This window comes from Corylus avellana, chromosome 3 (assembly GCF_965113065.1).
Source record: "Corylus avellana chromosome 3, dhCorAvel1.hap1.2, whole genome shotgun sequence".
Taxonomy (NCBI): domain Eukaryota; kingdom Viridiplantae; phylum Streptophyta; class Magnoliopsida; order Fagales; family Betulaceae; genus Corylus; species Corylus avellana.
Genome location: NC_142492.1, coordinates 28,687,147 through 28,759,235, shown reverse-complemented (window position 1 = coordinate 28,759,235; position 72,089 = coordinate 28,687,147). Strand labels below are relative to the sequence as shown.

The 72,089-nt window shown below is 36.1% G+C and overlaps 3 protein-coding genes across 5 annotated transcripts in view; 2 read left to right on the top strand and 1 right to left on the bottom strand.

Moving 5' to 3' along the window:
- Nucleotides 1-13,172, top strand: part of LOC132176066 (electron transporter, putative (Protein of unknown function, DUF547)) — a 13,907-nt gene extending 735 nt beyond the window's left edge. The window contains exons 2-11 of the mRNA XM_059588181.2: nt 478-553; nt 745-855; nt 2,035-2,151; nt 3,614-3,964; nt 4,920-5,242; nt 9,368-9,467; nt 9,549-9,608; nt 10,139-10,225; nt 10,747-10,884; nt 12,571-13,172. Of these exons, the coding sequence (XP_059444164.2) occupies nt 478-553; nt 745-855; nt 2,035-2,151; nt 3,614-3,964; nt 4,920-5,242; nt 9,368-9,467; nt 9,549-9,608; nt 10,139-10,225; nt 10,747-10,884; nt 12,571-12,900 (1,693 nt within the window). The 3' untranslated portion in view covers nt 12,901-13,172. The remainder of the gene's footprint in view (nt 1-477; nt 554-744; nt 856-2,034; nt 2,152-3,613; nt 3,965-4,919; nt 5,243-9,367; nt 9,468-9,548; nt 9,609-10,138; nt 10,226-10,746; nt 10,885-12,570) is intronic.
- Nucleotides 13,173-30,346: 17,174 nt separating this feature from the next.
- G2484-1 (protein) lies at nt 30,347-56,577 on the top strand. Of its 3 annotated transcripts, XM_088514907.1 has the most exons (18): nt 30,472-30,491; nt 30,604-30,700; nt 43,392-45,316; nt 45,422-45,874; nt 46,481-46,636; nt 48,204-48,634; nt 48,961-49,436; nt 49,818-49,870; nt 49,956-50,063; nt 50,145-50,356; nt 50,435-51,958; nt 52,199-52,307; nt 52,591-52,771; nt 54,134-54,201; nt 54,305-54,420; nt 54,521-55,411; nt 56,011-56,107; nt 56,237-56,577. In XM_088514907.1, the coding sequence occupies exons 3-18, from the start codon at nt 43,402-43,404 to the stop codon at nt 56,251-56,253; spliced, it is 6,807 nt and encodes a 2,268-aa protein (XP_088371033.1). In that variant the 5' UTR covers nt 30,472-30,491; nt 30,604-30,700; nt 43,392-43,401; the 3' UTR covers nt 56,254-56,577. The 3 variants fall into 3 exon arrangements, with proteins under 3 accessions (XP_059441330.2, XP_088371033.1, XP_059441331.2); XM_059585347.2 differs by having other exon boundaries at nt 30,347-30,491; nt 30,604-30,673; nt 50,145-51,958; XM_059585348.2 differs by having other exon boundaries at nt 50,145-51,958.
- Nucleotides 56,578-58,268: 1,691 nt separating this feature from the next.
- LOC132173754 (O-fucosyltransferase family protein) lies at nt 58,269-70,562 on the bottom strand. Its single transcript, XM_059585350.2, has 9 exons — nt 70,041-70,562; nt 69,807-69,897; nt 68,859-68,935; nt 68,507-68,595; nt 68,192-68,381; nt 67,676-67,857; nt 63,934-64,036; nt 63,186-63,514; nt 58,269-58,992 (listed from the first exon to the last, which is right to left on the bottom strand). Exons 1-9 carry the CDS (start codon nt 70,323-70,325, stop codon nt 58,620-58,622), a joined length of 1,719 nt encoding a protein of 572 aa, XP_059441333.2. The 5' UTR covers nt 70,326-70,562; the 3' UTR covers nt 58,269-58,619.
- Between the last annotated feature and the right edge of the window lie 1,527 nt (nt 70,563-72,089).

Below are 72,089 nucleotides of genomic sequence, written 5' to 3'. Positions count from 1 at the left end.
CAAACAAGGAAATGGGTATTCAAACTTATTCCAACTATAAGATTTTGTTGTTATAATCTGTTATTACTATATGTTAAGTCAAAATCGTAGTCTATTTTTTTGAGTTAAGTTATTATTACTACAAGATTTCATTATAGTCTTGTTTCTAAAAAAAGGTTTTTGGGAATTGATTGTTCATATGTTTTCTCTTTAAGTATTTGAGTCTTTGGGAAAAGTTGAGGCTAAGAGTTTTGAAGCCTTTGAATAAATGAGCATATGGGAGTTTGGTGAGTTAAGCAATGTGGGATTTGTGGGGTAGAGTTTTGGTGAAAAATTAGTTGTGCCCAATAAAAAGAATTGGGATAAGGCTTGTCAAGCTAAGTAGTTTAGGATATTCTATAGTCTGATACACTGATCCCTAATTCTTCTAAGACATTAGAATCATCATATTAGGATCCATCGTTTTATACGCTATTTAAGTCTGGCTTTTCCTTTCAGTGCTTCTGACAGGAATCGAACTGTTTCAAGAGGTGGAGTTTTGCATTCCATAAAGCAGGAGCAGAATGAAACATATGTGAGACCACAGACCTTACTTATGTTAGTAATACTAATCATCTCGCGTTATTGTATTTATACAAACGACTATGCTTAAAATCGTAGGTGAAAATGCAGCCTAAAGCTATATATTATAATCTTGAATAATGACAAAAAATAAAACCATTTGTTACCTTTTTGTTTTGTTTTGTTTTTTTATGAATAAACCAGGTGTTACTGCATTCAGCAAATGCTTCTAGGGAACAAAGTCGTCTGGATGACAATGTCAATTATAATAACAAGAATACTTCATCAAATCACCGGGCTTCCTTGGAAAAAGATGTAAGCACTGGAACTGGGTTTCTTTCTGTCTTTACATTAAGATGTGGGGTTAGATGAGTTCTCTGTATTTAATTTGAAATGCAGGTTAAGATCATGTGATGAATCTTTTTTGAAGTTGTCTTTGCTATCAGTTCGAATCATTCTTTACCTATCTCTTATTTGGATATAGATGTAAACACAAAACTGAATTAACAAACTCAAAGATATGAGTCATCTGAATTGGTATAAAGTGAGCGGTATTCGACAAGCGATCCATCACTACCCAAATAGAATCCGGACCTCCTTGTGTCCTTGGAAATCCTGTCACAAAGTCCATACCACTCTCGTCCCATGTCCAAACTGAAATAGGAAGTGGCTCTAATGTCCCTGCAGGTCTATGATGCTCTGCTTTGACTTGTTAACAAGTCAAGCACAGCTCCACGTGAGAATTTGTGGGGGCTGAAACAGGCGTCTGTTTAGAGTAACTTTAGGGTTTGAGTTAGGTTAAATCTGGAGACTGATTAGGGTTTCAAACTTTCAACTTGGTTAAAATGTGGATGCTGATTAGGGTTTGTTTTAAAAAGAAAACTTCCATTTTTGAAGAAAAATACAGCTGGCCAGATTTTGTTAGGTTTTAGACTTAACAATTATTGACTTTTTTTGTCCTTTATAAGTCTTTTCGAGCACTCTAACATACCCCATATTAAACCCATGAAAGTAAAAGAGAAAATTAAGCAAACAACCACCACACATCAAATAATAATAATAAAAACTAAAACAGGAACAAAATCATAAAGTTACCCTGGGGGGTGTAGGGGAGTAATTCTAAGTGGCTTACTTGTGTCCTACTAAGAATGATGTGACTATTAAAATCACCATTGGGCTTTTGATTGATCATTATTGAATTTTGATCAAAGGGTGATTTTAATAGCCACATCATTCTTAGTAGGACACAAGTAGGCCACCTAGAATTACTCGATGTAAGTGTTACATGAGCACGATATTTATGCATATAATGTGAGAAGTCATGTGTACTAAAGAATACACTGTGAATGACGTTTAGAGTGCTGAATGACCAGCCCTAAAGATAACATAAATGTTTAATTAATTTTTTTAAAAAAATGTGTTTTTGTTTCCCATGAAATATTTAGCCCTATCATTATTATGGTTCCATCTATAACTGTATTTACTGGTTTACAGATTGAGCAGCTGCAATTGCATTTACAGCAAGAGAAATCTATGCGCATAATGCTTGACAGAGCAATGGGCCGAGCTTCAAGTACTTTATCTCCTGGACATAGGCATTTTGCTGCTCAGGTAACTTTTCCTATGATTTATAACTTTTCCTATGATATATACTTAAAATTCCAAAGAGCTATTTCTGAACTTTTCAAAATCTATATGACACTCTCCTTAGAATCTTGCCTAATCTTTGTTGATAATTTAAAATGTTCCACAAGCTTCCTAGATATAAAATTCGTACTACTATCATTATCCACAATTAGATCATATACATTTTTATTGATATTGCAGAAGTTCTAGAAAACATCGCAGTGAACTTCTTGTACTCCGATTATGGTTAAGAGGAATATGTCTCGTTCGCTCCACCTCTTGTGGGAAAATTTGATTTTTATGATGGCTGTCAATAGGCTGGTAGTGAGTGACATCTCTGATGCTTCTCCTATTGGCTGGTTGATTTTGGTTGGCATTAAGTCCCAATCTAGAGAGCATATCTCAGATCTTCGAAATTGCACTCTTGGCCTTTAAGCTCTGCCTAAATATCTTCTAATCCAAAAGCAATGTTGTTAGAATTGTTTCCTTTGCCTACGTTATTAGACATTTTGCCAAGAAATATCTCGCATTGATACCAATAACGCAATGGAAGGTAGAGGATAAAGAGTTAGCAATTGTTATCTCAAACAGTTTTGGAATCCACCAGGAAATAAAAGGAAAACTCTCTACAAGAAAATGTTATTTAATAATTGATGAGTGATAAACAAAAGTCTAAAACAAGGCCTTTTATTGGCTTCACTAAAAACCCCTAACCCTAGAGACAATTTATTTTGAAAATACCCTTAAGAATGAACATAATATAATCAAATTTGTGTGAAACCCTAGCCGTCATGTTGTGTGGTGCGCTGGTTGAAGTTGTGGTCGACTGTCCTATCAATTGGTGCACATAGGTCGACTGATTTTTGACAGATCTTTGATCAATGTTCTTGGGTTTTTGTATGATGCATCACTCAGACGAAGGATGGATTGACCGAATCATCGGCTACTCAAATCCCGCTGGTCTGTTTGAACAGGTTTCTCTTCGAACTTTTTTCCACTCAACTCCAGCTGCGTAAACGTGCATGAATGACCCCCGAAGTACTTACCCAATAAAACACCCCCTGAAGTATTCTACATCATGTAAAACTGAGAACTATGTTTGGCATTTTATGTTTAAAGTTCATATTTCCTGTCGACAAACTTGTAGGACCATAGAATTTTGACCTTAAACATTGGGGTTCCCTGGTTTTTTTATTCATGCAATTGTGAGTCTTTCATATAACTGCAGCTTTGACTTGCTTAAAATGACTGTCTAGCATGTGAAGTTTACCTAATACTTACTAAGTGGGAAAATTGACTTGCACACTTTGTGAAAATTTCTATATCTACTTATGCTATTAATATAAGTTGTGTATATTTTGGTGGCTACTTTAATATCTATATTTTTTAGCAATGAATATGGTGACTTAAACAGAGAATAACCGTAAGATTATTGTCCGATGTTCAGACAAAGGAATTGGTTTCTGAAATTGAATTACTTGAAGAAGAGGTTGCAAACCGAGAGCAGCATGTTCTCTCTCTCTATAGGAGTATCTTCGACAAGTGTGCTAGTCAGCCACCTTCAGAGCAAAACTCAGGCATGACTTCTCCAGCCCATACAAAGCACATGTCCAGGAAACATCCAAGTATCATTTCAAGTGCATTTTGTTCCTCAAAAAAGTTTCCATTGCACCCTCTGCAAGCTTTAGTTTCTATAGATGACCCATGGAAAAGAATCTCCAAGACTAGTCATACACCACTGCCCTGCAGCAAAGGCAACAACATTTATTTTGAAAAGGCTTCCCTTGACCCAGCTAAGGTATGATATATACATATCTTCTTTTTCATTTTGCAAATATACATTTGAATGTTGTTGGTATGCTTTTCTTTCCTTAATTGAAATCAATGCTCATATCCACAAAAAAGTATAATCTTATACTGTTACAAAGTTTTAATATTAAAACCTTGGATTTTGACTGAAACAGAATGTTTTACAAATTCATTTTTTATCCTTTTTATGCTAGTTGATGGTTATAAAAGCTCTGAAGAGAGTTTCTAAGTGTTTTTAAATGGAGATCCTATCATTTGTGCCGCTTCTGCCATGATCAAGTATAAGAAGAAGAAGAATGTGTCTTATGTCTCTTGTGGTTTTGGAAGTGGGGAGTTTCTTTTGGGCTGTTTGTAAGACATTAAAAGTGGGTCTCTCTATTATTTGATCATGATCCTTATCTCTTCTGCTGTTTGTTAGCATTAGAGACACATAATGTGATTTAGTTTTATTAATCTACTGAAATTTCGAAACCTCAATGGATAACTCAATCAGCTGGAGATCACGCCTCATGAAGCGAAAGTCATTAGTTAGAATCCTTCCTTTCTCCTCCCCCCCCTTGGGGTCAATTACTTATTAAAAAAAAAAATGTACTGAAATTTCCAATCAATTCTGAATTGGTTCTGCAGTTGATTGGTCAGAATGAAAGGGCAGTTGGATCGAGAGTGACATCATTTTGACCAATTTCTGATGAAGAAAAATTTCTTGTGGTGAATTTATTTAGCAGGTTTTCATTTACATATTTTGTGAACTCCATCTTAATATATAGATTTGTGCCTTCAACTTTTGTAGAAAGACAAAAGGGATAGATTTCCTTTGTCTGGGACATCCTGACAGACTTCTATATTTGCAAATCATTATGTGAAAGTAATATGTACTTCATGTTACTGGTTGCCATATAATGCCATGTGGTTGTCCAAACCTTCTAATCTCAATTATTTTTCAGGTAAGGGAAAAGGTTCCAGCAATGGCTAAAAAATCAATGTTGCGAACTCTAAAAGATCATCTCTACCAATGCCCAAGCAAGTTATCTGAGGAGATGGTCAGGTGCATGGCTGCTATATATTGCTGGCTTCGTAGTGCAGCATCTGTAAATTCTGAAAAGAACAGATCACCTTTGATGTCAAGGTCGTCCACAAAGGTCTTACAGCCTCAATGTGGTATTGGAGAGGACCAAAATTGTTCTTGCAAATCAATGATTGAAATATCTTGGATATCAACGGATAAAAGCCAGTTTTCTCGCGCTTCTTATTTCATCAACAACTACAGGTTACTTCTCTAGACATAGTTATGATTTTCAATAATTATAAATTAATTTCCAATAAGTGTAACTGTAATTAAAATAAAAAATTCGCAGAACAGATATTGAACTGATTCATCTATCTTGAGAACACGAAGATGTTCATTGGGGCATCATTTGGTGCAAGTTCCACTTGCTATTTTTTTTGGGTGTATGTGTTCTGATTTTGGGGATTTAGGTTGGATCTTCTCTGTAATAGGAAAAAGTTGGATGAATCCCTGAAAGCTTCATAGTGTATCTTTGCAAATTTTTTAGGGAAGTCTGACTTTCAAAGTTCTGACATTTTCATCTAATGGCACAATTATGCTAAAACATCCCCTTGAACGTTTATTGATATCCTGTGTATTAAGAAAGTTACTTAGTTTGTTAGGAGAAGTGGTTGAATAAGTGGTTAGTCTGTTAGATTTGTTTCATGGGTATTGTAGTCATTTTGCTCTCATCTCTAAACTCTATATATTGAATGCAAGAGGGCTATGATCATTATCTAACTAGCCTCTCTTTTCTGCTTATTTCTTTTCTAAATTTCCTAACATGGTATCGGAGCACTTCAATGAGATCCTTTCCTTTTCTTTTCTCTTTTGCCAAATACTTTTCTTTTCTCTTCCGCAAACACATTTCCTTCTAAGTTTCTTTCATTTCTTCTTCTAATCCTTCAAATGCTTGAAATACTTAAGTAGTCAAGCATTTCACGTGTCTTCTTGCGTCATTGTTGTTATTGTTGGTGATGGGAGTGTAAACAACATAACCAATTCAATGGTTGCTGTCATTTGGGATATTTGAGTTGAAAGATAAAAAGGAAGAATTCTTATTATTTCTCGATGATCCAAAGATACAGTTACACATTTATATAGAGAAGCAACATACACTACTATGGAATTACAATAAAAGAGAAAATGTATGGAAAGAAAATCAAATCTTGAAATTACATCCTAGAATAAACTAAAATCTAAATCATATCAGCCGCATATCATCAACACTCTCCCTTAAGCTGAGGCGAAGATATCTCGCATGCCCATCTTATTTTGCTTGTTTCTTACTACACCAGGTAACTAGATATCTCCCTTGAGTAGTCAAGTATTTTGCATGTTTCTCACTAGATCTAGCAACCATTGAGTGTTTCTTACTATGCCAGGTAACTAGATTTCTTCCGATAGTAGTGTAGTATCCCAAAGTAGATATTCAATCTATGACTGACCTAGCCTATTTTGCATCTGAATAAACTTCTACTTTTAGATGATCATGCCGGACAAACAACAACCATTTTCCCTAGTGAAGATTTCAAATATCGAAGTATTCTGTAAACTGCTTCCAGTGAGATTCCCTATTAAATGCATAAATTGGCTAACTACAATTGCTGCATAGGCAATGTTTGGAAGAGTGTGCGGTAAATATATTAACCTGCCAACCAGTTGTGGGTACTTGCTTCTATTCACCAAAGAACTCTCATCACTTTCTTCTAACTTGTTATTATGCTCTATTGAATTGCCAACAACCTTACAACTGAGCATCCTCTTCCGCTGGGAGAGGAAGATGTCCCAATCTTGCTTCTTCAATACCCAAGAAGTGTTTCAATGGGCCTAATTTTTTTTTTTTATTATTATTATTTTTTATCTCAAATTCATTTGCCAAATATTTGTTTCAACCTTTGTATATTTCCCCATTATCATTTCCAATCAATACGATATTGTCTACATAAACAATCAAGAAAGTTACTTTTGTACTTCCCCAACATGCATGTTCTATGAATAGCGTATGATCCGCCTGACTTTGGTTATGGAAAAATCTCTACATAACTCAAGAGAATCTCTTAAATCAAGCCCTCAGAGTTCGTTTCAGCCCATATAGGGCCTTCTTTAATTCACACACTTTACCTTTCGTAGAGGAGAATTGAGGACCAGGAAGGACTTCAATGTAACCTCTTCCTCTAGAACTCTATGAAAAAAAAAAAAAAATTGCATTCTTCACATCAAGATCCTGAATCACCAATCTAAATTCGCTGCCAAATAAAGTAGGGATCAAAAAGAATTTATCTTCGCTACCGGGGAAAAGGTATTCTTGTAGTCTATCCTATATGTCTGAGTAAAGCCTTTAGCAACCATTTTGGATTTATATCTTTCTACTGACCCATTGGCCTTATACTTCACTGTAAACACTCAGTTGCACCCAACTACCTTTTTTCCACTAGGCAACTCAACTCGCTCCCATGTGTTATTTTTTTGTAAAGCTCTCATCTCTTCCTACATTGCTTCCCTCCACATTGGATCATTAATTGCCTCTTGTAAATTTTAAGGGATAGATACAAAGGTACGAGGGGTGAAAGATGCTGATATGATATAAAGTTAGATATAGGGTGTTGAGTACAAGTTCTAACCCCTTCACATTGAGCAATAGGCAAATACGTGTCATCAACAACAGGTATTGAAAATTTTAAATCAGGGGTAAAAGTACTATCACCTGAGTCAGGATTAGATGTTTGGCAAGTAGCATTAGAAATAACCTTACATTTTTGGCATTTGAAGTAAACTTTGAGCTCCTCCACTGGTGGTGGCTTATACGACTGACAAAAGAAGACTCATTAGCAAGCGGCTGCTGTTTGTCATGCTCTAGCACAGGAGCAGAGACAGGTAAAGGACTACACATAGAAACTTCTCTTCGCTTGGACTCTTTCCCTAAAGAGAAGTTTGGGTGGATGAAAAATATGGTTGCAACTAAAAAAGGCGGCATTAGTAATTAATATAGATGATTCAGGTGGTATTTTTTGATTGAAACAATTTTTGCAAAAATGGTTTCATACAAAGGATTTGGGAAAACTTTGATACTTCTTGGGTGTTGAAGTTGCTAGATCTCATATTGTTATCAATTTATCTTAGAGAAAGTATGTACTTGATTTGTTAGAAGAGACATGCCTTTTAGGTAGTCGTCCCATTGATATTCCAATTGATCCTAGTAAGAAATTATTGAAAGATGAAGGATAAATGTTTAATGATCTTGCCAGATATTGTTAGTTAGTTGAAAAGTTGAACTATCTTACTACCACCAAACTATATATTTCATATACAGTTAGTCACTTCTTAGAGACTTTTAGGGTTCCACAGTGGGATGTAGTTATCCGTATCATTCGGTAACTGGACATATCAAAGTAGAAAGATTTACTGATACAGATTGGGCAAGATCTCCCTAGATAGGATGTTCACTACTGGATGTTGTACATTTGAAGGTGGAAATTTGGTTACTTGAAAGAATAAGAAACATACGGTTGTGGCACGTTCCACTACGAAAGCTACATATAGGGCAATGGCTGATACTGCTAGTGAGTTAACATGGTAACATTTTTTGCAGGTGATTGTTTTTTCATCTCCTACTCCAGTTCCATTATTTTGTGATAATTAAGGTTGCAATACATACTTCTTCCAATCCTATCTTCCATGAAAGAACCAAACATATTTAAGTTGATTATCACTTCATATGTGACAAGATACTCAATGGAGATATGGTTATACCATTTGTGAAGTCTAAAGATCAGTTAGTTGATATGTTCACAAAATCTTTGTGTAGAACTTGATTGGAGTTTATTTGTTCCAAGTAGCTTCTATAACATATTTGCTCCAGCTTGGGGTTGTGGGTGGGGGGAGAGAGTGTTAATAGGAACTTAGAGTAGTTAGTTTGTTAGATTTGTTACATGGGTAGTTTGGTCATTGTACTCTCATCTTTAAAATCTATAAATTGAATGTGAGAGGGCTATGATCACTATCTAACTAGCCTCTCTCGTTTCTATATATCTCTTTGCTGAATTCCCGGACATCTTGGATCTCTTGGAAGGAGAAAAAATTATCCAAATATTTTGTACCATAAAGGGGAAACCATTATTATAATGTCATTCACTGGAGCAATTTATCATACTGGACAATCTCTCAAAACCAGTTTGATCTGAGTTCACAAATATGAGTCTTATGGTATGTGAGTCCTTTAACATGTGCATTTAAATATTATTTGTTATTTGTGAGAAACTTAGTATAAAATATACAATCTCCTTCTATTGTTTAATCCTATGCAGGATGGCTAACTTGACATGTACATAACGTTTCTAATTTCAGAGTTTTAGTTGAACAACTGGAAAGGGTGAATGTCAGTCAGATGGAAAATGATGCCCAAACTGCATTTTGGATCAATGTGTACAATGCTCTTGTTATGCATGTAAGAATCATACCAAGTGTTGGTTTGCTCTTGCCAATTTTTGCTACATATAACTGTCTTTGTCTATTATGCCTTGTGCAGGCATATTTAGCATATGGGATACCCCACAACTCTTTGAGAAGGTTAGCATTGTTTCACAAGGTAGTGCTCTTCTTTGTTTTGCTCTAACCATTGATTAAAAAGAAGTTTTTAAGTCTCACAGTGTATACGAAAAACTACCAAAAAAAAAATTGTTGGAGCAGAGAATGTACAATTGCTTAAGCAAGCCTATCAAAATCTACAAGATTGCACTTTCCTTTTTTCTGACACCAAACCTGCCTTCCAGTGATGCCTGTACCAGGGGTATGTTTGAGAGATGCTTTGATAGTTTCACCAGTTCACCTATTCTAGAATTTAGCAAAATTCTTTTGTTCTCAAAATTGAGTTTATCAGGTTATTTCTATTGCCATTGCCCACTTTTTAGGAGGAGACATTCATTCCTTTATTTTTTTTAATAAACTATTTTTTGAGGGATATCAAATGGAGAATCAAACCATAAAGTTTTATAAACTCTCAGTAGTTTCCCAAGTTTCCATTGTCTTTTTTCCTCTCCTAATGTTTGTACCCTTTAGACTTTCTCTCTTTTCTGAAATTGTAAAAAATTTGTTGATGGATTTGTTTGTATAGTGCAGGCTGCATACAACATTGGTGGCCATATCATAAGTGCAAATGCTATAGAACATTCAATATTTTGCTTCCGAACTCCCCGAATTGGACGGGTATTCCTCTTACTGTCACTAAAGAACACAGAAATATACACATGCACAAATAGTGGAAAATATAGGTGGACCTCACACCATCCAGACAATTATTTTTATATCATTATGATTAACACCAAGAGATGAGTGGTGGTATTGGCTAGCTTAGTTGTAGATTGCTTCACTTGACCTACTTACCAGTCATGCTGCTTGTTTTCTTCTGTTTTTTGGAGATTCTATAAATATAGTCATGGTTAGACAAAATTATCCATATATAAGTTAAGTTGGATATGCCTTTAACTTATAACATGATTCCACTTATTTTTGAGATTACCGCTTGAACTGTTTCTTTCTTTCATAGAATAAATCTTAGGATGGAAAGGTGAATAATTAGGTGAACATCAACAGCTTTTAGTAACCAAGATGAGTTGCTTCCTTAATGTAAGCAGGAAGATAAAATTGTCAAAGGATTCTAATTATATAGCATTTCGTCAATGAGATACGGTTGCTTGACTATTTATCTGCCTTTACTTAAATTTCAGTGGCTAGAAAACATCCTTTCCACTGCCTTGAGAAAAAAATCCGGTGAAGAAAGACAACTCAGTTCAAAATTGGGTCTTCCAAGTTCCCAACCCCTTGTCTGCTTTGCCCTTTGTACTGGAGCTTTTTCTGATCCTGTGGTAAGCTTCTCACTTCTGTTACTCTTCCTTTTGCACGATAATGAAGTTTGAATATTATTATGTAAAGGTTATCAGTTATAATACTAAGTTCTTAGATCAAAACAAAATGAAATGTTAGATTTCACTGGTTCTCAATATCTGTTGGATGAGTCCATTGCATTCCATTGATGTTGCTTTAGTTAATTACCTGGTATTGGCATGTCATTCTGCAATTTAAAGTGTCCAGTAGCGTGTTTATGAATGTATTATGAGTCAGTTTTGTCCACTGTTAATATTTCTATGTTTGATTAATGTCTTCATCAAAATTTTGTTTGGTAATTTGTGAGGATGTAACTTTTATGCTCTATAGTCAGGGCATGTTTGGGTGTGCGTTTGAGGGGCCTAAAGTTCATTTAACACTCAAAAAGTCCGTTTGAAAAAAAAGTTCTTGTTTGATAATTTGTGAGGATGTAACTTTTATGCTTTATAGTTAGTATTGTATAACTGGAGAGCAGTTCTGGTTTTCATCTACATGGTGGGCTGGATCAGTGCTGATATGATATGTGAATGCAATAAAACTTGAACAGTAAATTTAGGGGTCGTAGAGCCAACTTGAAGGAAACCTCTCTCTCTCTCTCTCTTATTCTCCCCTCTCCTCAACACCATGCCTATATGGCCACCATTAGCACCACTGTTACCCTGACCTCATTTCATGAGGCCAATAAACATCCTCAATGGCGTGAGGCGATGGCTACCAAAATCGAAGCATTGGAAGCCAACCACACTTGGCGCCTCCGTCCTCTTCCTCTTGGAAAACATGTGATTGGTTGCAAGTAAGAAAACGGATGCGCGTTAGCGCAACGGCTTTTGCTCTAGCGCGCTCAGTCCATTGCTGAAACCTGAACAGTAAAATTAGGGTTCATTGAGGCAACTTGAAGGAAACATGAACCTCGCTACAATTATTTCAATGACATCATTCCCGGTGTCTTCTATGAGGGTGATAGAAAGATAGTGCTTAGGCATGTAGTTTTACTTACAACTTCTCTTTCCACTTCTTGGTTCAGGGCCGGCTTAATAGTATAGGCAAACAAGGCCCCTGCTTATGGCCCTAAAAAAAGGTCGTTTATACAAAATTTGTAAAAATAAAAAGTAAAAGAATGTGGATGGCCGTAGGAAAAATAAAATGAGAGGAGGGCCATTTGGCATCCTATTAGGGCTTAGAAAAAGAAAAAAAAAAAAAAATTACTTCAATTGAAATACTAAGCTATATAAAAAAAATTAGATTTTTTGGTAAATGTTTGCATTGGTTATAGAATATTATTGACAATACCTGTCACAGTTGCTTTTACGGCAATAAGTTTTTCAAAACTAAAATTAATCGACTGTCACAAAAAGTATCAAATTGAGTCATATTTAATATAAAAAATTATAATATCACTATTTTACAATCAAATAGCCCCATCTTAACTTTTTGCCCTAAACCTCAATTTTCATTGAGCCGCCCATCGTGGCTAACCTTTTTAACTTATTTTCTCCCCCAAATTAGCTTGTTTTGGCTGCTTTTGGCAACCAGTTGAAATGATGGAATAACTTCTGTAATTTGCTTTGATTGTAAGTCATGCTTCCATGGTGTTACTTACGAATTCATCATGATCTTGATATGCTGCTTAGGGTTGATTAATAGCTTACTAGTTAAATTTTGTGCAGCTAAAATTCTACACAGCATCAAATGTTAGAGAGGAATTGGAAGCCGCGAAAAGAGAGTTTCTTCAAGCAAATGTAGTGGTGAAGAAGTCTAGGAAAGTGTCTCTACCAAAGGTGCTGGAGAGATATGCTAGGGAAGCATCTGTAAGCTCGGATCATCTTTTAACATGGGTCTCTGAAAATGTTGATAAGAAGCTACATGATTCTATACATAAATGCATTGACCAGAAATCCGGCAAGAGGGCATCTCAGATCATAGAGTGGCTGCCTTACAGTTCAAGGTTCTGCTACTTGTTCTCAAAGGATTTAACAGAGAAGCCATGGTGGTTGTGAGGGTCTTCCCAAATTTATGCACTTTCTTCCGGACCACTATAATCTAACCTAATATCAGATAATTTTCTAATGGCTTGAATTTCGTAATTTGAAAATCTATAATTTCTCTAAAATTGTAGAGATTCTGATCTGCTGATTTTCTAGTCTGATGAGCTTAACATTGTAATTGCATGTAATATATAGCACCAACTTTAGCTGTTGCGTGAGTAAGTTTGACTTCTTAATGTAAGAACACTTTAATGTAATATTATTGAAGTATTCATTATGATTTATGTAGTTTTTTTTTAAAAAAAAAAAAAAAAAAAAAAAATTCTCCATTTCCTTGGATTAAATACCTATTCTTGGCTACTTCATACGTTAATAATGCTATATTATTCTTTTGCTTAACTATATACTATCATTATTAACTGATGGCCATAATTTATGGGTGCGAACAATCCTTTGGAGCCACACCCCCTAATGAAAAGCTAGCAATTTAATCAGTTCCGTGTAAGAAAACTTTCAAGGGTGTGGGTCACGTGATTGGGGTTTACTCTGTAGGGGTGGGTTTGAAGGGCTCTGCCTTAGAGAGGTTCCTCGACATCTCAAAAAAAAAAAAAAAACTGATGGCCATAATTGGTCATGCCTCTCTCTTCATTAGCATAAATTAAGGGATTTTTGGTTTCAGATATTTGATTGCTTTCAAATTTGATCATAATTGATTCAGATATGATTGTAATTTCAAACATTTCAGGTAGTCAGATTGGATTGTATTCAAATATGATACTATCTCTATATATGTCTTATTCTCATTTATCACAATTCTATTATAAATATGAGTTTTATGTATTGTAAATTTTATAGAAGAAATACGAGCAAAATGTAACCATTTGTGTTTTATCCTATGTCTTTATTTTACTATTTCGCCTTTTACTTATTTATCCATTGCATTATCTTTTCTTTTAACAACTGCATCCCTAAAATCAAATGCTATAGCTCGAGATAGTTGACCTATTACAAAAACAAAAACAAAAAATTGAATAAAATTTGTTTTCGTAAAAAGAAAAGAATTTTTTTTTTTTTTTTGCATTCTAGCATCTATCAGACTATCACGTATATCTTCGTTGAATTGGCATGCTCTATCTATCCTTAATTAGAAAGAACAAAAAAATGATAATGGTGAATTACATGCCAACTCAACTAAGATGCATGCAAAACTGACGCCATAATACAATTCATACCATGATTACATAAAAGAGGGTGTTGTTTAGATTAATCCATGAGTCAATGCGCCAAAACATATAAAAGCTCAATTTTTTTTTTAAGTATTAATTGTATAAGTTTTTAAAAAATGTGAAAGGGATAATTCCGTTACTTTTTCTCCCAATTTATTAACTGATGAACACCAAATATTGCATATTTGGGATTCTTAATTTGTATTTGTTAATCCTTTAGCTTTATTATGTTCTGATGTTTGTGTTAGTTTTGGTGTCTTAGTGTTTTGCAGGTTGTTAAGAGAAAATTGCGGTCTCAATGTGAAAGTTGCAAAAAAGTTGGAAAAAGAGAATTTCTAGAAGTGGGATCAAGCGCACGTCACTACGCTCAAGCGCACCTGCACTCGAGTCCAGCAAGGGCACGCTTGAGCACACTCCCACCTATGCCCAAGCAAGCAATGCCCAAGCGCTGCACCGCAGGAGAGCTGATACATGCCTGAGTGCGATCAAGCGCATTCGTCTAACCAGCAAGCGCCGAAACCCTAAAATTAACTTATAAATACCATATTTTTCTAGGGGAATGCACCAAGGGATGCCGTTTAGTGTATTTTTCACGTTTTTTGAAATTTTGTAGCTCTGAACTTGATTCCCTTTGTAAGTTTTTAGTTTTCATGCTTTTATGGAGATTATGATTTTTGTAGTCATGAGAGGCTAAGGCTGTGTTTGGCAAAAGAATGGGCCGAACCAGACCCAAAAACCCAAAAAATTCCTCTAAAAATTAATACCAACATTCTTACTTTTTACATTACATTAATCACTTTTTATTACTATTCAAATAAAAAAATCACTATAAAACAATTTTTTCACTTTTTTATACAAAACATTCTTATTTTTTTCTCTCACATCAATAAACTCTGCTACAGTACTGGTCAACTTCCTAAGTCCATTTCTTTGCCAAACATAGCCTAAAACCTTCAACTAAGGTTGAAGATGAAGCCTCACCATTGATTAGCAAATACGTTCTCGTTGTATTGTTCGTACAATTCCAACTTTTAATATAATTGTTGTTTTATTTCAATTCAGTTATTTGATTAAACTCTTTTAATTGAATGTTGTGATCTTCATTTGTGTAAACGTTGGATATTCGGTGTGTTTCATCCGACGGATACATCGAATCATTCAATTGAAATTGGATATCCATTGTGATTCGTAAATCAAACGGATACATTAGATGCTTTAATTTCAGTTGGGTATTCTTTGTGATTTGTTTCATGGATGGATTCATTAAATGTTTCAATATGTATTTTTATGAAACATAGAACAATGCATAGGGTTTTGTTGCTTGTCGGATGTATGAACAAAACATGAAAATGTGTGCTTTGATTTGGTGAGTGTGAATTCTGAAACCTTAGTGTTTTTATCATTTGATTTATTAAATTTAATTTAGTTTACAATTTTGCAAGAAAAAGCACATCATTTTCGGAACTAGGTTAAAATACGATTAATTTAGATAGAAATTTATTTTCACGACACAATTCCCTATGGATTTGACCTCGTACTTGCAAAAGTTATATTGCAAACGACTCGTGCACTTGCGAGTAACATTAAAACTCACAACTTTAACGTTTGTCCATCTAATCCAATATGCACTATTTTGTGAAGTGACAAATTAGATAAACACGTTGACATCTGACGTTTAATATAATCCTATTTGTTACCCTTGACACGTAAGCCCAAAACACACCGTTCTATAATGGTATCGAGGATATTTCAATGAAGGGAAAGAGAATCTTGCTCTCTTCACTTTTAAACAATGATTAATAACAGAAAGAAAAAATTGTTGGACAAAGGAGACAATACAGATAAAATTTGCAATAGAAAGCCGAAAAAAGTTTATGGATTTGTGTCACAAGTTTTAAAGATGCCATGACAAGTTCTTGTGCCCATTTTCTTGTAAAACCAAGAGCGATTTCAAAAGGTTTTCAACTCACCCTTGTTCTTGTTCTCTTTAAAAGTTGCATGATAATATGTGATAGAACAAAGAGGATCACGTTCTACCCCCAAATCAAACACATAAGCGATTTATATAACCAAAACAAATGCATAAGCAGTTTATATAAGGAAAATAAATAGCTATGCTTAATAATAAACCAACACAACAATAAAGTACATTCACACAACCACAACACAAGATTTGTTGACAAAGTAGAAAACCCTTTGAGTGCCTCAAAGGAAAAAACCACTCCAGGGCAGCCAAACCCGAGAAATCATTATATGAAGATTCAAAGTTACAAACTAGGCAATACTCACTCCCTAGATGACATCTAGACTTAGTAAGAATAACAAGCTTCCCAACTTATTTCTATTCTGACCATCTTCATGCAGTGCATCTCTTTACTGACCCTTCAGTAGACTTATTTCTTCAAGCTCACTGTTGTGAAAACTTTAGTTACTCGCAAGTGCACAAATCGTTTGCAATAAAGGGTTGCAAGTGCGAGGTCAATCCCACAGGGAATTGTGTTTATGAAAACAAAATTTATATCTAAACTAATTAAATCTTAACCTAGTTATGAAACAAATTTGATCTTTGGTTTAGAAAGTAAAACATAAACTAAATAAGATAAAATTAATCAACTAAGAAAGCACTAAGGTTTTGGAATCCACACTCACCAAATCATAGCAACATATTTCATGTTCGTCAATATCATCCGAAGTTCTTACAATAAAAATCTTATGTATATTCTACTATGCTTTAAAGATCAATTAAATCATTCAATGAATCCGTTCGAATCCATTCTTTGCACAAATCATAAAAGATATTCAATTTAAATTAAATCTTCAAATGTATCCGTAAATCACAAAAAATATCTGATTTAAACCAAATCATCAAATTTATCCATAGAACGAAATACAATAAATATTTAATGTTTTGATAAAAGAAAACCCAAGCAATCAATTAAGTGAAACCATCTTAAATCATCAAATGTATCCATAAATCAAAAAAGATATCCAATAATCATGCTAATTGAATTGAAGTAGAACAATTTAAATATTAAAAACCATAAAATCAGACAATATCAACGTACATGAAAATATGGTTGCTCTTCATTGGTGAGGCTTCATCCTCAACCTTAGTTGAGAAATTAACTACACATAACTATGAAAATAAAGGAAAAACTAATCTAAAGGGAGAACTAGTGTGAAAATTTCGTTCTTGGTCTCCAGCCTACTTTTCTTGAGGCTTAGCAGTCTATTTATAGGGCTTTCTAGGGTTTTTCTAGGGTTTTAACCTAAAAAATGGCGGCTAGGTCTAATAAGTGGTCCGTTTGGATGAGACTTTTCACCGTTCGGATGGCTTACGAACAGAGGCTCTTTTGACCTAGTAAACATCAAAATTAGCAAACTCTTGTGAAACATGACTTTGTAGATATTTGAGTTAGCTTTCTAATGCCGCAAAGCTCACTCCAATCCGAATTCTGAAACTTTAGATATAGTCTTTTTAGTAGGACTTGTTAGGTGCGAATCATCGCTCGATCCAAATTTGCTGCCAATGCTCCCCAAAGCGGCTAAAGCCTCAGAATTAATGGAATTAGTTGCATTTTTCCTTCGGCACTTGAAAAAACTAAACAACACAATGTCAAACAAATAAAAATGCTAAAGAATTAACATATGCAAATTAAGGGGTTCAAATATGCAAAATTTGGCACTCATCAGTCACGAAACCCACTATCGAACAAGGCAACACGCCAATCAAGAACAAAGGAACAAGCAATGCGCCAATCAACAACCCAAGTGGTAGAAAGATTCAAACTTCTTAGGAACTCAACTTGGTACAACAATGGTGAAGCATGAAATAAAGCTTCACAACCATTAAGAAGGGGAAAACAGCGATGGCTTCCAACCCAATCCTTCTTGGATCAACATAAAGAAGTAATCAACCTTCTCTAGTGAGTCTCCCTTCTGATTTTCGTGCTTGGAGGTCCAAACTTCCCAAAATGAGCATCATTTTCTCTATATGCAAAGAGAAGGGCAAACTTGTCATAAAGTTGAAAAGTCATTTTGGGGAACCAAACCAATCAGAGTAGCTTGACCATAACTTTTTCATCTGAGCTCCAAATGATGCCAACTCAACGACTCTTTCCCTGATATACAACTTTGTATCTAATGAGCTTCTTCAAATTCGGACGCTTGCTAGGTCAAAAACAGCTTCAAACATTCTATAGAAACCAGTCATGTCCTAACGGGATTCGGCTCTCTCTGTTATGACGGGAATTGGGCAGTCACTTACTGTTTTCTCGTCACATGTCTCGTTATGATGCCCAAGTGATGGGAATTTCATTCCCAAGTGACCCAATCACTTCCAAGTGATGCCTAAGAGATGTTTGAGTGATGTCTGGGTGCCAGAACATTGTAGAACACTTCTGTAAACACATCCAATACTTTTCCAAAAGCAATATGAAGATAAATCAAGGAAGAAAAGCAAGATACCATGGAAACTGTACCTCTCGTCTTAACGAGCATCCAAAGGAGAACGAAAACCTTCTTCACGTCTTCATGAAAAAGCAGCTCTATTATGACAGAAAGAATAAATGTCTCCTCTCTGTTATATATATATATATATATATATATTTTAATGCGCTGACCAAAAAGCTCTTGCCAGAGTCTCTAAGAATAAATTCATAAAACCTAAAACAATGGGACGTTTCTTATCTCTTTGTTTGCTAACTTTCCTACAATATTGCATGCAGTTGCCCAATGTATTGAGACATTGTTGACCGATGATAAGTCTCAGTCATTGACACATCAAAGCAACCTACATACAATATCTAAGTCTACAATTCCCTCAGGATTTATAATCAAAGTTGTAAGTAGTCTTTAAGGAGTTATTGTCTTTCCTTGTGGACAGTATTTTACTGAAAAACAACTCCTTGGCCTGTTCAGTGGCTTGGGGTCTCAGCACCTAACACATCAATCCCAGAGACGCTGCTTCACTTTATCAAGGTAGATCAGTAAGATTCGATGTATAATAGTCTTACTCAAAATGGAATTGCCCCAGTTCCATATCGACTGTGAACATTCTATTTTAAAGATACAAGGATTATGGACTATGACCTTGTGTGATAACAAAGTTACTTACACCCATATCCATATTCAATGTCATCCAAAGAGCTTTCACATGCACAATATAATATGATGAACATTTATGATAATAAGCATGTGAAGAAATTTTATATCTCATATGCCCAAAAACAATTTTATCAGTGAATAAAACCTTTATTCATCACAAACATCTGAAAGTCAACATCGATATAAAATCACTGAGATTATGGGCATTATCCCAACACTAACTTGCGCGCTCAAGCCCATTATTGGTGCACTCGAGCCTAAAGATCCTGCGCTCAAACTCATTTTGAGTGAGCTCAAGCCCATTGGCTCCAGCATCTCAAAAGGTCATGTTTTAAGCCTAAACTCAATGAAATTTCTTGTATTTTCCCTAAAAACCTAAAAACATGAAAACAACACAAAAACTAGTAATATAACGAGACTAAGGAATTAAAATATGTGAGTTAAGGGACTTGAATATGCAATATTCGATGCTTATCAGTAAGTAAGGCATCCCATTTATTATCTTTATATTGTTGGATATATGCTTTAGTGGGTGAAATAAGATGCATGGCATTTAAAATGTCTTGAAATTTAGATTGCAATTCTTAACATAGATAATCAATGATCGGCATAGTTTCTTTCAAAAGATGTAAAATGAAGATAAATTCAAATGAAGTCATTGCCTAATGAACTGAGTCTGCTTCTACTCGTTGAGAAGTTGTAGTTCCCTCATCATTGATTTTAAGAATAACATCATATGTTGGATTGAAAAGTTTGATCAAGCTAGAAATCGATCTCAACTAAGAACTCTAACGACTATCTCCAACCCATTGTAAAGTACCAATTTGATTAAGTCTCCTTCCGGTCTCAATCTCATTAATTTCAATCATATGAGCAATTTCAACAGCTTGAGGAACCCTCAATTGTTCATTATGATTGCATTAAACACCAACAATATTAGCAATAGAACTCAATTTAGCAAAAAACTGATGAACAGGAATAACTTATTTTGATGTCGTGACTAATGTCAACTGCAAACGATGTATGAAACAATGAATGTAGTAGGCATATGGACAATCATTTGAAACTAAATATTGCAACACATTCCACCCACCTCGCATGTTACTTACACCATCATATCTCTGCCCTCGAATGTTTTAAATGTCTACCTTATGATTATACAATATAGAATACATCCTATTTTTTAGGGTTAATGCTATAGTATCAAGAACATGAACAAGCATAAAAAAAACATTCTCGTTCAAAGCCATTTTTGTCGACAAATGTTAAAACTATAGTCATTTGCTCCTTCAATGACTCATAACGAGCTTCATCAACAATTATGCAAAATTTTACATCACCAATTTCTTCACGAATTGTCTTCTTCACTTTGATTGAAAAATACATGTAAATTTCCTTTTGTATAATTGGTGATGTGTAATAAGCATTTTTTGGAGTTGCAACTATTACTTTAGCAATCTTTTCATTGTATGAAACCACCATATCCAATATTTCAAGAAAATTTTCACAATTGGTTGAACTCACACTTTCATCCTGACCTTTAAAAGACTAAAAGCAACACCTTGAAATGCAAGCACTCGAACAACATCAATTGAGGCTTTCAACTGCAGTAGATTGTTTGCAATTTGTTCAGAAGTGAAATTGTCAAGCACATTGATAAGCATCCGAGGTTGGATAGGGATGTGAGAGGGGATTTGAGAGCTTCTTTCGGGTAAGAGATACAACAACTCTTCACTTAGTTTAAGTGTTATTACTTTAAGCTTTATCTACTTATATTTCTATTTAAAGACCATTTGGTTATTAATGAGAATCAGATAATAAATTAGTCAAATTGTGGTAGAAGAACATCACAATACTTCATTCAGGGTAGTAGAAGACCACAATTTGACTAATTTATTATCTGATTCTCATTAATAACCAAATGGCCTTTAAATAGAAATATAAGTAGATAAAGCTTAGAGTAATAACACCTAAAATTCTAATATTCAAATTCAAATAAACTATAATTCTAATAACCTAATCTTAAGATTAAAAGAAAATTACAGTTTACCCCCTCAAAGTTGAGAGCGTTTTTCAATTCGAACATCAAAGTTTCAATTTTTGCAATCCACCCCCAAAGTTTCAAATTTTTGTAATTTGACCAATTTTATCCAAAACTTCCCATATTGCCCCTATTTTTTTATTTTTTTTTTATAAAAAAAAAAAAAAATTCAGGGTGGCTTTGGTCATCTAGTCATTTTTGCACCCCTAAAATTGTTTTTGTTTTCATAAAAAATAAAAATCAGGGGCAATATGGAAATTTTGGGATGATATTGGTCGAATTGAAAAAAATTGGAACTTTGTGGGGGTGGATTGCAAAAATTGAAACTTTGATGTTCGAATTGAAAAACGCTATCAACTTTGGGAGGGTAAACTGTAATTTTCCCTAAGATTAAATAAACTAATACTAATTTAAATAATCTAATCCAAATGAATTGGAATTGGATTCCAATTCAACTATTATCCTATGTAATCATAACATTTCCCTATCATTCCTATCCCTTTAAAAGGACCTTGTCCTCAAGGTTTGACTAGATATAATTAGAAATTTAAACTAAATCAGTAGAGATCTATTTCTATAGCAGTCACAAGCAAACTTTCGTTAAGAGGTGACTTTACGGTTGCACGTTGAAAGACCATCCCAAGTGCTCCACTGCCTTTTATTTTTGTCTTCTTCATTTTCTTTTTCTGAACCAAACAAAGAAAATAAGACATTTTTTTTTCTCTCCTTCTAAACCATAAAATTAAGCGTCTTCGCCCAGCTGCGTACGGAAGCTGTGAAACTAGATAGATCGGCGGCTTGGGGAAGTGATGGTGCAGCGATCTACGCCTGGGCATGTTGGAGTGCGGCAGTGCATGAGGCTGAGGTATCAACTTGGTGGGGCGTCTTGCAGTCTAGTTGAATTTGGGTTGGCTTTTTCGTGGTTGACGGGGAAACCTTGGGGTTGTTGGGTTTGTGCCGGTTTGAGTTGCTGGTATAGGTGTTCTGATACTAATGATTTTTGGGGAGTGACGCTGGGCTGGGTGTGGATTGCCAGGTGCTAAAATGATGTCAAGCCCGAACTGCTTGAAACACTCACTCATCCACTTGATCATCTGATCCTTAAACTCGAGAAGTGCATCCCGAATTGCTTCCAGTTGATCTGCACTCAAGGGGACTTTGGCAGACATTGTTGGCTCTATGGTGGAAGACTGGTGGTGGTTTTGGGCGATTTTGAATGGGGATTCGACTGCTCTGATACCAATTGATAAGTACCCGAGGTTGAGTAGGGATGTGAGATGGGATTTGACAGCTCCTTTCAAGTAGGAGAAACCACAACTCTTCACTTAGGTAAAAGAACACTACAATACTCCACTCAGGGTAGGAAAAGACCACAATTTGACTAATTCATTATCTGATTCTCATTAATAACCAAATAGTCTTTAAATAGAAATACAAGTAGATAAAGCTTAAAGTGATAACACCTAAAGTTCTAATATTCAAATTCAAATAAACTCTAACTCTAATAACCTAATCTTAATATTAAATAAACCAATACTACTTTAAATAATATAAGCCTAATGAAATGGAATTGGATTCCAATTCAACTATTATCCTATCTAATCAGAACATTTCCCTATCACACATTTTCTGTGTTGAGATTGATTCATCAAGTCTTTATATAACCTCTCAGCAATTCTATAAGGTGAATTGGGATCTTTTTGATAATTGGTCGTCAGCGTCCACTTTTTGGTCAACGCTGATACTTTTTTATTTTGATTTATTTTTTTAATTTTAATTATTCTGATAAGGGGTCAATAGCGTCAACCCAAAGTGGATGTTGATGACATGTTATTTGCATCAACTATTTTTAATTTGTTAGATATTTTTGTTTAAGTATTTGATTGGCTAATTTCGGTGACTAAATATATTTAAGTTGTTTACTTCGTTTTTAGAAGTTTTTGTAACACTTAGAGGAAGACAGTACTGCCCATTCGAAGTCTCGTTCGCTGCCCCGTTCGAATGCCACTATTCACTGAAGAAAACATGGGAGGTCAGGGTTGACTGTTTCCAACCCGTTCGAATGCCACTGTTCATGACACTATTCAAGGCATATGTACTGTTCATTAGAAGTCAGAGCTGACCGTTCCAAGGCCGTTCGAACGGTGGGTCACAGGAACTTGTAATATGATTATTTAATCATTGGATCCGTGCTAGGGTTTGATTTGACAGCCTAGAATCATGGGAGATTCCATTCAGCAGAAATTAGTGGAAGCATGCAAGTATGGGAGCTTGTGAAGATTCCCACTCCGCAGGTATTAGTGGAAGCATGAAGATTTCCAATCAGCAGGAGTTAGTGGATAGCCTGTCAAAGCACTTCCAGTTGTGGAAGCACTGACCGTTCGAATGCTAGGGTCGGCTGTTCGAACGGTAGTGGTGACAGATTTTGAATCTGCTTTTTAGAAAGCATGTCTTAGTGGAGATAGCCTGCCACCCACTTTCTGACAGCACATGGGCCTCTGACTGACAGCCTGACACCCACTACCAGCCTGTCACCCACTTCAAGATGCTCTGTTGAGCACTTCCAGCACGAGGAGCACTAGCTGTTCGGACGCCTAGTCTAACCGTTCGAATGCCCATCAGCAAATATCATTTAATTAATGCTGACCTGTCCTTTTCTCATGAAGCTATAAAAATGGGACTTGGGCATTCGTTTTTCTTAAGCAAACTACAGAGAGTGTCAGCTCAACTTGTGAGAGAAGCCTTAGTGCTTGAGTTTGTTTCATTGTATGCTAAGAGAGATTTTGTCATGTGCCATAGAGCCATAACTCTTTTAGAGTAATTGCTATTTTGTAACAGCAAGTGTTGTTGTTGATCATTTGTATTGTGTAATCAAATCTGGAGAAGAAGAAGCCTATCGGAAGGGTCCAGTAAAGGAGAATCACTTGAAAATGATTGTGAGCTAGAAAGACGAGTTGGAGGCTTGTTGATTTTTACAGAGCGAAGGACTTGCAAAGGGTTGTAAGTGTCCCCGTGTCTGTAATCTCTTGATAATTTGTCTGATAGTGATGATCTTGGATTTGGCTGCCCTGTAGAGGTTTTACTTTTAGAATGGTTTCTAAAAGGTTTTTCTTTTCGTCACCAAAATACTTGCGTCATATGCTTTATTGCTTTATATATATTTTGGTGAATGTTGATTGTTGCATGTGAATTTTAATTCCGCACATATTTTGTTAAACACCTATTCAACCCCCCTACTAGGTGTATTTGGGAGTCTAGTGTATTTTCATAATTGACGCTGATAATAGGTCATTAGCGTCGATGTACTATGGTTCTTGAGAAAACACATCAGCGTCGACATTAACTTCAACACTGATAGATTATTATTAGTGTCGACAGTTGTCGATCCTAATAGTTAATTATCATCGCTAATTGTTTTCCTATCTCACCGTGCGACATAATTTCCCGCCAAGATATTAGTGTTGACGTATTAGCGTCAACCAAAAAGTGGACGCTAATACTAACGTGTTTTTAGCATTAGGGTCAAGTATCAGGGTTGACTAAAAAGTAGACACTGATAAGGTCGCTGCTAAAGAGCAACTTTCTTGTAGTGATACGAGTATGATGTTCATTACAAAGATTTTGTGAGTTTGTCTGTCTTGTAATTAATGTGGTTTATTTTTGAAGAGTTTGTCAAAAGGTTTCCAAATGGTCACCAAATTATTTGTGTTGATTGATTTATTGTTTTCATTATATTTGGTTAATGTTTGTGTGGTTGTTAATTTTAAATCTCACATTATATTGGCATAGACCTATTCAACCCACTTCTAAGTGTTATTTGGAGTCTTGGGTTATATTTTTAGAGGAGATCCAGATGGTTGTGGCGAAGCTATGAAATTTCCATTTAAGAAAGGTGCCAAGGGATGTTGATGCTGAGAACGATGGAGATGTCGACAATTAGTAGCCAAGTACACCACACCACGTGACCATTTGACACAACATTTTGTTGGATAGGATTTGTATAGCTGGTGACCTAGACATTGTTTTTTTTTTTATTATCTTATCATTTTAGTTGTGCGATGAGTCTTATTTTACAACCCATTGCAGTCGTGTAAGGACACACTTTCACAGTCTTAACTTATTTATGAGTTTTCTAATTGTATTTGTGTTTAGCGATACATATTATAATATTTTTAAAAAAATGAAATCGAAATTTCGAAGACGGAATTTTTAGAAGGGAGAGAGATGTAATACCTCAAACAAAACACATAGTAATTTATACAAATAAAATCTAAAACACAAACAACTTTAATAATCAATGGAAAAATATTATTTATTGGAATAATAATTGTAAGTGAAGAATATTCTTAAAGAAATAAAACTAATATTATAATAATGAGGAACACACAATAAAATCTATATAGTATGAAAGGACCTAAATAATAATTAAAAGTATTAATAAATAACCAAAAATACTAAAATTCAGGTGGACGGTGGACCAATTGGTCAACACTTGAAGGGTAATTGATTGATGCCATGTCAACGCCTTATCCACAGTTTCCGATAAATCAATACGAAATAATGATCGATCGATGTGAGACCTACATGCAAAATAATGGATCCAAAACTTGGGAAAACACGGGGCTTTCATTTTTAAAAATCCCAAAAACCCTAAAATACTCGTTTATTCGTCGAACCAGCAAATAATTGAGAGAAAGTGAGAGTGCATGTGTAGGAGCGAGAGAGAGAGAGAGAGAGTGGAGGATCAATTTTTATGGTGCTTTGAGGCTAAAGAAAGAGAATCCACACCACTAAGGAGTAAAATCCAAAACTTTAATATTTATTTCATATTGTTTGAGTTTACTTTCGTTGATATGTTTTTTAGCATGCTAGATGTAGACTAAGCTTGGAAATGGGTTGTTTATGGAAAAAAAAATTGGTGATTTTTTGAACCACACGTAATTATGTGGATAATTAGGTGGTGGTTAAGTCAAGATCAATGTTATACTGCACACACACACAACTCATTTTGTGCGTTAATGTTGTTTGAAAATATGATAACTTAGAGGTTTTATATTAAAGTTATAATTTCTAAGACTTAAATATGATCGAGGCTCGCCAAAGTAGATACATTTAACACCTTAGGACACACCAGGAATGTGTAAATGGTAAAAACTTGGAAGCTTATGAAAAACAATAATACAATTTTGATCCTAAACAATGCAAATAACTATAGCAGTTATAAATATAAATTAAAAAAATACTACAATAAATAATTATATATAAAAAAAAACCACAATCATTAAAATACCAAACACATCAACATAACAGTTTGTTGACAAAGAGAAAAACATTTGACAACTCAAAATAAAAATCTCTCTAGAGCAGTCAAATCCAATAATCCATTACCAAGAATATTATTTGGACAAAGACACTTACAATCTTGTAACGCTAAGACTCTATGCTCAAGAGAGCTCCTCACTTACCTCCCTGTAACCAAACTCAGGAAATCAATCACTATAAAAAAATTTAGAGTACATGCATAGTAAACTTATAAACCCTTATAACTTACAAAGATTATATGTATGTAGATAAATTCCTTGCTTGCCTCCTTGTCCTCATCAACTACAACTCTTCACTGACTAATTTTCTATATATGATTTCCTTATCTACCTACCGATAAACTTTGAATGGTTGAATGAATGGTGAAGGTATGTGGTTTGAAACAAAACTCCAAAAGAGGTAAGGCAATAGAAACTCTTAACAATGGCTCTCTTAGAACAAAATAAAAGGTGAAGCTAAGAAACGTTACAAAATATTCTAAAGGCTTAGGCATAGCGTACAATAGACTATCATCATCCTTATAAAAAGAAATGATGAAAAACCTATCTTTTGCAAGTGAAAAACACTTCAACATAGTGCAGAAAATCGCACAGTCTTAGGACTTGTAAATGCACATTTAAGAAGCCTTTAGGGCACTTCGTTATAAAACTGTGAAAACTGAGCAGTGTTTGACAACTTGCTGATGATCTTCTTGACGGTGCTCTTAGGTAGTCTCTTGAAGTCTTTTATCACGCATCTTGTCAAGACAATATCGGACGGTAGTTCAAAACTTCATATTTCTAAGCCTAACTTTGTACACCAAAACACTAAACCCTTGTTTTGATCACACAAATGAACTTATATCTAAAACCTAACATGTATGAAATTTGAAGAGTAAGGAGCTTTACTATTTAAGATGTCCAAACTTGGATATTAGCATACGAGATAAGTAAATCGCCCATGAGAACGCCAAAACAATTTATTTGTTGAACATTAGTATTTTCATCAATGTAAATTGTACATTTTTTGACATACATGATTTATGTACACATATGTCGTAAGACCTAATATTTTGAAAAATGATAGATTAAAAATGTCTCCAAGGGGTAGCTTAATCAGTTGGAGACTACGCCTCATGAAACAGATGTTACTAATTCGAATCATTCTTCCCCTTTCCTTCCCCTTATGCAGACATATAAACAAAAAAAAAAATGCATTACTATTCACTGTAATTATTCATGAAATTTATTATGTTTTCATAATTGAAAATCCTAATGTACTTATGCCTATGGCGTACAATAATAGGAAAAAGAGCCGAAGAATATGAGGTATGTCCATATTATTTTATATAGACTTGAAATGTGGCCCATTGTGAGTGGAACGTAATTTATCCTAAAGGGTTATTATGACCAGCATAACCATCCACATGTGGTGGTTACGCTTACAACAACATTAATTGCATGCCAACTAGTAGGGGTGTACAATCGATTGTGGTTACGATTATTCTCTCCTAATCGCAATGGCAACCGGTTTAGGGTCATTTTAAAATAACTGCAACTGCTGTGCCGGTTATGCAATTCTTGAAGGCCGGTTATAAACTGGTAACAATTTTTCATAGAAATTCAAAATACGATTTTTTTTTAGCCATAAGTTGTTGCACTATTTTTTTTTTTTTTTGATATTTTTATACTTTGATATTTGATTAAATTTAATGATATTTTTATACTTTCAATAAAAAAATATACGTTCATAATTTATTACATTAAATTTTGATTTCCTTAAGAAGAGTTTTAAATCAATTGTATTATATATAGTTTAGTAGGTTAATCTCCTTAGTTATTTTCTATGACTATGCTTACATCAATGATGTATAACAAGAATTTAATAGATTTTGGATTTTTTTTTTTATAGAGATGATTTTTGAATATCATTAAATTATTAAAAGTATAAAAATATCAAAAATTTGGGAGATCATGACCCATCTCCACATAACCCCACCACTATGTAACTATTTGTCAAATATCAAAAAGTTGAGCAAAGAACATTTGATATATTAATAAAATTATTTTTAATATATATAAATTATGGATAATTACCTTTTCCCCCATCAATTATAACGCATTGTCACTTTACCCCCATGAAGTGACAACTCTACTACCTGACCCTATCAAACTACCATTTTGTGCCCAAAACCCCCCTTTCCGTTAGTCAAAGGTGTTAACTTAGATGATCAACCCATCATGTGCGCCCCACATGCCATCTTGAAATGACAATGTGTTTTAGTTGATGAGGACAAAGTGACAATGCGTTGTAGTTGATGAGAAAAATGTGAGATTGAAAATTTCAAGATGGCATGTGGGGCACACGTGACGGGTTAACCGTCTGAGTTAATGCCTTTGACTGATGGAAGGGAGTTTTGGGCACAAAATAATAGTTTAATAGGATCGATCAGTAGGGTTTTTTAGTTCATAGAGCAAAGTGACAATGCATTGTAGTTGATGAGGGGAAAATGTAATTACCTCTATAAATTATAAACCAAATACTTGTTACCCGGTTATTAATTGCTTTTCTCAATTCTTATAATCGGTAATTGTAACTGGCTTAGGCGGTTATCCGGTTGTGGTTATGCAGTTATCCAGTTAGCGATTAATAACGATCTTGTTTGTACACCCTACTAACTAAGATGTTGACTCGGTTGAGCGACTAGAGGATGATAGACTATTGCACCTTATTCATTGAAGTAACTAAGTTGTATAAGCTTCTTACAAAAATAAAAAATAAAAAATAAAAATAAAAACTAAGTTGAATAAGCCGGTAGAATTAAACTCCCTACTTGTACAACTATGCAAGCAAAGATGCAATTTGCTTTCATTAACTAAGATGGTCTGATCACAAAATTATAGAAAAAGCATTCCATTTTACATTTACTGAAAATCCAAGTGTGGGATTTTGTTTTAAATTCTTGGTGTAATGAATATGGAATTAGATTATTAGAAGATAGATAGATTTGAGTCATTAAAACACCAGCACAATTTTGTAAAGGATATTATGAGTTGTGTCATGTGTGCTTGACAAGTCTATTACAACCCTTTCTTCTCTGTTTTTGTTTAGTTGCTGTAATACCCAATTATACAACAACTATATGTAATTTACACAAGGCAATTTTATAATTGTAAATATAATAATAATAATAATAAATTCAGCACGTACACACGTGTGATGTTAGCCACATGGTACAACCATGTGGCGGAGCCCAAGCAATTAAAAAGTCAGAAATTTCGAAAAGTGTTATCGTGTGTTGAAAACTTTTCGCTCCTACATAGGGGCCACATTCTGCTCTGACCCGATCTTACGGTCTCCAGCCACGTGTCTACCCAAGCATACCCCTTTGGATTTTTAAAATTTAAATATTTATTTAAAAAACATTAAACCATTTTGTCACTCACATCCCTCCTAAACAGCCTCCCGTCATGGACTCGTGCCCACCGTCCGATCGCGAGTTATTGGTGGAACATGATCCATCAGTTGTGGTGGTTTATGTTTCATACCAAAATCGGACGGTAATCAAGAAGCCTGTGACCGTTACATCCACGACAGCCCGTGACGGACGTTAAAAAGGCAATTACCTTCGTCTTCCGAATGGTAAAAAGCCACGTGTCAGGCTCATTGTGTTCATACCCGTCGGATCATGGCCGTTTACGAAAGGCCCACTTGGAGTTAAATTGGATCGGCATCTCACGTTTTACTCTTCTCCCCAGACAAACAAAAACAAGTGAACATCCCAAGAGAAGAAAACAAAAGGAGTAAACCACTTGCGAAGGTATCACGCACGCACACTCTCTCGCTCTCTCTCTCTTTGCTTTATTTTCCTATCTCACCGTCGATTCGCCGGAACCCTAATTCGATCCGACGGAAACTCGAAGACTCCAGTAAGTACATAGACTTCGGCGACTTTGTGCTTAACTTTTGTTAGGTTTGAGGTGTGTGCTCTGGTTGAGAGTATTGAAAGACTTAACCCTAGGGATTTTTGTTGTGGAGCAGTAGATGAGCGTACGATTGGGGAGCAGTTGAGAGATCAAACGGGCCGGATTTCGTCACCGGATGGAGGGAGGTAGCGTCTCTAGACTTACTTGTTCTGGTACTGTTCATTTCCTACATTTCTTAAAGTGATAGGCTTTGTTTTGTATGTAAATTTGAGAAGAGATGTTGCTTGGTTTGCTTGCAAATGGTGAGTTTACTTTCAAACAGTTGCTCAGTTTATTTTATCAATTATTTGACTGGCTACTTTTTTACTCCGGAAAACAATCATTTACTAGGTTAATCTTTAAATTGATTAAAAGCGTTAGTTCGTTTGTATGTATATATATCTTTTAGGTGGTGTTCAGGTTGTAGGTGAGGATAAGTGCTTGTATAACCAGTTTGAGAAATGGGTTTTACCGTTATTTAAGTTGTTTTGATAGGTAAATAGACTTGTCATTTCTCAACAGAGAAGAGATAAGGTTTGTTAATGCACTACTTTATAAATTTATAAACCAGGATGCTACCTAGCAAGCTTTGTCCCAATAGTTTTTTCTTTTTTTGGAAATTACATAGAATGAATCAGGCAATTGAAGTAGGTGCTTCTTCCTTGTTAGTTTACTCTTGAATAGAACTTTAAGAATAAATTTCCACTGTCATCCCTAAATCTTGGTGATATGGAGAAACGTTAAGAATTATCTGAACATGTGACCTTTCTTCTTGTGTAATATTTTTTAAGAATAAACTTCCACTGTGTCTTAGGTGTGAGTGTGTCATCTCTAAATCTTGGTGATATGGAGAAACGTTAAGAATTATCTGAACATGTGACCTTTCTTCTTGTGTAATATTGGGCAAATTGGAGTTCTATGCCTCTTAGTGCATCTAGGATGGATGGTGTTTTAGAGTTGTGTTCTCGATGGGTTGGAGGAAGTGAGAACTTTTATGATGACCTTTCTTCTTGTGGAATCGTTGGTTATCTGTGAATTCGAAAAAGTCACCCTAATGGAGGAGATTAGTTGGTGGCAAAAGTATAGGACTCTTTGGCTTAAAGAGGTTGATAAATGCACAAAGTTCTTTCATTGGGTGACCAACTCAAGTAGGAGAAACAACTCCATTGAAGCTTTGTTTGTAAATGGCTTAGTCTCTTCTGATCAATCTGCTATCAAGGAACACATTTTGCAATACTATGATAGTTTGTTTTCATAATTGTTCAACTGGCGGCCTAAGCTGGATGGCCTTCTTGCTTTTGACTCCATGGATGTGGTGGAAGCCGCTAGGCTAGAGAGTTCGTTTGAGGAGGAGGTTCTTGAGGTTGTGAAAGGTTTGAACAGTGACAAGGCACCTAGGCTTGATGGTTTTTCTATGGCTTTCTTTCAAGCTTGCTGGGATGTAATCGAGACAGACATTATTGGGGCATTCCATGATTTTCATGCTCGTAGTAAGTTTGAAAAAAGTGTCAATGCCACCTTCATTGCTCCTATTTCGAAGAAATCAGGGGCTATTGATCTTAAGGACTTTTAACCTATTAGTCTTGTGAGTGAGTTTGTAAGATTATTGCCAAAACCTTGCCAATAGATTGAGAAGGGTTATGGAGAAGATTATTTTGAAGTCCCATAATGCGTTTGTTCAAGGTAGGCAAAATCTTGGCTCCGTTCTCATTGCTAACAAATGCTTGGATAGTAGAATTTGATCCTCTAAGCTAGAGGTGATACGCAAACTGGATATTGAGAAGACTTATGATCATGTCAATTAGGATTTCTTACTTTACTTGCTAAAGAGGTGTGGTTTTGGCGAGAAATGATGTTCTTGGATAGCACATTGTATTTTTTTGGTGCGCTTTTTCATTTTGGTGAATGGCGATTCATTTGGTTTCTTCAGTAGCTTTCGTGGCTTGAGACAGGGAGTTCTATCGTCTTTTCTCTTTGTTATTATTATGGAGGCTTTAAGTAGAATGCTTTATGCTACTTTTAATGGGGGTTTTCCCTTAGGCTTTAATATGGGGTCTAGTCATTTGGGTGTGGTTAAGATTTCACATATGTTGTTTGCGGATGATACTTTTGTTTTCTGCGAGGCTAAGCTGGACCATCTTCCTTATGTGCGTGCTTTATTTTTATGTTTTGAAGCTGCCTTTGGCTTGAGGATTAAGTTGGCCAAGTCAGAAATGTTCCTTGTGGGTAATGTTGAGAATGTGGATGGGTTGATTGGCATTTTGGGTTGTGGGGTTTCCTCCTTGCCTTTGAAATATTTTGGTCTTCTATTGGGGGGTCTCTTTTAAGGCCAAGTCGATTTGGGGTAGAGTTATTGAAAAGATAGAACATCATTTGGCTAGTTGGAAAATGATGTACTTGTCTAAGGGTGGTAGGGTTGCCCTAATAAAGAGCGCACTCTCCAATTTGCTTACATATTTTTTGTTCCTCTTCTCTCTTCTTGCGGGTGTTGCAAACCGCATAGAGAAGCTTTATCATGATTTCTTATCGGGTGGGTTGGTGAAGAGTTCAAATTTTACTTAGTTAGTTGGTCCAAGGTCTGCTATTCGATATGTGAGGGAGGGTTGGGTGTACAAAACTTGTTAAAATTCAACTGTGCTCTTTTGGGAAAATGGCTTTGGAGCTATGCGCATGAGAGAGAGGCGTGCTGAAGAGTTGTGGACTCTAAATTTGGCAGTTCGATGGGTGGGTGGTGTTTTAATGAGCCTTTTGGTTTGTATGGGTTGGGGGATGTATTCAAGTCATACTAGGTTTGAGGTGGGAGATTGCACCAGTTTTAGATTTTGGCATGATCTGTGGTGTGGGTACAAGGCCCTTAAGGAAGCCTTTCTAGATTTATATGGTATTGCCTATGCATAGGATGCTTTAGTAGCGACTCACTTGAAGTTTTCTGGTGATTCATTCAGTGGAATGTAAGCTTTGTTAGAGTGGTTCATGATTGGGAAATCGATGTCTTTGTCTTGTTCTCTAATTTATCGTACTCAATTAGAGTGAGACAAGATGGTAAATACAAGTTTTGGTGGTCCCCCTTCAGAAAAGGGGTGTTTGCTATTAGATCCTTCGATAATGTCCTTTCTTGTAACAATGATGTTCCTCTCCCTTGGAAGAATATTTGGTGGACTAAGGTTCCTTTGATGACGGCTTTTTTGCTTGGTTGGCAGCCCTAGGGTAGATCCTACTACGGACAGTCTTAGGAAGCAACATGTCATTGTGGTTTATAGGTGTTGTATGTACAAGAAGAATGGTAGTTCGTTGACCATCTTCTTCTCCATTGCGAGGTCTCTTGCACCTTATGGAATGCTTTTTTCAATCATTTTGGGCTGCCTTGGATGATGCCTAGTAGCGTAGCTGACTTGTTTGCTTGTTGGTGGACTGGTGGTAGCACTTAGAGTGCTGCTGTGTCGAAGATGGTGCGTTCTTGCCTTTTGTGGTGTTTTTTGAGATCCTAAGATGGCGTTGGCGGAGCTTGAGTCCTTTTTCTTTCTTACTTTTTATGCTTGGACAACAGCGTTTGTAGCTCCTTAGAAGTTTAGTTTTCATAATTTTTTTTTTCCCTCCTCCTATCTAGGTATTTCTCATGTATACTTCATGTGCACCTAAGTAACGCTTACAAGTTATGCCGTTGCATGATGGCCACTTTGTTCCTTATCTCTTTAGCCCTTTGTATCATTTTTTCTTTTCTATTCAATCTACATATTATTGGTCTCTCATATACCCACTAAACAATTTTATTTTATTATTATTATTATTAATTTTTTTTTATGATTCTGATTATCATTAATATTATTACTATTGTTATTATAATTACATTATTATTATTATTAATATTATTATCGTTATTTACTTATCAAAAAAAAATATTATTATTGTTATTTTTATCATTATTATTTTGGAGGAATTGAGTGAAATGCAATTGAATGTTTGTGCAATTGTGTGTACAAACTTGGTTGTATGCTCAATTGCTTAGACAAAGTTGGTTTTGGGATGTTATCTTTGCCAGTTGAATGGGATTCATGTGTGTCAAATCTTTATTTATGAATTGAAAGTATTCTAGGTTAGTATATCAAAATTCTTGTACTCTGACTAGCAGTACCATGTAATTGCTAGTGGTACTTACTAGGTACCATTGATATTTTCTCACTATTGTGATGCTTTTTAACTAGTTTAGGGTCGAATGCTCTTTTCTTTTCCCCACTTTAACCATATTGTAGCATGTGGCGCATGCCCTTGCTTCTGTTCAAGTTGTAAGACTTAGTTTTAATTTGATCTTCTAAGTATATGCTTGCTTCTTGATCAAGTATCTCAAGATGATGTTTGTATCTTGGGGAAAATGATCTAGAAGATTGTTTTTCTAATTCAAGTGTACTATTTCCTGCTGTAGTCTCCAATATGGTTTTACTTTTATATAACCTCATCGCTTCAACATAATTAGGTTTAGTTGTGTAATTGTCTTCACCATTAGTTATTATTAACACCCACCCCCTCCAAAAAAAATATAAATATTTTCTATGCTTGCTTTTCATTGTTCCACTAAATTCATTGTGTAGAGTTCTACATATATGTCGGTTCGAACCCGGGCGACGCCAAATTTATCCTTCAATCATTTTTACTTATCAAAAAAAACATATATGTTGCATATGCTAATTTGTGAAGTTGGTGAAGTGTTTGGAGGAATGTAACTGGATGAAATCACTATAAATGAAGAAGATTTAACAAAGGAAGGGGTTTCATTTTCTTCCTTTTTTTTTTTTTTTTGTTTGTTTCAAATAGTCTTCAAAGGGTAATATATAAATTTTTGATTGATCCTTTTTTATTTTTTTTCTAATCAAATAAGGAAAAGGGTACATAAGGTGGGTCATTCCCATTCTTGATCCGAATGGAGTAAAGAATGAGAGACCAGTTGGGAATGCTTCCGAACCCAAAGGTTGAAAGTGGCCTATCGAACTACATAATGTGCACAATAAAGTGCACTACAAATAAGGCAAATAACAAAAGAAAACAGAAAAGTACAATCTTGAATAGCTTGAAATGCAGCTTGGGCTTCACCAAAGGTAGTGGCAGACGAGAGACACGTGATGGCAGCATGGATAATTTTACTGTTAGAGAATCTAATAATCACAATTGCAAAGGAGAGACCTCTCTTAACCACAATAGCAACGCACAGTGGCAGAACAAATATCAAAGCGTTCCAACACAAAGCCAAAAACCGAGTCTCTACCCAAAGATAATACATCACAAAAATAGGGAGACTACTTACACATAACAACATAAAATAAAAGACAATAAGAAAAAAACTACAAGAAACCCAAACCAAAGGGACACTAGAGCGAGGGTAGGAGCGGAGATAGGCGGGTGAAGGACAGATTGGAGGAGCCACGTGTGGAAGACAGCTCTCCACGCTCCAAAGCGTGTTGTCCACGCGTCTGCGAGTGAGATCCACTCTCGGGTGCGTGTGGCGCACGCTCCGGCGAGTGTTGGCCGGACGGAGGTGCTGATGGTTGCGTCGGGAAGCGTAGAGGTCGTAGAGCATGGTGGTGAGGCACGTGTGATGGAGGAGCTGCCTAGTATTGACAGATCGGGTTTTGAGAAAACCAAAACGGGAAACACCAGTTAGGGGGCTGCGATGGTTGATGGATGGCAGGTGGAGGTTGGGCTCGGCCGATTTGTGGCGGAGATGGGACGGTGTTGAATGATGAAGGCAAAGGAGCAGTCGGAGCTGATGTAATGGGGAAGGAACAACTGGAAACGATAGAGAGAAAGAAGGAAAACAAGAGAAAAAGAGAAGAAACAGATGGAGAACAAGGGTGGAAAGGAGGAGGGAGGGAAAGAATTCCATCCCTCCTCCCTCAGGCATCCACACAAGGCGGATGAAAAACCTCACAAGGAGGTAGAAAACTTCTCTTAAAGAGAAGGGGGGAGCTTCTCTCCCTTTATTGTGCGTTCAATTGTAAGCATGCTGATATAGGAAGCATGTAGAAAAATAAAGGGAAAAGTTCACATTCCATTCTTGAAACTACCACTCAATTGACAATGTCCTCCCCAAACTTTCAATTGCGACAATGTCCCCCCAAGGCTAGCAAAAAGACAGAAGTGGCCATAGTTTTTTTTCAATAAGATAAAAATATTCTAATAAATTAAAAAAAGAAAAAAAAGAAACTTTTTTAAATTTTCACACCCTGAATTTTTTTTTTTAAATTGTTTTATTTTTATTTTATTAAGGATATTTTCGTCATTTGGGGGACATTGTCAATTTTTGATAGTTTGGGGGGACATTGTCGCAATTGAAAGTTTTTTTTTTTTGGGGGGGGGGGGGGACATTGTCAATTGAGTGGTAGTTTGAGGGGGGTATGTGAACTTTTCCCAAAAATAAAATAAAATTTGTAAAAGAAAAGATAAACGATCTTGAATATGTTGATTTGTGCAAATTATGGAAACAAAACCCTTCTTTAAACATGTTGATTCATACGTATTACCAGTACCAAAGGCATCAACAATTGGTTGATTCAAAAGAATACCTAAACACTGGAAGAACAAGAGAAACCTCTCTCTAGAAATTTTATTCTCCAAAATAAAGTCACTTGTTGCTTTTAAATAGGCTACAAGTCCTAACCTCCACACCAGCTCTCTTGTATACTTTGTGTGAGGGCCCTTCTCTTTCAATAATATTATTATTATTCATAAAAAACAAAAATAAAAAGAAGCTAACCTCCATACTTTGGATTATTATACAATTTTATTAACTGATTCCCCTTCCAATGAAGTCTTGTCAAATTTGATCATAAGTTGCTTTTTTATTGTGAAGTAGGAAAGTTATATTATAACATGACAAACCAATTAACAAAACATTTTTCTCTCCAAAATTGTCAACATGAATATTAATTGAATCTAGTTCCTATGGATTTTCATCAAATAGTGGTGGGGTGTTCTAACCAACAATAATGAATTGAATGCCTTTTTCCAAACAATTGGACTTTTATGAAACACTTTATATGAATCCCAATTTGTATCGCATCCCAATTTGTATCAGTTTGTTGCCTTCAGTATCATAGATTGGTGACAAACCCAATCCACGATACATTTGTCTTTTGTTAGATCATCTTCCATGACTTCTTAATCTTTTGTGCTTTTCTACTCCATATAGCGTGGTTTTTATTTTATTTTTTAAAATAATGTTGTATATATCAAAAAGGAGAGAGGAGCGCATCCCTGATACATATGAAGTATACAAGAGAATGCCTAAGAAGAGGAAAATAGAAAGTTAAAAAAGCTAATCACTAAGGGAGCTAAACAAGCATCTGTCCAAGAAAATAGAGTAAAAAAGAAAAAGGACTTGAGCTCTTACAAGGTCCTATCTTAGACTTCACAATTTCTCGTATTTCTTTCCTTCAGCAGGCTCCATATAAGGCACAAGGGAACCATTTTCTACATAACAGCACTCCGAGAACGACCACTCATCCACCAACATGCAAACAAATCAACCACACGATTAGGCATAGCCTAGGACAGCCTAAAGTGACTGAAAAGGGCATTCCATATAACATCGGCGAGCTCACAGTAGAGGAGGAGATGATCGACGGACTCCTTGTTCAATTTGCACAAGCAGCATCTATTAACCACGATTCGATATCTCTTTCAAAATTGTCCATGGTAAGAATTTTCCCTAGAATTGTCGACCAAGCGAAAAAAGCCATTTTCAAGGGAGCCTTGGTCCGTCAAACATTCTTCCAAAGGAAAGGAATAGCCCCTTTACAAGCAAGGACCTTGTAGAAAGATCTAACATCAAACGTCCCTTTGTGAGAGGGAGCCCACCAAAGCTTGTCCTCCCCTTCCCTTCTCGCTCTATTGGAGTACAATAAGGAATATAAGGAAGCCAACACATGCACTTCCCAATTGTGAGCCAAGCGGATAAAGCTAACATTCTACTGAAGGGAGCCACTCGACAAATCCATGTTAACAGCAACAGATGCATCCTTCACACTAGCCATGTTAGATAAACTTGCTGTACCAAAAATAGTGCAAACCCAAGTGCAGGCTATCGCAAGTAATAAATTCTTGGTAAGTACAAGGTTGATCCACAAGAAATGGTAAAACACTAAAGTAAAATTCCTATTATTGTGCAGAAAAATTAAAAGAATTGATTTTTGTTTTTCACTATAAAGTGGAGCAATGAAGTAATTAAAGTAACAAAACTAAATTACGTAAAATAGAGCTACATAAAAATTAATGAGAAAAGTACTAGGGTTTCAAGGACATATTATAACTCAACTAGGTAGAAATCAATTCTTCTGATCGGAAGATAAAATAACTAAGCACCAATCAAATATAAAATAGATTGAACATGGATTTGTTGGGAATTTGATTTTTATAACAATGTGACAATAAATTAAGCATTCAATATATTTTCGAATCAAACAAAGTAAGCATTTGATATAAACAAAAATCATAATGAATCAAAATAAACTTGTCACTTGAAATTTTCTCAAATTAAAAAGCATCCCCAAAATTCAATCTCTAATCTATGAAGAACAATAAATAGTCTCAAGAACACATAATAAAAATACTAAGCTTCACCCTTAACCCTAACTAGAGATTTAGCCACTAATAACTATGAAAATAAATTCAATAATCAAAGTACTAAATATTAAATTTTAACTAAAAGAAAAGAAACTGAAAATAAAAGTTAACCAGTGTAGCTCTAAACTGCTCTAGAGAAACCCCAATCCGGCTCCCCAGATGGAGCCTCAAAAAAACTCCTCTCCAGCTCCCAATGCTCTGTGTGGTGTCCCCCCTCCTTCATTGTTGTGCGAGTCTTCTTATATATATGGAATGAAACTTTTTTCTAGTTAATTTAGTAATCCATGTTAGAGTAGTCCACTTTGGTCTCTTATTCTTTTCCTTTTTTTAAAAAAATTTAATTTTAATTTTTTATCTTTGTATGTGGGCCCCATGGCAAATCTAGAGGATCAAAATCCTCCATCACGTTTAGCTGCTAAATTTAGAAAGCTCCATTAATTATGGTATAGCTAGCGGGCCTTCTCGGGGAAGGAAGGGCAAGAATATTGTTTGATGGGTTTGCTTCTGTAACTTTGGGGGTCTTTTTGTGGGAGCTCATAGTGAGCTTAGGGTTGTTTTGGGTTTTAGGTGTCGGGCCTTCTTTACTTAGTTTTTATTTTGGGTCTTATTGTGGGTTTTCGCGGGTTTTCCTATGTATACTTTTTGTGTACTTAGAGGCGCATTGCGCTTTTTGATATATACAACAATACATTAAAAAAATAAAAAAAAATAAAAAAATCCTCCACGCTTCAGCACCTCGTAAGAACCCAATTCTTTTCTTTCTTATTTCGTCTTTTAGTTGGCCTTCCATATACCAAGTGTTACATGTCCTTCATGAAGAAAATCAACTCCACCTTTTACCGTTCATTCTCTCTTTTATTGTTTTGTAATAGCATTAAGATAACATTTTAAGCTAAAAATTATTATTGAACAATATTCCATAATTTTTTTTTTGATAAGTAATAACTAGTCTTATTAAAAGTGTAAGACGCCCCAAAGTACACAGGGAGTATACAACAGGGATCACCTAACTAGAAAGGGAAAAGCGAACAAGGAAATCATCAAAGCTAATTGACAATGGGGACACAAAAGCTTTAGTCCAAAGATACAAAGTATGAAAACATGAGGATAAAATGTCCTCCGTGGACCTCTCCAAGTCCTTAAGCTCCTATTATTCCTCTCCCTTCATAAACACCAAAAAAGGCAAGTAGGCACCATCTTCCAAACCGCGGCACTCCCTCTCCTCCTAGCAGACCACCAACTGGCAAATAACTCGGAAACCCATCTAGGCATCACCCAAGACATCCCGAAACGATCAAAAATAGTACTCCACAAAGCATAAGCTACCTCGCAATGAAGAAGAAGATGGTCCACCGTCTTACACATGCAACATCTATTTATCACAATAACATGCCTCTTCCTGAGGTTGTCTAAGGTCAGAATTTTGCTCAGAGCTGCTGACCACACAAAGAAAATCACCCTCGGAGGAGCCTGCGTCCGCCACACACTCCCGAAGGGAATCTCCTTCCTTCGGTACAAGCTAAGGAGTAAAAGAGGGACTTAACCTAGAAAAAGCCTCTTTTTGAAGAGCTCCACCATAATCTATCTAAGAATTAAACAAAATAAAGTATGATAATGTTTATTTTAGTAAAGAAAATAGGCACATTTAAGCTATTATCAAAACCTAGGAAAGCTTCCTTGAGGCTCGAGTCTCCACCACGCATCATCCCTGAATCTAATCTTGGACCCAACTCTGGGATAAAATCTTTTCTTTGGCTAGAGATAGCCTCCACCCCCTTCTGATATACTTCCAAAGCCCCACTCCATGCGGCCCTGATGAATTGATGGAACACCACCCAACCCACTCATAACCGAATTTTGGTGTCTACAACAATTCCCTACCTAGCCTCTCTCTTATGCACATAACACCACAACCACTTCCCTAACAAAACTTTATTAAATAGTCTCAAATTCCGAATCCCTAAGCTTCCCTCGGAGATAGGAGAGCATACCTTGGACCAGCTAACTAGATGATACTTAAATTTTTCAACAGGAATAGGAAAGAGAGCATGAAGTACGTAGGTAACTTGGAGAGTGTGCTCTTAATGAGGGTAACCCTGATTTGGTAGTAGTTGTCTTTGTTGGATGGCAACGGTCTAGGCAACAGCTTGTTGAGTTAGAGTTTCAATTTGTTGTCATTATTACTGCTACAGCCATTTGATGAGTCAAAGCGTCAAGTTATTGTTGCATCTTGGCTATGCTATGTTTAAAAATTTTCTTCTACAGTAGCATCGCGATCACTAGAACCTAGGGCTGGCAAAACTGTTCACGTGTCGAGTTTATTAAGCGGGTCATAAGCAGGGGCATATTTATGATTCGAACTCGTTTAATCTAAATCCTAACCCTAAAACTATGTGTCGGGTTTGCAGGTTGTTAGTTAAATTGCTAGTTAAACTTAAAATTTACTTTAAAAAATAAAAAAAATAATTATATAAATAGGTCAACCCTCGAATCTGTAGATTGACTCATGTGACACGTTTATTAAACGGGTCACCTGTTTATGACCCGAACCCGTTTAACCTAAACCTTAACCCTAAAACTACATGTCATGTTCCTGTCGGGTTCCTGGGTCACGAGTTAAATTGCACGCCCTACTAGAACCTCTTTGTGGCAACATGATTGTAAGAACGTAGCAAGCTTTGATACCACCTAATGTAGAGAGAATGTAGAAAAATTTAAAATATGTAAAATAAAGGTCAATGATCTTGAATCCATTGGTTTGCGACAAATACCGCAAATCTAAAATAAAACCATTCTTTAAACCTGTTAATTCACTCATAATATGAGGAATAAAGTTATCAACACTTGATTGATTTAAAAGAATACCCAAAAGTTGGAAGGACAAGAAAGATCTCTTTAGAATTTTTTTTTAATTTGTAATTCAATCTTATTCAAAGGTGCAGAAGGGCATAATCTAAGTACACATGGAGTATACAAGAGCGACACTCAACTAGGAGGAAGAACACAAATTCGGAAATTCTAGGAAATTTGAAAAAAGAGGGGACTATTAAATAGAGGGATTTGAACATTATGGCTTTTAACTCGACCACCGAACTCTCACAATCTTCAAAATTTTGCATAGTGCGTTCCCCCCAAATACACCACATTATGCATAAAGGAACCATCCTCTAGGCTTTTATATTATGATGGCTTCTAAACTGACCTCTTCAGCTGGCCAATAGCTTCACCATCCGTTGGGGCATGACCTAGATGTAAGATTGAATCCCACAAGTCTCTAGCCACCTTGCAATGGAGCAAAAGATCAATGGATTCCCCACTCGTCTTACATTACAACACTAATTTATTGCTATGACACCTCTTTCTCGGGTTGTCCAAAGTCAATATCTTCCCTAACTCGGCCGTCGAAAGAAAGAACACCATTCTCAAATGAGCCTTATAACTCCAAATTCTTTTTTAAGGAAAGGAAGAGCCAACAGAGGGGCTAAACATCTGATGAAAAGATCTAACCTTGAACCTACACCTTTTGTAAGAGTCCAACACATTTTATCCTCACTACCTCGGCTCAATCTGAGTGTACAAAAGATTAAAGAATGAAGTGATCAACTCCACCTCCAGTCGTACACCGATCTATGGAAGTAGACATTTCACTAAAAGGAATCGTTAGAAAACTGCGCAAGATCCTCCACCGAGGCCTCCTTATGGCGAGCAATAGAAAACAACACTGGGAAAGCTTCCTTCAAGAATGTCACTCTCTTCAGATATTTTATTCTTCAAAACACAATTTTCCAAAATAAAGCCACTAGTTGCCTTTAAATAGACTACAAGTACTAATCCTAAGATTACTAAGAAATCCTAATGGAATTAAATTAGGATTCCTAATCCTTTAAATAAGAATTCGTAATTATTTGAAATAAAGACTCCTAATCTTGACTTGACAAAGATTCCTAGTTATTACAAACAAACGCTCGTAGTCCCTATTGGACAAGGATTCATAAAAATAAAGACTTTAAAACTCCTAATAAGTAATCCTCACGGCTATTTATTTTGACTTCCATCATGTCATAAAAAGATGTCATTTTTGTTGTTTGTACTGCATAACATACTTGACATGGCTTTTATATATTTTTGTTGCACCCTGTAGCAAGATATTTCTAAAATTTTGAAGACATGATCTGTGTAATATTTGCACTGTAATCTCTGTCTCTACTTCTCTTCTCTATCTGTATATCCCTCACCTTTTCTTTTTTGTAGGGATACACCCATGGATTATGATGACAATGATTTTCAAAGCCAGAATCTTCATTTAGCTGGAGAAGGAAGCACCAAATTTCCACCGGTTTTGCGGCCATATGCTCTTCCCAAGTTTGATTTTGATGACAGCCTTCCGGGGCATTTAAGGTTTGATAGTTTAGTTGAGACAGAAGTTTTTCTTGGCATTGAAAGCAACGAAGATAACCGTTGGATTGAAGATTTCTCTCGGGGGGGTAGTGGGATAGAGTTCAGTTCTAGTGCAGCAGAATCTTGCTCTATAGTGAGGCGAAATAATGTTTGGTCTGAGGCCACTTCCTCAGAATCTGTTGAAATGCTATTGAAATCTGTTGGGCAGGAAGAAATTATTCCCAGACAAACTATTGTGAAGGAGTCAGATGCATGTGATGAACTGGGCTGCTTAACAAAGCAAATGGAGCCTAGTCTGATACATGATGATAACATTCTTCCTAAATCAGGGGGCGTTACAGATTTACAGTCTACATTACCACAGGATGAGATTCCTGAAAACTTTTCTGGGTTAAAGGGTGATATACTGGTGGAGGGGCCTCATGTTGAAGATACTTCACAAACTCAAGAAGATGAGTTTTCTGTGGATGGAAGATCGGGTGAACTGGATCCCAATGCTGTCAGTGTAAAGAGTAGCTTACCTGTGATTGAGGAAAGTCCATTTGCTGATGGTAAATCTAATGATGCAAATAGAAGCGGTGTTGATATGTTGGCTGATGAATATCTGGATGACAAAACGCAAGAAGATTCTTCTGCACCAGTTGTGCAAGTTGATAATTTGGTTACCTGTACACACAATAAAATTACAAGTGGCGATGAGGTGAATGATCAAGATCTCCTACATCAGATAGATGATATTAGCAATATGAACTCAGAGGAACTGCAAACAGGAAATATTGAGCGAGAGGAGGAATTTAATGTTTTAAGCAGAGAGGCTAAAATGAATGATCAAAATTTGGATGAAAATGTAGTTGAAAGTGGTACCTTTCATTTAGAAAGCCCTCTTGATTCGCTCTCAAAGGTAGACTCTGTGATAGAAGGAAATGCAATTGAAAATTGCACCAGTAATGTGGAGGATCCTTCTAGTATGTTACACAACGATGATTCTGACTTGCATATGGTGGAACAATGCAGAGAGGATGTAGATTCCAGCATTCCTGCCGAGCCAGGGAAATGTGATAATGTGGTTTTATTAAAAGACACAGAGGTTGGTGATCCATTTAAAGTAAATACACATGAAGTCACACCACTGGGCTTTAAGGGTGATACTAGTAGTGAGAGATATGCAGTACAAGTTAGTGATCCCAATGCTGGGATCTGCATAAGCATGGTGCCAAAGATGGATGCCATTGTTCAGTTAACACATGAACAGGAAAGTAATGTTGAGAAGGATGATTTGTTACAAACTAGTCGCCAATTAGATAATGAGATTTTGGTAAGCAAATCTGAGCCACCCATGCCGTCCGTGGAGGAAAATAAAGTTTCTATGGGTGAAGGCAACAAAAACAACAATTGTCATGTAGGAGGTATTTCTAGTGTGACTTTGGCGTGTTCTTCGGCTGAATTGCTTGGGGGAACACCTGAGACTGGAACTCTGAAAGTTGTTCATGATGTTTCTGGAGCGCCCGGTGAGAACCTAATCGCTGAATCCACTCAAACATGCAAAGAAGATAAATTCTATGGGCAGGGTGATGTTCATAAATGTGATGTAAATGTTTCATTTAGTGAAAAGGATAGCACAACGCTGCCTTCTGATTCTAGTAATGTGGATTGTGTGGTTGGTAGATCTCTTATCATCGATAAGGGAGTTGAGAGCTCATCTTTTCGAGAAGGTAGTGCTGGAAATGAGTCAATAGTTACAAAATTACAATTTGATGCAACTATAGGAAATGAATCAGGTCTCTATCACAACTCATCCAATATTGATGAATGCTTAAACATATGTATGAAATCTACAAATTTTGAGGTTTTTGGTTTTTTTTTTTTTTTTTCTTTTTTTGCAGCATCAAATGCTAACTTGGAAAATGCTAATAAGGTGGTATCCTGTGACACGATGGATGGTGTTCTCTTGCCTTCTGATGATATGACTACTGATGGAGTTATTCACGGCCAAGAGGTTCAAATGACAGCTTCTGTTGGGGGGCTTACTCACTCGGATGAAAAGGAGCCAACTGCAACCAAGACATCTTCAGAAGCTGGAATATCTACTTTGATGGAATCTTCAGAAGTGGAAACTGAATCAGGTCCTGTTTCTGAAACTGAAAAAGATGCATCCCATGCTTCTGCTGGAAAGCTGCAACGAGAAACTGTTGATCTATCTCTGTCAATGGTGGAAACCCGTGATGCAGAAAGCCAGGCTGAAGCTAAAACAATATTTGCTAATGAAGCTTGCCCTGTTATTTGTGATATAGCAGCAAAAGTAGGGGGTGGTGAAAAGGCAGCCCCAAAAGTTGCAGGTGGGTATTTGTAATTTGTTTTAGTATATGCTTTTTTTTTCTTTTTTTTTTTTTTTTTTACCTTCTTGGTTATTATTCAATGTCACACTCATTAAAAATCTCATAAGTCTTCTTTCTTGCATACTTCCCATATGTATGGTCCAAGAAGTTTGTACTTCAGAAATTGGAAAAAGTTTTTAATTTTTTTTTTTAAAAAAAAAAATATACTTTAGATGGGGTGACTATTGAAAAGCTATTTTCCACAATTTAATTTCTTTGTACCTCAACCTGCACGACCACTTTTCTTCAGCATGTCTTTGATGGTTTTTTTTTTTTTTTTTTTTGTAAACCACACAAGTATTTACTTGTCATAACATTTGTTTGTGTTTCATATGTTTCATATGGCCTAATCATTCTTGTAAAGATTTACCTTGTCTTTAATTAGTGCTACTCATAATTTTTAAAACTCTCATAGCGGCACTTTTGATGAGATATATTATCTGTCATCAGTCCTTGGTTGAGTTTTATTACCATTGTCCTTTTTCTCTGGAGGATTACACTCCATGCAATTCCTATATTGGGATTCCATTTGATTAATATTACCAAGTAATTTTGTTGCTGATGCAGAACCAATTCTAAACAATGATATGATGCTCACACAATCTGTGTCTTTACCATTGGAAGAATCTTGCCATGGCACTGGCCAAGTAGGTTTGGAAGCCGATGATACTACAGTTTCTGGAGATAAGAACTGCAGGCAAACTGCCACGCCAAGCACCAATAGTGAGTCATTTTAGACAATTTGTTTCTAATTGTTAAGAATGAAGTCAATTTTGAGAAAACTAAGCTTGTAGTCACTTCTTTTTTACTTTGCATTGACTAGTTGTATTGTATATTTTCTTTGGAGAAACTTTAGTTAACCCCCCTGAACTTTTAGCGCTTTTACAATCATCCATCTAAACTTTTAAAACTCTCAATTTAGTATATCCAACTTTAAAAAATTTGTAATATCTTCCATTCTGTTAGGGTTTGGGGTTAAATCAGACAGAGTATAGGTGAAATGTCCCTTATACCTTTGTATTTAAAATTTTTAAAATTTTTAAATAATTAAAAATTCTAAAAGAAAAATTGGAACCCACTACTTAGCCATGGGTCAGCCCGACAACAATTATTTTCTTTTTTCTTTTTATTTTTTATTTTTAAATTTCTAAACAGGGGTATTTTGGTGTCCTCCATTAACAGAAAATCCTAACAGAAGAGTAATATTGCAAACTTTTTGACGTTTGATATACGAAATTGAGAGTTTTTAAAGTTTAGGGGGATGATTGCAAAAGTGGTAAAAGTTCGGGGGCTTAAGTGAACTTTCCCCATTAGCTTTCTAAACCAAATCTTATGTTCCATTTGGTCCTAACTTAATCTAATTAGTATATTTTGTGTATAACATGTCCATGAGTTTGTGCAATTTGATGGTAGGTTAGCATATATGTGAAATATGGCGTAAACTTTGTAGTCTAAACTAAGATGCCAACCAATCTGGAGATATATGATATCTGAGCATATATGCCTGGTGAAGAAAAATTTCTGTACGAGGAGATATGTTGTAGCTTTAAAATGTATGTAGTGTGAAAATGCAATGCTTCGCAGGCTTTCTTTTTCATTGTCTTGTTAACACTTATCTGGAAAGCACAAAGAAAAGAGAAGTAATTAAGAAAAATGAAGGAAATGGTTGGTACAGTTTGTTCCTGGTATTGAATAGCATTAAGAGGCAGGATTTATTTGTAGGACCAGTAAAAAGGGACTAAGACCTTGTCGAGAATATTTGGTGGTTATTAAAAAGAAAAAAATATTCAATTACTTAGTAAATCCCATTATTTTTTTTAGATCTTTAATTGAAAAGATATATATAGATATCTTTTATATATATAGATATTTTTTTTCTGTGTATAATTAATATCACTAGAATCAATGTGCAACTTTTTATTGAATTAAGAAAATTATTAATAATAAAATTTTGTGAGAACTTATCAAAAAAAAGAAAATTATTAATAATACATATACAACAATGAAGCAAATGGGGAAAGAAGTGATCAAACAATTCAATATAATTAAATTTATTTTGACTATAAAATGGTCACTTTGTATTAATAAGAATTCACATATGTTTTTGGACTTATCTTACATCGCCTAGGTTTTGAATCTATTTGAGCCATAATTTTGTTTTATGGTTGAAGGAATTTAAGAATCATATTCCTTGGAGTCTTCTTTTTTCTTGGTGAATGATATTGAAGCTTGCATTCATTTTTCCTTCATAGTTCATGTCTGTTCTAATTACTGGATCCCTATTTTGCAGGTGAGGTTTTAAAACTTCCTGAGGACTCCTTTTCTTCTCTTTTACCCAAATCTCAAAATAAGTTATGTACACTGGAAGGTGGTAGTGCTTCTGGCGATCCTGGTAAACCGACTGGTTCCCCTAATATTATTAAAACTACTGAGCTTTCAGATAGCGAAAATAAAAAGGAGGAAGTGAAGGCGTCCACAGAGGAGAGACTCAATAGGTCCACAGTTCAGAATGCCTCGATTTCGGAGGTCATTGATGTGGATGCCAGCAATGTTTTGTCCATTTCTGGGGGTCGAAAAGGAAATAGCACCTCCAAAGATGGGAAGAGCTTCCGTTTTGAGATCAGTTCATTGGCAGATTCGTCTAGAAAAGACACTGGCAAGAATTCGCAACCCAAGAATTCACAACCCTTTTCTTCTATTTCCACTGGCAATGTAACACCTGTAAGTTTCATGTTGTTCATAGTTGACGTTGTAAACTTGCATCTATGATATTTTGTATCACTTTTTTTTCTTTTCTTTTCTTTTTTCCTCCTCTCTTTTTTTTTTTTTGTTTGTTTGTTTGTTTGTTTTTTTTTTTTTTTATTTAGTCAAAATTCTTTACTGATATATACTTAGGAGCGCCTTTCGCTTTTAATGGGATTGATTTATTACTTAACAAAAGATCCCCTTACGGATATATGTCTGGAAATTCTGAAATGATCCATATTATGTCCTTAGACAATGATTTTTTTTTTTTTTTTAATTTCTTACGAAGAATTATTTTGAAGGTTGTAGTGAGTTCTTCAACTTCTGGCTTAGGCCAAATGGAGGCCAAGATGTCACAAGATATTTCTTATGGAAGTCCACAAGTATCTGAAGGACAGATTACACGTGGTGATTCAAAAGGTACTCATGAGCGTAAAACTAAGCGACAAGCTGGTAAGGCAACTGGAAAGGAAACTGCTAAAAGAGGAAATCATGCAAAAGAAACAGCTCTTACAAGGCAATCAGACAGAGGGGACAAATCAGCAAATGTGTCCTTGAGCCCATCTGCAATTTTCCAGTTTGTGCAATCCAGTGAAATGCAGCACTATGGGCATATAGATGGCAGTACTACAAAACCAATTTTTGTTCTTACTGCTCCAGCATCTAGTCTGCCAGATTTGAATACTTCAGCTTCACCATCTACAGTGTTTCAGCAGCCTTTCACGGACTTGCAGCAAGTGCAATTGCGTGCTCAGATCTTCGTTTATGGAGCTTTAATGTGAGTTCTGTTGTATCTGTACTTGTTGTGTCGTACTAATTTACATTTCTGGGGTAAAGATATCTAGGATCGATTTAATTCAGTATTATGGCCATGACTGTTGTGCATGACAATGTGCTTGAAGGCACTATTCTCATGCCTATGGCTTTCATGAGCCTCCCTCCAAATCAGGAAAAAAAAAAAAAAAGGAAAAGGAAAAGGCCACTGTTTCCCTTGAGATAGGGTTAATGGGATGTGTTTTCTATATGGAGGATTATTGGTATTTTTGGGATGTTTATATATATGTAGGATTATGAGGTATTTTTTAAAAAGATAGGAAGTGGGAAAACAATAAATTTGCCGCCCTAAGTGTTAGTTTTATGTGTCCAAAATTTTCTGCAGTCAAGGAACATTTCCTGAGGAAGCACATATGATATCAGCATTTGGTGGACCTGGTTAGCTTTCTCTATCTCCCCTATATGTTTTCCCTTTTTGACACTCATCGCAAACACATTAACTTCTCGCATACTGTGCTTTTAGATGGTGGAAGGAGCATTTGGGAGAATGCCTGGCGTGTGTGCATGGGAAGGCTACATGGTCAAAAGTCTCATCCTATTACCCCTGAAACCCCTCTGCAGCCACGTTCTGGTACCTCTCTGGATTTAAGTTGTTTAGTTTTTCTCCTTATTTAATTGAGTTTGTAATGGGTTTAAGAATTCACATCTACAGGTGTTAGGACTTCTGAACAAGCAATTAAACAAAGTGCACTTCAAAGTAAAGGTATTGGTTCACCTCTTGGTCGAACCAGCAGTAAGGGTAGTCCAACAGTTGTAAATTCGATGATACCCCTTTCATCACCACTGTGGAGTATTCCTACCCCTTCTTGTGATGCCCTGCAATCTAGTGTCATGCCAAGAGGTTCAGTCATGGATTATCAGCAGGTACTTACTACATTGCATCCTTATCAAACTCCTCCAGTTAGAAACTTTGTTGGACATAACACCTCGTGGATATCTCAGTTCCCTTTTCGTGGTCCCTGGATGGCTTCTCCGCAAACTTCTGCACCTGATGCCAGTGCTCGTGTTTCTGTGTTACCTAACACAGAAACTATTAAATCAACTCCTTTAAAGGAATCATCTGTGCTACATTCCTCTGGTATAAAGCACGTTTCCACGGGTCCAGTGGTTCATAGTGGGGTTCCTACTAGCACTCCCCTGCTTGATCCAAAAGAAGTAACAGCATCACCTGGACAGAATACTAAAGATCCAAAGTCGAGGAGGAGGAAAAAGACTCCAGTTTCTGAGGATCTTGGCCAGATTGTTTTGCAACCTCAATTTCAACCAGAACCAGTTTTTACTCCTGCTTTAACTAGTCATCTGTCTACATCTGTTGCCATTGCAACACCCACTGGGTCTGCTTCTAAGGCCACTTCGGAGAAAATGGTTCTATCTGAGTCTCCTATATCATGCACTGATAATCTCAAAAGGGTTGGTGACTACGTAGAGCAGAGGGCCACTTTGTCAGAGGAGACCCTTAGTAATGTCAAGGAGGCTAGGTTACAGGCAGAGAATGCTGCTGCTCTCTCTGCTGCTGCTGTTAGTTACAGCCAAGAAATATGGAGTCAGTTGGAAAAGCAAAAAAGTTCTGGACTGGTGTCAGATGTTGAAGCTAAGTTAGCTTCTGCTGCTGTTGCAATAGCAGCAGCTGCTGCTGTTGCGAAGGCAGCAGCTGCGGCTGCCAATGTTGCATCAAGTGCTGCATTGCAAGCAAAGCTAATGGCTGAAGAAGCACTTGTTGCGAATGGTTATGGCAATCCCAGTCAAGGTAATGGGACTTCTCTTCCTGATAGTGTGAATATTCTTGGAAAGGCAACTCCCGCATCCATCCTGAAGGGTGAAAATGGAACAAACAGTTCCAATTCAATCATTATAGCTGCTAAGGAGGCTGTTAGAAAGAGGGTTGAAGCTGCTTCAGCTGCCACAAAAAGAGCTGAAAATATGGATGCCATTGTAAAAGCTGCTGAGCTGGCAGCAGAGGCGATATCACAAGCTGGAAAGATTGTTGCTATGGGTGATCCTTTGCCATTAAGTGAGCTGGTAAAAGCTGGGCCAGGGGGTTTTTGGAAAGTATCCAGAGAATCTTTTGAGCTAGTTGTGAAACCAAATGACACAAATAGAGAACATCTAAACAATGATAGTATTGGAGGAGGTCCAAATATTTCTACTAACAATTCAAAAGACGGATCATCAGATAAGAAAGAAAATCAGATTACTACATATGAGAAATCATCTATCCCAACAGAGATGCCGAGGGAGTCCATGCAGGATCAAATGAGATTGGTAGATGGCATTTCAGCTACTGTTGCAACTAATGAAAAGGATTCAAGAGGACAAAAGGGCCGAAAAGTTTCTGATTTGGCTAAAACCATTGGTGTCGTCCCTGAATCTGAGACTGGATCAAGATTTTCCGCTGTTCAGAATGAGTCTGAAAAGGCTGTGGAAACTTTTAAACAGAATAGCATCAAGGAGGGTTCACTTGTAGAGGTATGTGACCTGAAAGTGATTTTACATTTTTAACTATTTATTAGCATTAGGTTTGAAGTAAAGATGAACTTTTTGCATCCAATTGCATTTATTGAGATGTGAGTTCTAATTTATCTTTGTTATCTTTCAAATATGTGCATATTACTTTGTTTACCTTAAAGCCAAGTTTGGCGGTTCTTTTGGACTGCAAGGTCTTTGTAAGCTTTTTTTCTTTTTTGACTTGGTGAGTGTATATTTTAGGTTCTCAAAGATACAGAAGGATTTAAAGCAGCCTGGTTCACAGCCAAGGTGTTGAGTTTGGATGATGGAAAGGCACATGTTTCTTACAATGAACTTCAAACAGATGATGGTAAGTTGCTATTAAAGGTGTTAGCAGCAGGCGGGTTTGCCTATGCCATGGGTATATCTTTCCCTTGTGCCTTGAAGAGAGAAATATTTGAATGATCTTGCCTAATCATATATGTATATTTACTTCCACGGACTCCTTGTCACAACCATTAGCTGCCGGGAGTGTAATTGGCATGAGATATTTTGAAACAGAACGAATAATGCTTAAAGCATTTACACTGATTGGTTATTCACTGTGTGTGTGTTTGTATATTTATATTTATTTCTTTTTCTCTGCTGTCCAGGAGAGGGACCACTGATGGAATGGGTGGCGCTTCTAGGTGAAGGAGACAAGGCACCAAGAATACGCATAGCCCGTCCTGTTACTGCTGTGCGATATGAAGGTACAAGGAAAAGACGTAGAGCGGCCATGGGGGATTATAATTGGTCTGTCGGTGATAGAGTTGATGCATGGATTAGAGACAGGTATGCATGTACATGGTCTTAGTATGGTAGCTATGTATTCATGCATTGTGAGGGATGAAAAACATGACATGGAAACTCGAAAAATGTTAAATATTATTCTAAAAGAGTTAAAAGGATAAAATTTTGACGATCTTTTATACTGGATACAACTTTTGTAGGGACATAACAAAGTGTTTTGGATGCTAAGTATAAGTGAAATGGTAATATGGTTTTCTTTTTGCCATATTACTCAGGTTTTTATGTTCAGAATCATTTTTTTAGGTTGCATATTGCAAAGCAAATTCCAAAAACTGTATTAAAAAGATTCCACATATTATCATAATCTGTTGCATATGTAGCTCAGAAGGTTATTTTTACTCTGCAATTGATCTTGGTGTGACACAAAAACCTGAACAGATTATTCTACTCCTGATAATCTGTTGCATTTATTTTCACTCTGATTGATTATGGTGCAACACTAAAACCTGAACTGATTATTTTACTCCATTGATGCTCATTTATTTGCGTACTTCATTTTCTGAATGGTTCTGGTTTAGACAGTATTCATGAAAAATATTGTAGAAAGCAATCATATGGACTTCTCATATGAAATTTTTGAGTAGCTGTCTTTGCAACACTTGATACTTGATTTTGATGATTGTCCATGCCTAGGCACTTATGTGTGATTGAAATACAATAGTTTTAGTAATAAAATAATGTCTACTATAATTGTGATTGCTTATACTTTTTCCATGTGGAAAACTTTATAGAAACAGAAGGGTTGGATTTGGTAATGTTTGTTGCCCAAATTTAAATCAGACCAGATGGTCAAACAGCTGAAACCCTTAAGCACCCCATTGTTAGATAAAGTCATCTAATTTTGGGATCAAACCTAGCAGATGGGTGAATCGAATCAATCCGAACTATTCTGGACCTTCTACCAGAGGAAGAAAAAAAAAATGGGACAAGGGAATGCACATGTTGAATTCCATAAAGAAAACTTTTGGATTTCATTGATGATAAGCCAGTACATGAAGACGACTAAACGTGCTACCTTTAAGAATAAAAGGAAATGACATAAAGAGTGGAAGCGTTTATATCCTCTGTTCCTTAACATTTTCCTGCTTATCATTTTAGGGTCATTAACTGAAATTATGTAAGCACTACCTAATTCTTCAGTCTTTTTCCCAACTATATGGACTATGAAGCTCTGATTTGTAATTCTGCTCTCGCTCCCCACTCCCCGTGGGCCCTTCTCTCTTTTTTCTGATATTGAGACCCTTAATTGACGGATCGTAGTGTTTGGGTTTGTTCCTCAGCCATCCATATACTGTGTATAGTAGTTGTTTAATTGATCTCATTATTTTTATTTTTTTCTCTCAGCTGGTTGGAAGGGGTTGTAACCGAAAAGATCAGTAAAGATGGGACTACATTAACCGTCCAACTTCCAGGTTTTTTTTTTGGTTACATGAAAACCCATGCTCGTTTTATGCTCCCAATTATTGTGTGTAGACCCAGTTTTTTTCAAAATGAATCATTATCTGGTTCCTGCAGCTCAAGGAGAAACCTCAGTTGTGAGAGCCTGGGATCTTCGGCCTTCTCTCATTTGGAATGATGGGGAATGGATTGAATGGTCCAATCTGCGAGAACATGACTCTGCTTCTCACGAGGTGCTATCTTTAGATGTTCCGATACTTGATGTGTGTCCTATAGTGACTAAAAACATTTACTTCTCTTTTTTCTGTACTAAGTTGCAAATTTGGTGTTCAGGGTGATATGCCACAGGAAAAACGACTCAAGTTGGGCAGTCCAATGGTAGAGGCCAGGGGGAAGGATAAGATCTTGAAAAGCAAGGATGTTGTAGAATCAGGAAAACCTGAAGAATCAAGATTACTGGATTTATCAGCGAATGAAAAGATATTTAATATTGGTAAGGATGCCAGAAATGAGAATAAGCCAGATGCCCTCAGAACAATACGGACTGGTCTGCAGAAGGAAGGATCGAGAGTGATTTTTGGTATTCCTAAGCCTGGAAAGAAGAGAAAATTCATGGAAGTAAGCAAACATTATGTTGCAGATCGAAGTAATAAAATTAATGAAGCAAATGATTCAGCTAAATTCGTGAAATATATGATGCCTCAAGGATCAGGATCCCGTGGATGGAAAAATAGTTCTAAAAGTGATTTAAAGGAAAAACGAGTTGCTGAAACCAAGCCAAGAGCTCTTAAGTCTGGAAAACAACAAAGTGTTACAGGTAGAACTATTCCAGCAAAGGACAACCTTCTGAGTGCAGTTTCTGCTCCTGATGATGGCCCTTTGACAGATCATTCAGCAAGAGTCAAGGATTCTGTAAGTCATTCGGAGAATGCATCGGGAAAGCATAACCTGTCAGAAATTGGATCACTTGCTAGCACTGAGGTAGCTGCAGAGGGCCCAATTTTATTTACTTCACTGGCTCCCTCATCAGATGGATCCTTCAAGAAAGGTTCTGCATCAAATGCCAAATCTGAAAGGGTGAATAAAGGAAAACTTGCACCTGCTGGTGGTGGAAAGTTGGCTAGAATTGAGGAGGACAAAGTTTTTAATGCTAATCCTGCAAAATCAACCTCTGAAGTTATTGAGCGACGCAGATCTAATCGTAGAATTCAACCAACGTCAAGGGTAAGTATAAGTTACCAGTGGAAAAATATATATATATTCTTTCTCATCTGTCTTTACAGTAGTCAGTATGTTTGGACGCTTGCACATGTTTATGCAAAACCGTCTTTACAAAAAATAATTTTTCAAAATCATAGGTTAAACAAAAAATATATAACTAATACTTAAGGGTATGACCAAGGCAATGAACCACATCTATTTTTGATGCAGAATGAATGCAAATAACTTACCAAAGTTTAAGGACTAAATATTTTACGGATATTACAAGTGAATTGAATATTTTACGGATATTACAAGTGAATTGAATAAGTTCATACTTTGTTGATTATCTAGTTGATTGATTGTGGGTCTTTTTTTGTGTGTAGTATCATGGCTGAGACTTAGTAACCTACTCGATAATACTTATTCGAAAAGAATTATTAAACTGTTCCCTGTTTTTTTTTTCTTTTCTTTTTTTAAAAGTGTGCTTGCTTAAGCCGCCCCCCCCCCCCCCCCCCCCCCCCCCCCCCCCCCCCAAATCCATCTTTGCCTGACCTGATATTATTAGTGCATGAATACGGGCCTTCTTAATCTTGTACCTTATATGCTTGTTGATACTGCAGCTACTGGAAGGATTGCAAAGCTCATTGATCATCTCGAAGATTCCTTCTGTTTCACACGACAAGGGTTACAAGAGTCAGAATAGGAGTGGTTCTAGAGGTAAGATGTTATATTAGAATTCATTTTGGACTTTTCCAATTCAATGTTGTGGCAATCTCAAGTCCCGTCTGGTGTTTTCTTGTGTATGCGACGTGCATGCATTAAACTGATTGCTTGATTTTTTATCAGGGAATAACCATGGCTGAATGAAGCTTCTGCAATGATGTGTTCAAGTTCAGAGAAGATCAGTTATGGGATGATCAATACACCAAAGCTTAGTTCATGTGTATATTATTATAGTAGGAGAGAAAATTAGAAATGGAAATTCCTGCTTCCTATGGTTTAGTCAAAATCTAGTCAGTAGATAATATTGATTTAGTTTCTTCTAAAGTATGATTACCCTAGGTCTTGCCTAATAGGTTGTATATGGAAAATTCTCCATGTAGTCTGGCTTGAAATCACCGAGGAAGTTTGCAGATGAGCAATCTTGACGCTTCTTTCCTGGCTAAAATTAACATCTTGACGTGCTCTGCCTGTCTAAGCATACTGTGTTTGTGTGTAGGGGGTGTAGATTTTCATGTGGGACCGAAATTTCCTAAGAAATTTTTCTCGAACCCAATCTCTAAAAGTAAAATGTCACTTAGAATGTGAGAAGAACATTTTTTTTAATGAGTAATTTTTAGTACACAATTCTCATCTCACTTAGCTGATATGGCCGTGTTTATCATCTCTTAGATATTTTTTCCTTTTTTAACAAAAGCTAGTTCAAGAGCTAATGGGTATTGTCACATCAATTCAATTCAATTCAGTGAGATGAGAGTTGAGTATGTAGTATTTAATTTTTTTAATAGCATGTGTTTTTCATTTTAAAAAAAATAAAAAAATAAAAAGAGAAAAATATAAGAGGAGTCGAATGAATTTTTAAGGACGGGGTTGAAAGAGTTGAAAGAATTTATTCAAGTTTGCAGCAAATATGTACTTCGATGCCATTGTTCAGTCAGCAGTCCAGATTTAGTTGCCACTACCTATTCCCTTTCCCCACAAAAGAGAGGAAATGATTATTCCACCCCTTCCCCACCCCCACCTAAAAAAGAAAGAAAGAGAATTATTTGGCTATTTCATCTTAGTTCTAATTTCCCATGCTGTGTGTCGCTTCTGATGTTACCAGTTACCAATTTATTACAATTAAATTATTGTGCAATTGAGATGATGTAATAGTCAAAATGAGCTTTTGATTTTTTTTTTTAAGTGTTGTTTCAAAGATGGATTGATTTTCATGGCAGTATAAAAGTCTATTAAGTTTATAAGGGATAGCTCAATCAGCAGTGGATCATGCCTCATGAAGTGGAGATTATTAGTTTGAATCTCCCTTCTCTTTTTCTTGTGTGGACATGTAAAAAAATAAAAAAAAGTCTATTAAATATCATTACTTTTTATTATATTGTTGATTTGTTGTAAGGCAATTTATTATGGTATCTAGCGGTATTTGAAACTAGACCAATACTGAAAGTCGAATGCATTGTTATGTGAGCGCTCAATCCTCGATCAAGGCCACTGTAACTCAAAATAAGCGAACATTTTGCAGTTAGTAGGCAAAATAAATCTCAACAGTTAATGTAATAAGTACTGTGCGTGGGCTGAGAGGATTTGTGAATTCTTGGGAGTTTGAAATGCAATTATATTTAAGTTGTCATTTTAGTCTGTATCTGCTAATTTGGCATCATACATAGTTTTTGGTCGTGCTCTTCTGGGATTTAATGGCCGATAATAATGAACCAATCAATTAAAAACATTTTACACTCTAAGAGTAATGTTATTCTTTACTCATTTATCAGTCATTTTATTCGGGTTGACATATACGTGTCGTGAGTATTTCATTATCAACCACTTAAAAATAGCAAAATTCCAATGACTTGAAACATGCCACGTTGTGCAAAATGATTGATAAATGAAAAGTAACATTACTTGTCATCTAATGCATAATTTAGAACCAATAGCTCATTATCTAATGGGATTTTCTGCCCCAATGCCAATGGTATGAAACTGTGAGCAGTTAGTGATAACGAGTAATGCTATAAGTGGGATTTTTATCCTCTCAAAAGTGACGTGACTTTTAAAATTATTATTGGATCAAAATCTAATAGTGAATTTCAAATCCAATTGTAATTTAAAAACCACATCACTTTTAGAGAAGATAAGACAATCATTACTCCTCAGGATATGAAAGCAAACTGAAAAATACAAAGTCGTAACACAATAAACTTGAATTTTGTTTACACAATGGTTCTAGAAGACCTACACGGCTATGTACCTAGAAAGAACTACTTATAAACAATTGCAGCTCACCATTCCTTTCACGCCTATACATGATAACCTAGTTCAGTCAATTCAGCAGTCGAAACATATGATTGAACAACCTCTACATGCCATAGTTGACATGCTGTTGTGAGAAAAAATTTCTGTGGCACGATAAAAAAATTGCCATAGAGACGAACAGGCCGGCAGCGGCAGAGCCATCACCATCTCGGGTTGATGTTCTCTCCTTTGATCTTTCTTTTCCTCTTCATCTCCACTAGTCTGAAAGAAATTCATTGTCCTCACTATCTGCTAAGGCTGTTGGCTCTTCTGCCATACTTGTCCTTTTTAGTATGGGTAGACTCTTCTCACCTACTTTCTTTTGATTGTATGTAGATTTAATTTTTGTTACAGATTCCATGTAGCCAGTTTTAACATCACTGAATGGTTTCTTGCAGACACAAGAGTACGGAAACTCGTGAAACTCCCCTCGTCCCAGCCTCATCTCGTCTGGCTCTCCCATGAATCCTTTTTGGCATGACTTCACCTTTCTTGAAAATGTATCCCAGCTCATCCGATGCCTTTCCATGAACAAAGCACTGAGCTTCTTCGCATTTGGTCTGATGGTCCTCTTATGACCCATGTACCTCCTTTTTCCATGAAATGAAATTAACAATAGCTAGTTCAGCTGAACGTACCAAGAAAACAAATACACTGAACAAGCAGAACATTCAACAAGAAAAAGCAAATTAACTGACTAGGATTACGGTAAAGACCACAAAGACGAAAGCAACAAATATAGTTATTCAACATTGCAACAAGACTCCTCCATCCACCCCCATTCCCCCATCTGGTGCCAGCTAACTTTGTCTTGTGAGGAGTCAAACTACCCGAAGTACATTTAAGAGAACGGCTCTTGGTATTGAGCTAGAGCTCATTTGTCTAGGTCGTGGTACGCAAATCAAATGGAAACCTAAATTTAGGGAATATTCTGTATTTGGTAACTGAAACTAGGGAAGAAGTTACACAAAAAGAAAAGGTTAAATTTGAAATGTAACCCAACTTGGTCAAACATCTTAACAGGTTCAAATTCTGTCCATGAAAACATATGATTTAAAGCAAAATAGCCCTCCCAATCAAATTGATGACAGTGTCACAAAAATTAATGATGTGGCAAATATTGAGACAAGCCACATCAACAATTTCTGTGATGGCATCATTTCTAATGGAAGGACTACATTGTCCAAATCAAAAAGTTGTCAGTGACAAATTTGGAGCTTTTCAAAATTTAACTGAAAAAAGAAAACATACTTCGAAAGGATGACCGTGCAGATAGACTAGAATTTAGACACATCAATACCTGACACCTTTACGAAATTCCAACACATATATTCCCCTTATTCTTGAACCAAAAAGTGTTATCTTTAGGAAGATCCTTTAACTAAACTTTAGAACATAAAATGTCCTGCACATAGCTATTACTTATCATGCTAATAAAAGTTATATAATAAACTCCACAGCTAGTGTCAGGTCCATTTGTTTTTCCCCACCATATCAGAACTGGGAACCAATATCTATAAAACTGATGTAGAGCATGCAGCACAAGTGACTATGAAATTATTGATGAGGGGTAACACTAATCTTAAAAGGATATATACGTGTTTCCAAGTAAAAACTGCCTCTTAAATATCAATTATTGTAGAATTTCATTGAGTGGACAAAAACAAGTAGTCAAAGGCTTCTCTTTTTTCAATCTTTTTTTTTTTTTTTTTTTTTTTAATGTAAGACTTAGCACCCATAAACATCTCTTATGAACCACTCACTCTCTATGTGGGCTACTCATCTCCCAAATATAAGACCAAAGTGTTATAAACTTCCCCCCTTTAACCTTTGACGTCCTCATCAGGATTTTTTTTAATGTGAGACTTAGCACCCATAAACATCTCTTGTGAACCACTTACTCTCTATGTAGGCTACTCATCTCCCAAATATAAGACCGAAGTGTTATAAACTTCCCCCCTTTAACCTTTGACGTCCTCATCAGGACCACGTCATGTGGTGCTAACAGCACCGCATAGCGCATTACTAAGTGGCTCTGATGTGACACTTGTGGAGATTATCCATAATGAGAATTCTCTCCAAGGATGCTGTCCTAGTGGGAAAAAAAAAAAAAAAAACCCTTAACGGAGCCTTAGACCTCCAAATGTTCTTCCAAAGGGAAAGAAAATTCAAAGTTGGGAAGAACTTTATAAAAAGTTTTGACCTAAAGGATCATCTCTTCCAAGTAATCCAACAAAGCTTACTTCATCCCCCGACCAAACCTAACAAAATACAGAATATTGACAAGAGAAGAAACAACATTCACTTTCCAATCATGCACCAATCTAATGAAATTCAAATCCCAATGCACCTCTCCATTGTGAGCTAAACATGGTTTGAGCGCCATCACCCACCTCTATGCTAACAAAACAAGAAAAGGCATCCTAGCCTCTCCTAATACGTTTCCAAATACTCATCCCATATGAGCCGGTGACAACATTAGAGCGCCAACCTCCCGCCTGACTACCATATTTTTTATCCACTACTTATCGCCAAGAAGCCTCTCTCTCCACAACATACCTCCATAACCATCTCCCTAAAAGAGCCTGATTGAAAGTGACCAAACTCCTAATTCCCAAACCTCCAAGATTACAGGGAGTATATACCTTCTTCCAATTAACAAGATGGAACATCCAAACCACCCCCGCAAAGAAATCCCCACACAATTTCTCTATCCAATTAGCAACACTTATCCCTGATGAAAGCATTTTGAGACTTCAAGATGATATTCTCCAAGACAATTTTTCAATCTATTCGACAACCTTTGCAATAATTGTATAGATACCACATAATGTCGAGAGGGAGAAAAAGTCTTTAATCTCAACAGCCCGCACTTACTTCGGAATAAGAGAAATGAAAGTCACATTCAAGCTTTTTTCGAACTTGACACGCTCATGGAACTCAAGAAAGACTGGAGCTGGAGGAAAAGCCACAGAAAAGTCGTTTGGATCTGGAGCCTTATCCCCATTCAAGTCTTTCACCACCTCGAAAACTTCCCTTTCCTCAAAAGCTCACTCCACCCAAGCTGCCGCCTCCTCACTAATAGTGTGGAAAGGAAGACCATCCAAATCTAGTCTAGATTTCATTCTCAATTTAAAGTTGTGAAGAAGTGGACTATAATGCTTAACTTCCACTGGATTAGAAGAGGTGACACCATTGACAACTAAGTTCTCTATCTCGTTACTATTTCTATTACAGTTCGCCACCTAATGGAAAAACATAGTATTTTTATCCCCCTCTCTTAACCATAACGCCCTCAACTTTTGCCTTCAGATCACCTCCTCCTCCAAAACAATAATCTTCTCCAGCTCAACAGTAGCCGCGTCCTTCCACAATTTCTCCTCACTAGAAAGTGATCTTTAATCTTCAATCCCATCCAGCCCTTTTATTTCCTCAAGAAGAGCCCTTTTGTTTTCTCCACATTACCAATTCTGATTCATTCCACAGTTTTAGCTCAGCTTTCAAAGCTTTTAATTTTTAAGCCAAAACAAAGCTAGGACAGCCATGAAAACAATAGGAGTTCACGATTGCCTTACCTTCCCCACGAAGCCATATGTTTTCAGCCACATGTTTTTAAACTTTAAATTAGTTTTGCCCCACTGAAAATTGCCACAATCAAGAAGTATAGGACACTGATATGAGAAAACTCTGGGTAATCTGCTCTGAACCACATTTGGGAAGTGATCCCCCCCATTCAGGGGAAAAGAGAAACTTGTCAATTCTAGACCATGAAGGAGAAGCCCAATTACTAGACCAAGTGAAATTCCCACCCTGAAGGGGAATATCCACAAGACCTTGCTCAAAGACAAAGTCCGAGAACTCTTCCATAGCGATTGAAAAGCTTGCTGCTCCCGATCTCTCACTAGGGAAGCGGGTCACATTAAAATCACCTCCAATGCACCAAGGAGCATCCCACCTCCTAATCAAACCCACCAGCTCCTCCCATAACAACCAATAGTCAACATCTTAATTATGGCCATAAACACTAGCGGAAGCCCACTCAAATGGATCACTAACATTTCTGAATTTTCACCTCCAATGCACCAAGGAACATCCCACCTCCTAATCAAACCCACCAGCTCCTTCCATAACAACCAACGGTCAACATCTTAATTAGGGCCATAAACACTAGCGGAAGCCCACTCAAATGGATCACTAACATTTCTGAATTTTCATGCCATTAGTTACCCAAGCAATCTTCAACTTTTTCCACAATTCTCCTATCTCTAAACAATAAGATATCACCATAAGCCCCCCCTAGACTCCAACTGACGCCAATCTAGACGTTGCCTACCCCACAAACTCCGCACTATACTCCTGAACATTTGTTCCAATTTAGTATCAAGTAAGTTATTATGTCAGCCTTCCATGTCCTGAGAAGATTTCTGATACTCATGCATTTACTCCCTTCATGCAACCCCCTCACATTCCTGACGTGCAATTGATAATGACTAAAAGCACAAGGAGCTAATTTGATATTTTCTCTAAAAATAAAATAAACAAATAAAAAAATAAACAAATAAAAAGAAAGGACTTTCTTGCACTTGTGTATGTATTCTACGTCTTGTCCACCATTCTCATGTTTTGTTGGTTACTGCAATAAAGTTTTTCAGCATCAGCATTCTTTGCGAGCAGAGTATAATTTGCTCATTCATTCTTCCACATCGACAATAACAAATTAAGCTTTAGCTTCAACCCCCACAAGGGCAAGAAAAAAAGAAAAGAAATGTACCAGATATCTTACCTTCGGCCAGCAAGAATCTTGGCCATATTTCCGTTATTGTTAGTGACAAATACGTCGCTCTCATCGCAGACGATGTAGTCAACAGCAGCAAGGCGAGAAGAGAAAGGAAGAAAAGGTTTCAACTCTTCATTGACCAGCATCTCCTTTGTATAGAAATTTGGGAAGAGTTCTCTAAGAGGCCGCAAAGTCTCTTCTCCACCATATATTTCTCCAGATGCAACATAAAGGTATGTGTCATTTGCAAAACCAAGTGCCCGTAGCATCAAACCCACTTCATGAGGAGTAAGTGGGCATTTCCCTCGTTTCCGCTCTCCCTCGGGGCTCAAATCCTGCATAAATAACAAGGGTGCAAACAACATTTACTTCAGATTACAGGAGAGAGAATATATATTTTCTTTTATGGACAAATACAAGCAACAAAACCATATAAGATTGGGAGAGAGAAAAGTGGGGGATTGGTTTGGTTGGTTGGACTTTTTGAGGGGTTTTTGAGTGACACAAAGAAAGCTCTTTTATCATCATTACTTATCAAAAAAAATAAAACCAAAACCATATAAAATTGAATATGTGATCTTGCCCTCCACTAAACTCCCTGTTTATAAGAGAGATGCCATTTGGTCCAAAGATTATTCGATGGAATAAATAATAAGCATCCATCTACACAAGCATGGTACTTCTCATCTATAGGTATTGAACAGCAAGGTAGTGCATGCACTTTAAAATAAATACTTGAGGACAGTGAACTCACAGGTAATGTGGCCCATCGCTTTCTTATTTCACCAAGCTCGTATCTTTCTTTTTCACCCCCACCATAGTAACACCCAGAAAATGCTAGCATATCAGGTTCAAACCTGTCATTAGAATAGTTTTCAACCGCAACTAATGAATCCAAACATATGTGCAGAAGTTCAATTATATGTATAGATGTTTGTCTATAGTCATATAGAAGTCCTTCCATGTTCCTCTTGTGTCCCTCCAAAACTGATGTGATTTTTAAAATCATCATTGGATCAAAATTCAATAATGATATATCATAAATCCAATGATGATTTTAAAGCCACATCAATTATGGATAGACACAAGAGGGACATAAGGAGGACTTTTAGCATTACTCAAAAAATGGAGCATTTTCTCTAGCTATATAGACACAAAAATTAAAAATTAAAAACAAAAAAAATAAAATAAAATAAGAGCACACTGCATATGCAAACCCCTACTGCCGGAGAGTATATAAGAAGCATTTTCAAAATATTAGAGGTAAAGGTGGGAAAAAGACAGTCTTATCATTAGCTTCTCTGATTTGAAATATTTGAAGGTCAATGCCTAGTGCTAGGTAGAGGAGATTATGAAATAAGTAAAACTAGATGTTTTCTACATATCAAATATTGACTATATAGATCTTTTGCGGCTGTGTTTACTCAGGCATGAATTAAATATTTTAAAAGAAGGCAAACACGAAGAGGAAACAGTTTGAAAGAATCTTCAATAACGGGGGGAAAAGCATTGTGCAAACGTATACTCCCCCCCCCCCCCCCTCTCTCTCTCTCTCTCTCTCTCTCCCCACAGGGCAATTGTAGAATCACAAAGAATGTGCACTAAAAAAAAAATTTCATTCAGTTTGTATCCAATATTTATAGGGTGACAATACTAAGTGCTTGTTTGGTACGCGAAATGAATATTTCATTTGGAAAATAAATAGCTATTACTGAGAATGAAAGATGGTGAAATGGAATAGTTATTCTTATTCCTCAGTTTGGTGACAACACATATGCTCTCATTAGAATTGAACCAAATTTACTAAAAAAAACCACATGTTTTTTTATTTTTTTAAAGCTCAAATTAAAAAAAAAAAAAAAATTAAAAAAAAAAAAAAAAACTGATTCTTAAAAATTTTGTGGGTTGCCGACCACCACAACCACCAGAGGTGCTTCAGGAGTAGTGCAACCACCCCCGGTTTTTGCAGTGTGTGGCCATGGTGGTCGGCCACCTAGAATTTCTAAGCATCATTTTTTTAAAATGTTTTTGGAAAACAATGTTTATTCCTTAAAGAATAGTTATTCCTTTCGTTTTTTAGAGGAATCGGTATTCCTCTTTGTAAGGGAACAGTCGTTCCCAAAAGAATAACAATTCCTAGGAATGAGCCCTTACCAAACAAATGAATAGTTATTCCATAGGAATGGTCATTCCATTCTTGGGGCCTAAGCCTGCAATCATAGTCAAGAATGAAATTATAAATAGAATGAAATCCAAAAAGCCCAAATGATCATGATTTCTACTTTCCTAATTGATATGTGTGTGGGTGGATGTATATATATATATATCCCCTTTTCTTAACCAACACCCTCGACTTTTGCATCCAGCTCAACTCCAAAGAATATAGTATTTTCGAGCTCTAATATAGCCGCATCCTTCCTCAATTTATCCTCACTAGAAAGCAGTCTTTGTTCTTCAATATTCCATCCAGCCCTTTAAATCATCGAGAGGAGCCATTTTTTTCTTATCAAAGGCCATATCATTCCACGTTTTTAGGTAAGCTTTTAAAGCTTTTAATTTTTGAACCAAAACAAAGTAGCAGCTTGGAATATGAGAAGGGGGGATACTATTATTTTTCTTATTTGGTACTTGCTTGCTTAGGATTTTGAACACTTCTGTATCTTAAGCAGCAGCTTGGATGTGGCTCTGGTAAATACTGTACACCTGACTCATTATAATTGAATGAATGGTTCATTACCTTTCTCTCTCTCTCGGTTATCAATGGTGAATCTCTTCTAGTCCGGATGAAGTTAGGGATCATATAGTCCAATTTTTCTCTCAGCTCTATACCGAGAACAAAAATTGGCAGCCAGATTTGGATGGTCTCCTTTCCACTCTATTAGTAAGGAGGAGGCTGTTTGGTTAAACGAGCTTTTGAGGAAAGAAAGATTTTCAAAGTAGTGAAAGATTTGAATGGGGATAAGACCCTGGGTCTAGACAGTTTTTCTATAGCTTTCTTCCAGTCTTGTTGGAATGTTATCAAAGAAGATGCTGTGAAGGTCTTTCTCAAGTTCCATGAGCGTGGCAAGTTCATTAGAACTTTGAATGTGACCTTCAATTCCCTTATTCCTAAGAAAGTGTGGGTTGGTGAGGTTAAGCCATTTGTTCTATTAGTCTAGTAAGTGGCGTTTACAAGAATATCGTGAAGGTTTTTGCTAATAGATCTAAAATTGTCTTGGAGGGTATCATTTCAAAGACTCAGAATGCTTTTATTAGAGGTTGTCCGATTTTGGATTTTGTTCTTATCACCAATGAATGCATAACTAGCCGTATCAAATCGGGTGAGTCGGGAATGTTGTGTAAATTTGACTTAGAAAAGGCTTATGACTACATTAGTTGGGATTTTTTGTTATACATGTTAAGGCAATGTGGCTTTGGGAAGAAATGGCAGAGTTGGATAGTGCACTGCATAACCACTGTTCGGCTCTTTATTCTGATTAATAATATTTCTGATGACTTTTTCAATAGCTCTCATGGTTTAGGGGTGGCTTTCTTCACGCGGACAACATTTTTAGGAAAAAATCAAAATATGGATAATCTTCGAAAACATCACATCATAGTGATAGATTGGTTTTGTATGTGAAAATTGAGTGGAAAAACTCTTGATCATCTCCTTTGTCAGTGTGGTATTGCAAGAGACCTATGGAACTTGGTTCTTAAGATTTTTGGAGTAGACTGGGTTATGCCTAAATGGGTGGTGGAGCTCCTGAAGTGTTGGAAAAGAAGGTTTAGTAGGAATGGCTTTAATATTTTTTGGAATGTATCCCTTCTTGCCTAATGTGCCTTTGGAAAGCAAGGAATGCTCGAACTTTCGATGACTGTGAGAAGACAAGCTCAAATCTACAACTTTGTCTTCTTAAATCCCTCTTCCAAGTAGATCTTTGTTTACACCCTTCTCAATGTCTCTAACATTGTAGAATTTTGTGCTCTTCTTTCTTGCTCTTGATCTTACTGGGTACTGTTCTCTTGTATACTTATTGTGTATGTGAGTTGCACCCCTAGCGCTTTTAATAAATTTGCTTTACTTATTAAAAAAAAATCATTATGAGCACCCGTGCTAAATGAAGAACCATCAGTGATGGTTCTTAGTTTTAAACTCACTTAATAGGTTATTGCTTAGTGCCATATTGATGAAAACAAATAAGATAGAAACCACAAAAAGTTTTCAAATATGATGCAGGGCCTTTATTTTTAAAATTCATTAGAAAACATTTATTTATCAAATTTTAGGCAATTGTAATATCAATCTATTTATTCAGCAACTATTAAAGTATTGCATAACATGTATACGCTTTAGATGTCCAACAAGAACAAAATGAGAATATTGAGGTGGGTTACGTTGCTCACAAAAGAATGTGCTATGTTCGAGCAGCCACACCTCAAAAACATACTTTACACACCAGTTAAATTTTAAAATTAGCAGTCCAATCTTATACTTGAAAGTTACAGAGACAAACCTCAAGTGAACAGCAATAAATTGTTTGGCCATCTTTCGCATCGTCAAAACAACTCTCTGACCAAGCGATTGTATAGGTTTTGTAAATCTTAAGGCATGATAATTAACCCGGCAACGTAACTTCTGCAGCTCTTCATCAAGATTATTTGCAAGTCTATAATCAAATTTTGTCAATTGCACAACCTGCAGAATTTACTGTGTTAATTGCCTTGCTAAAGAAAACCATGACCAAATCAACAAAAGAATTTTGACTCCCAAAACGAAAGACCAACTTGGATTAGCAATTATGCAACTAGAGCACATTACCATAACAAGTTACTTACAGTTTTAGAGGATTGAATGCATACTCATGTAACAAAAAATCAGAACTTTTGAACTTTAAAAGAGACTCGTTGTTTTGGAAATGATTTTGAAACAAAAGATTTGATTATGCATATAAACAATCAATTAGAAAAAAAAAAAAAAAAAAAAAAAAAAAAAAAAAAAGTGCATTACAAATTGAGGGAGGTGGCCTTACACGTCTCCTCAAGAGTATGGGAAGAACTTGATCAAGATAGTATTCAGGGGCAGATTTCCTTGGGACACGCATAGTATAAGGAGGTTTTTCCATTGATCGCATGACTTTATCAGGAACTCTTTTGACAATGGTTACGTCTTTTGCAAGGGATGAAATGAACCAACGAACATCAAAAATGTTGATGAAGTCACTGCATGCCAAATAAGATGCCCTCAATAAGATAAATATTGTGAAGTTGATTATCATTATCACAACAGTGGGGGAAAACAGGTCAATTAAATGCCACTACCAGCAGGTTTTAGAATATCAACTTACCTATCATCCTTCCAGTACGAATGATGATCCAACTCAGGTACAACTAATGTAGCATTAAGAATCCGAGCGACAACTACAGCATCTGTTATCTGAGTGAGGGAAATATATTGTCATCTCCACAAGGTTAACATGTTTATTTTTTTGTCAAAGTAAGAAACTCGTGGAAAAGACAGAAAGATAGAACCTAATTCAGCCCCCCATCACTACAACTAAGCCAAAATTAATTGTTCAAAACAAATAATGAGGTAAACATGGCAAATATATTGTCAGAGGTTGATGTCATTGATGGCAATAATATTTCTACAAGATGTACAGTGGAAAATGTAGCACAAAATGAGACACTTTCACTTACTCCTGTTCTTTGTTGGTTCAGCCCTCCACTTGTTGCGATAAGCAAATAGCCATTTGATGATTGCTCACGAATAGCAGCTAGATTTCAAATTAGCAGTGTTAGGGAAAGCAATATATGAGCATATGTAATTATATTTCAGATGTCAAACTAAAACAAACCCTTTAAGCAGAACAAACACACGTGCACGCCCACGCACACACACAGATATATATATATATATAAGTATGCGTGCTTTCAGAAATATAAACAAGAAGCAGAGTAGTTGATCAAGAAAAGGGTGTCCTATCATAAAAGATAATCTACAAAAGCAGCATCAGCAAATTGTTCAAAATTACGAAGGATAGTTACACCACAGATGCTCAACACACAAACACATGTTTATTATTGTGAAGACCGAGGGACAAGTCCAGCATGTTTGACCAGCAAATAATTTTCCATAAAGAAAAAAGCTTAAAAGAGCATTTGAGTGGTATGCCCAGTAAGCACACGAGGAACAAGGGTGGTAAATTACATACATACTAGTCATCTTATGAAGAACGCTATCTTTCTGGGAAAAATCCTTAGTTTAATCGATTAACTTGATATTCCCCCATTCTTGGCCAATATAACAAATCTAAGCAAAAACCAGCCTCGTAATCCATCTAAGTAACACGGGTGGTCTAGGGGGAGCTTAATCATCGTATTAGAAGAATCTATTAAATGAATAAATAAACAAATTGACGACCGAATGGACCCGGAAGATTGCGTTTAGAAAAATGAATAAAAACAAGTATAATTATTATTAAAGAATGGTACTCACAACACCAGTGCAATGCATTGCAAAACATTCAATTGGTATATAAAAATATTGTCGATGAAATAAACATTGGCTTGATTTGATAAGCAATGGCATTTGGGTAGAAATGAAAGGCCAAGTTCTTCCAAAGGTGATTGAAAGAATTAACTTACGAGCAAAACGACGGCCTCGCTCGCTGCACCCATAGAAGTACTTTGAATACTTGGATTTCCATATATCAATTGCCTCACGCCGACCGCCATCCTTCAATTTCCACAATTGATACAAAGATTACTGTAATGTCAGAAAAGCAAAACCTTCCAAAACTGGCACATTGATTCTAGCACATTGCAATTATTCCAAACCAATACCACTTCAATTTAGGAAAAAAGTTTAAAAAAAATTACCAGTCCGGAGTACAAGCTTGGCCTGACCAAGCGCTGAGAGTACCATTCAAGATCGGAGGCCATGTGACCAGTGAAGAGCGAAATCAAGCCCAAGGCGAACAGCATCAACCCGCAGACCAATGACCACGAAATCGGCTTCATTTGAAACGATGTCGTCGCCGTTGATCTCCAGCACACATGCTTATTCGTATTACTGCTGCCAATAGCATTCCCGTTCTGGTTCTGTAACAGAGCCAGGTTTTTGGCCGATATCAAGCTAAACCTCCACGCCTTGGCCACGCCCATCACATAATTACTCGAAATGCCATTCCGGAATGCTGCCGCTGACGGAGGAGTCGCCGGCGATCAGAGCGTGAGGGATACAAGCGTAAATAATGCGAATGCGGAGGCGAGAAGGCGAAGAGGAAACCCTAATTTAGGTGGCGTGGGCGAGAGAGCTTTGGAATTTGGGAGAGTTTCGAGAGAGGGAGTGAGAGTGAGGAAGTGGAAGGGCATGAATGAAAGCTCTTTCTGTCTCCCGTTTCCTTTTGGGTTTTCGTAATTTTGCTGTACAATTTGCGGACAAGTAAATCTGTGATGACTAGGATATACGAAAGCTTTTTCCTTTTGGGGGAATACGAAATTTGAAAACTCTATTTAATATTGAAACCTTCTCCGGGTTTCAAGGAAAATAGCAACGAACCTAACGGCGGCCCGTTTTGCGAAATGTTAGTTTCTGCGGGGGGGTGGGGTAAAATTGGCATTTGAAAAAAAAAAAAAATCTTTTTTACCTATGTAAAAGCTTTGGCATTGTCCATAAGAGATAGTTCAATCGAGTAGAACCATATCTAATGAAGCAGAAGTTACTAGTTCAAATCACATTCCCCTTTCTTGTGAGGACATGTAAAACAAAAAAAAAAAAAAGCTTTCACAGTGGTGTATATATATTTTTGTACAAAATAGCTCGTCAAAACCCACTTTAATTATCTAGTTTAGCTATAATGAATTTTAAAAGACATTATACATCTGATTATCTTTTCTTTTTTTTTTATCTATCATTTAAATTTTATTTTTTTGTTTATTATAAGGATTGTATTTTTCTTAAAGATCCAATTTTTCAACTTTTGAGAAAAAAGGTACGTGAATAAATAAATAGTATTTGCAAATTTTCAGAAATGCAACAAAAATGTAGTTTGCATTTGAGATGCATAATCCGATGTAAGTTTTGTTTATTTATTTTACATAAAAGTAAGAAATTGCTAAGCCAATATTAGCACTCTAATACTCCTGTATGTGAAAATCAGCATTTTTTTATTAAAAAAAAAAATCTTATTTAATAGATACAACTAAAATGACGTGATAATCTTTTTATTTTACCAATACTTATTTAAATGTTGATTTTTATTGTCACATCATCATATTGTTGGGTGATGTGACAGTACCCATGAGCCCTTATATTTTTTTCTTGTTTAATAAAAATTGATTCAATAACGGATGAACACAGCAACATCAGTCCAATAATATAAAAATATGATAAGAAATAAGAAGCGAACATTACTCTAATATTAATGGTGCTTATATATATATATATATAAAAGCCCTGGTTATAACCTGATATTTATTACCCGACACATTAGTAATTGATCATCTTCATTCTTCACCCAATTTTACAGCTCCTCAAAGAAAAATCATTATTGCCTTTTAACATAATTCATGGTGCACAGAAAATGATAGGATAAGGGTGCTTTGGTGTTCCTTTTCTTGTTACTTCTTAAATGTACACATTAGTTTTTTATTAGTTTTTAATAAACTTTTATTTATTAAGAAATATGAATCTATAGGTATTAAAAGATTTAAAACTAAAAAATAATGATATGGACACAAGAAAACTTATGGGTGTCATTGTTTCTTTAGTTTTTTTAGTTATACTTAAACTAAAAATGTAGGGACTAATTTATTAATAGTTTTTTTTTTATATATATCCACACAAGGGAACAGGGAGGAGGATTCGAACTAGTGATATCTGCTTCATGAGGCATGATTCACAATCAATTGAGCTACTCATTAGAA

What these genes read in the sequence shown, in the direction of transcription:
- LOC132173754 (XM_059585350.2), bottom strand. Translation starts at nt 70,325, where the DNA reads ATGGGCGTGGCCAAGGCGTGGAGGTTTAGCTTGATATCGGCCAAAAAC. An exon ending in TGAACCAACAAAGAACAGGA is followed by an intron (nt 68,596 to 68,858) that starts GTAAGTGAAAGT and finishes TCCCTCACTCAG; the next exon opens with ATAACAGATGCTGTAGTTGT. An exon ending in TCGTACTGGAAGGATGATAG is followed by an intron (nt 68,382 to 68,506) that starts GTAAGTTGATAT and finishes TTTGGCATGCAG; the next exon opens with TGACTTCATCAACATTTTTG.
- G2484-1 (XM_059585347.2), top strand. Translation starts at nt 43,402, where the DNA reads ATGGATTATGATGACAATGATTTTCAAAGCCAGAATCTTCATTTAGCT. An exon ending in CCCTCTGCAGCCACGTTCTG is followed by an intron (nt 50,064 to 50,144) that starts GTACCTCTCTGG and finishes TCACATCTACAG; the next exon opens with GTGTTAGGACTTCTGAACAA. An exon ending in GATGCATGGATTAGAGACAG is followed by an intron (nt 52,772 to 54,133) that starts GTATGCATGTAC and finishes TTTTTCTCTCAG; the next exon opens with CTGGTTGGAAGGGGTTGTAA.